Source organism: Gossypium arboreum, chromosome 5 (assembly GCF_025698485.1).
Source record: "Gossypium arboreum isolate Shixiya-1 chromosome 5, ASM2569848v2, whole genome shotgun sequence".
NCBI lineage: Eukaryota > Viridiplantae > Streptophyta > Magnoliopsida > Malvales > Malvaceae > Gossypium > Gossypium arboreum.
The window spans coordinates 14,400,838-14,451,972 of NC_069074.1; the positions used below are offsets into that span (position 1 = coordinate 14,400,838).

The window sequence follows — 51,135 nt, forward strand, 5'->3', positions numbered from 1 at the left end:
TAATTTTTAGTGAAGAAGGGTCAGAACTGTTGATAGCAGAACAGGGGTGACTTTAAAGAATAAACTGTACTTATTGGCTAAACCAAAAATTCTGAAAATTTTATGGTAAAAATATATATGAGTCTAGTTTTAGGTAAAATTAATCGATCTTAATTTGGAGTTCCGTATCTCAAGTTATAAATAATTTAGTGACTATGACTCAAGTAGACAGCTTTGAATGAACTATAAATAATAGTTGAATTATAGAGAATGTTGCATATGAACATGAAATGTATTAAATTGATAATTAAATTTATTTATTTAGATCCGGAAGATTCAAATACGAAGCTAGATCGAGGAAAGGAAAAAGTTCGGGATTAGTAGATTTTTATTGTTTACAAACAAGTATCAAGGTAAGTTCATGTAACTTGAATTATATTCTTAAATGCTTGAAATGCATGTTTTTGATATGAATATGATTTGAATGTTCATTATATGGAAATTTATGAAACATTGATATATTTGATAAAATGGGAAGAAATCCCGTTTGAATGAAAGGAAAATTCAATGGATCTCTGAAAAGGAATTGACGGTAAAAAGGATCTAGCCCGGACGGGTGATCCTATCCTGATATGGCCCTCCCGAAGAATATGTGTAAAATAGATTTAGCCCGGACGGGTAATCCGAATTAGGGTCTGAATTTAGCCTGGACTGGTAATTCAAATCCAAGCTCATTAGAGTAATTGTCGTTGCAGGGGATTTAGCCAGGACCGGTAATCCCGCTGCAAGGTTGAGGTTCGCGGGAGTGTGCTTTCTGGAATGGATATGTGCGCACATGAATATGAATTGACGGACCCGAAATTGTACAATAAATGTGTACCTCTGAAAATCCATCTAAATTCTGATAAATTCAACGGGATAAATATGGGAAAATAACAAGAAAATGGAAATCATGGTATTGACGAGCTCATCAATCATGGTATATATATTATTGATACATGGAAATTATTGTACTAACTTGAATGTTGAGTTTGTGCATGTTAGGGTAATAATGCATTGAATGGATATATGAATGTTTATTATATTGTATTGAAAATATTAGGTAAGTATAATTCTTGTTACATGAGCTTACTAAGCACAAAGTGCTTACCCGTTCCTTTTTCCTGTTTTGTAGTGTTAAGAGCTCGGAGGTCGGATTTGGTCGAAGACACATCACATTTATCAACCTCGAGATTTCGGTATATAAAGAAACTTTATTTTGGAAATCAATGGCATGTATAAGCTAACAAAGTAAATGTTAACGTGAAATGAATGTAAAATTAGCCATTAGTATGGTTAACAAACCTGGTTTTAGATATGTGATGACGTTATCTTATAAATATGCATGAATTTATCTTGAAAATATGTTGAATTGATTTGGTTGATGTGGATTGGTCTTGATTTAATATTGCAGGGAAGGTTAGATATTTATAAAGGGGCTATATTGAATATAAAAAAAAATTAATTCGTAAACTCCGGTAATGCCTCGTACCCTATTCCGACAATGAATACGGGTAGGGGTATTACAAGAACATAGGAAAATTTTCGTGAAATTTAAAAATTTCTCTCATGTACAAGGGTCACACGTTCGTGCGGGTAGGTCGTGTGGCTCACACAGCCAAGTGACACAAGTCACACGGCCGTGCCCCTAACCCGTGTAACTCTCTGACTTGCAAAACGTGAAGGTGTAGTTTTCACACGGCCAAAACACACGCCCGTGTTCTAGGCCGTGTAACACATACGGCTGAGACACACGGCCGTGTCTTTGCCCGTGTGCTCAGTCCTGAGTATTTTGTTTCTCGAATTTAAGGTGCATGGGACACAAGGTTGGACCACATGCCCATGTGCCAGGCTGTGTGTCATGCATGGTCAAAACATACGACTGTGTAGATGAAAATAGGCCATTTTAAGGCCACTTTTCTCACCCTTTCCAATATCAACCTGCATACAACATTTCCTTATACCAATACAACCCAACCAAGCAACCAAATCAAGTCAAATATCAAGTCTTAAACCTAATTTTTCATCACACTACTCATTTGCATAAACTTACCATGTAATTCCATTCATTGTTTACTATTAGATACTATTAAATACATGCATATAAACTGACATATATGTATAGAAGCAATTCATAACGATATTATAAGTTTACTTTCTTTTCATTCCAACCTATACATGACATATAAACCAAAATTTGTTTTACAAAATCTACCGATGAAATCTATATACTGTGGCCCGATGTGTTGATCCGATCCTTCAAACTCTTGTTAATCTACACAGAACATTAAACACATAGGAGTAAGCTTATGAAAGCGTAGTAAGTTCATAGGCATAAAATGTAAATCTTACAGAACACACATAATAATAAGTTAATTTAACTAATGTTGCACTAATACTCATTGTCATCCACAATCTCAAATGATGAATTCACTTGATAGAGCTCAATATTCCATCACTTTAATTCAAATAACACTTACTATCACCTGTCAAATTAGAGAACATCTTATAGAATTGCGTATATCGTTTGTTTAACGCAATAGTCCAACTATGGTCTTACACATATATTGCCATGGCCCTACCATGGTCTTGCACATATTTCAAAACCATAGCCCCGCTATGGTCGTCCACTTTATTACGATGCCATAGCCCAACTATGGTCTTACACGTACACACATATACTGCCATGGTCCAACCATAGTCTTACATTCACAATGTCATAACCCAGTTATGGTCTTTTTATTGAAATGCCACAGCCTAGCCATGGGCTTACATTCCACACTTTGCCTTGGTTCCACCATGGTCTTATCCGTCAATTCATCACTGATCACAAAACGATTGTACTCAATTCTACGTTTTACTCAATTTGAACTTTTGCTTCGATTTTCATTTTATCACAATAATCATAATTCTATAACAAAAACATGAAATAATACATTATATCATTCCTAAATTAACAATTAAACATGAAAATTCAACCGTATGAACTTACCCTGGCCAATTTGTAGAATTTGTAGAAATTCAAGAACTAATCCATTACTTTCTCTTTTCCACGTTTATCTTCGGATTCTTAATCTAAAATACAAAATTTTTCATTCATTAGCATCTAATTCAATTCTAATTCAATACACAATTTATTCCCTTTAATTTTCAAAATTACACTTTTACCTTAAATTTTTATAATTTTTACAATTTAGTCCCTGATCAGTTAACTCACCAAATGAGCTTATTTTTATCAATTAACACTTTCTATAATCATTTTAGACTATTATATAGCCTTTGATATTCAGAATGTCAGCACCAAACCCTAATTTTTAACTTTTCACAATTAGGTTCTAAAAATCAATTTCTACTAAAATCACTTAATAAAATCATCATATAATGAAATTAAAGCTAACTTCCAGTACTCATTCATGGTAACTTTTAAAATCACCCATAGAATCAAAAAATAAATTCAATAGTTGGACCTAATTGTAAAAGCCACAAAACATAAAAATTACAAAGAAAAAAAAAGAATTGAACTCACATGATGTAAAAATATGAAAAACCAGCTTAATAGAAATCTTAAATGGCGTTTTTGGCTGAGAATTAAGAAGAAATTTCTAGATTTTTCAATTTAGTCACTTATTTTATTTTTATTTTTAATCAATTTACCATTTTGCCCTTAGTTCACACTAATTTTTCTACTTCTTTTACCCTTATGCCGTCCCAGCCAATACCATGGGTGTATAATTACCCTTTTAATCCCTTCTCATTCATTAATTGAGCTATTTAATCTTTTTAACAAGTTTTATACCTTTTTCAATTTAGTCCTTTTTAACTAATTAACTATCAAAACATTAAAATTTCCTAATGAAACTTTAATACTAACTCAATAACACTCCATAAATATTTATAAAAATATTTATGACTCGATTTATGAATTCGAGGTCTCGATACCTCATTTTCGACCTAATTTTTCTAATAAATTCTTTTAAATCACAAAATTTAATAATTAAAAAATACTTTTAATGCCATACTTGACTCACAAATGTTAATTTATTTAAATTTTCAAACTCAATTGTCAGATTTAGTAATCTCGAATCACTGTTCTCGACACCACTGAAAATTAGGTTGTTACAGTTGTTGTTAGATAAACAACTTTTTGTAAAGAGAATTTTAATGAAATTATGATTTAGGGACTAAATTGAAAAGATAAAAATATTTATGGAAAAATTCTAAATTTTTTGAAATACATGGGCTGCTATTGTGATACATGGAAATCAACTAGGCTTGGAATAAGGACTAAATTGTATGAATTGATTTTCCGAGCCTAGGGACAAAATCATAATTAATTAAAAGTATAGGGGCAAAATAGCAATCTTGCCAAAGATGTGTATTGGGCTGAATTGAATATGAATTGTATTAAATTGAGTTAAATGCATTCGTTTAGATCCGGATAGACACAATACGAAGTTAGATCGAGAAAAAGAGAAAGTATCAGATTAGTAGCTTTTGTGTTTACGAACACTTGTCAAAGTAAGTTTGTGTAACTAAATTGTATGTTTCTTTGTTTAAATTGAATATTATGTTTGTGAAATGTATAATTACCATGTATAAGTATTGATCACATATCCGAAGATATATAACAAGTACTAAGTCTCGTTTGAACCTAAGAAATTTGATGGATACAAATGACATTGTCATTAAGGGTTCCTCAAGTTGGTTGTGGTTTTACTTGTGTTGCGAACATACCACAGCTCACAATAGCGTCCTGTTATTTAGCTTTTATGATCATCCTAATAAATGGCTCTCTTGAGCTTCCCATTATTTGGCTCTTATGAGCTTCCCGATTAATGGCTCTCCAGAGCTTTTCGATATTGGCTTGCATGAGCTTTCTGATTACGACTCTTATGAGTTTCCCATTACATGGCTCACATGAGCTTCCCGTTTCATGGCTCGAAAGAGCTTCCTGATTATATACTCGTATGGGCATACTTGTATATGAATTGACGGATTACAGATTTGTACACTTTGTGTGTGCTACCCGTGTATCCAACAATATTTAAATGGTTCAATGGGAAAAGTTCTGATATGAGGCAATTTGAATTTGAGACGAATTATTATGGAAATATATTTGAAATACATGGATATGATTTGCACATGTTATATGGACACATAATGTGGAAAGTATATGTATATGGAAATTTGATTATTGTTGAGCTCATACATGTTTCTTGATATTCTTATGAAATATATGACTAACATGGTTGATGAGAATATGTGTTAAGGCTTTTGGTCAATTTGATTTGAATATGGTTAGAATGCTTACCTTCAATGTGATTAAATGATAAGTTAAATTCCATGTTATACGAATTTTTTAAGCATTAAATGCTTACTCTATTTTATTTTCCCTGTTATATAGTAACTCAGAAGCTCGTTAAGGTTGGAAGCTGGTCGGAACCACATCACACTATCCATCATCCTATTTTGGTATATATAGTAAATTATTTTGACTATAATAGAATATATAGGCTAAACTGGCCAATGTTGGCATATAAATATTTTGTTAAGATTAGCTATTTGTTTGGCTTTTTTATGGTACGTATATATATGGCTTTGTTATGGTTGATATGTGTTGATAAGATTAAATGATAGTAAAATTATAGGTGTGTAATGATATGTTATATTTAGGATACAAGTATGGCTTGTTTTGATTGCTTTGTTGTGGCTTATTGATGTGTTAAAGTGTTAATGTAGGTGGAAGACAAATTGGGTGAGAAATGTGGCTAGAAAATTTGTTTATTTCATCCACACGGGCGTGTGTCTCAACCGTGTGTGACACATGGTCGGGTAACACAACTGTGTTTCCTCTGTATTTCAAAATTTTACACAAGTCAGAATACTCAAATTGTTCACACGGCCTAGCATACGAGTGTATAGCTTGGCCGTGTAACCACCCCTATCCGTATTCGTCGTCGGAATAGGGTACGAGGCATTACTGGAGTTTACCGAATTAATTTTTCGTTATTATCAGTTAAATACTATTCGTTTACCAAAACATGTCATGACGTCCCTTAGATAGGCCTCCGAAGCCCAAAACATACATCGGGACCAAACCGGGATTAGATCAAAACTATAAGAAATTTTTTGCAAAATCCCAAAGTTTTTTTTTATAAACTCAATAGAACCCCTTTATAAATATCTAACCTTCCTTGCAATTTTAAACCTAGACCAATCCAAATCAACCAATCTATTTCAACATATTTTCAAGATAAATTCAAGCATATTCGTAAGATAACCTCATCATATACCAAAACCAAGATTTGTTAGCCATACCAATGGTTAACCTTACATTCATTTCACATTAACATTTACTTTATTAGCTTATACATGCCATTGATTTCCAAAATAAAGTTTCTTTATATACCGAAATCTTGAGGTTGATAGTGTGATATGTCTTCGATCGAATCTGACCTCCGAGCTCTTAACACTATAAAACAGGGGAAAAGGAAGCAGGGTAAGCACTTTGTACTTAGTAAGCTCAAGTAACAAGAATTATACTTACCTAATATTTTCAATACAATGCAATAAACATTCATACATCCATTCAATGCATTATTACCCTAACATGCACAAACTCAACATTCAAGTTAGTCCAATAATTTTCAAGTATCAATAATATATACCATGATTGATGAACTCATCAATACCATGATTTCCATTCCTTTTTTATTTTTCCATATTTATCCCGTTGAATTTCTCGAATTTTCGATGGATTTTCAGAGGTTCACTTTTAGTGTACAATTTCGGGTCTGTCAATTCATATTTATGTGAGCACATTTCCATTTCAAAGAGCACACTCCCACGAACCTCATTCTTACAGTGAGATTACTAGTCCAGGCTAAATCCCCTGTAATATAAAATGATAGAGCATTGTCGGGATTACCAGTCCAGGCTAAATCCCCTGCAACGACAATTACTCTAATGAGTTTGGATCTAAATTACCAGCCCAGGCTAAATTCAGACCCTAATTCGGATTATCCGTCCGAGCTAAAACCATTTTACACATATTCTTTGGGAGGACTATATCAGGATAGGATCACCCGTCCGGGCTAGATCTTTTTTTACCGTCAATTCCTTTTCAGAGATCTATCGAATTTTCCTTTCATTCAACAGGAATTTCTTCCCCTTTTTATCAAATATATCAATGTTTCATCAATTTTCATACAATAAACATTCAAATCATATTCACATCAATAACATACATTTCAAGCATTTAATAATATAATTCAAGTTACACGAACTTACCTCGATACTTGTTCGTATACAAAAATCTACTAATCCTGAACTTTTTCCTTTCCTTGATCTAGCTTTTTATTTGAATTTTCTGGATCTAAATAAATAAATATTTCTGACTTGGTTTTATGAGGTCGAGGTCTCGATACCTTATTTTTACTCAATTTCTTCAATAATGTTTTTTTTCTAACTAACCACTAAATCAGTAAAATTTTTCTATCGATATTTTCATACGATTTTCCTATCATGTCAATATTCATGCAAAAATATTAAAATAAATTTCTCTTTAAATCGATTTTGTGGTTACAAAACCACTTTTTCGATAACCTTGAATTTAAGCCTTTACAATAGAGCTCCCAAGTTTGGATACGGGTTGGGACACGGCCGTGTCTCCCTATTTCAAATGCCCATACGGGCGTATGTTTTGACCATGTAAGACGCACTGCTTGGCCACACGGGCATGTATCCCCTGCATATTTAAAAATTTTTAATATTTTTTGACAGATTTTTTGAGTACTCGGTTTAGTCCCGACTTATTTCTAACATGTATTTTGAGCTTCTAGAGCTCACATAAGGGACAATATGATGAATTTTGTTTAAGATTTGATATGAATGCCAGATGATATGAAATACCTGTTATTTGATCTATAAATTCCGGTAATGCTCTGTAACATTATTCCGGCGATAGATTCGGGCTAAGGGTGTTACATTTATTGGTATCAGAATTACAGTTTAGTCGATTCTCGGACTAACGTAGCATATACGAGTCTAGCTATGCATGTCATTATATAACTTATGATAGTGTGATATCTCCTGACCATTTTAAACATGTTTTCATATAGTAATGTCATCCAATCGAGCTGATTCTGAAGAAGCTGAAAGTAATGCTCAAGCCTCTGTGCAAAGAGCAGCTTTAAGTAGGAGGAGGTTCGTATTTGAGGGCCAAGGAGGAGAGGATAAAGAAGTCTTATTCCAAATGATGAATAAATGGTTTACTGAATTTGTACGAACAAATCCAGCTATGCAACAACCTCCACCCCCTCCTATTCCTCAACCGGTTCCTGATATACTTCAAAGTATAGAACTTATTAGAGCTGGTAAGCCTCCTGTTGATAAAATCTATAAGTACGGTGCAGAATAATTTCATGCTACAGCTGAGGAAGATCCTGAAAGAGCTGAATTTTGGTTAGAAAATCCCATCAGAGTTCTTGATGAATTATCTTGTACACCGACTGAATATCTTAAATGTGCAGTATCTCTGTTAAAAGATTCAACTTATCAGTGATAGAACACATTAATTTCAGTAGTGCCAAAAGAGAGGGTCACTTGGAAATTTTTCCACACTGAGTTCCGAAAGAAATACATCAGTTAAAGATTTCTCGACCAAAAATGTAAAGAATTTTTAGAGCTTAAACAGGGTCATATAACGGTGTCTGAATATAAACGAGAATTTGTTTGATTGAGTAAATATGCTTAAGAATGTATTCCGACTGAGATTGCAATGTGCAAACGGTTCGAAGATGGCTTAAACGAAGATTTAAAACTGTTAGTTGGGATTCTCGAGTTGAAAGAATTTGTTGTATTGGTTGATCAGACATATAAAGATGAAGAGCTGAACAAAGAGAAAATACAAGCTAAGATGGAAGTCAGGAATTCAAGAAAGAGATTGACGAAAAAGTCATACCAGTCAGTATAAAATAAATCAAAGAAATATCATAACCGTTCTACTACTTCTGCGGGATATTCTAATAGAGACAGAGGTACTCGACGCTCCAGTCTTAGATCTCAGGCTACATCTGTAGCGAGTGCGGCTAGGTGATCTCTTATCTCATCACATCCTCAAGAGCTTCAAGAGTAGATATCATATTTTGAATTAAAATGAATGTGTAGACCAAATGTGTTCCTATGTGTTAGGGACTAAAATACAAACTCTTGAAACTCTATCTATTTTAGTTTTACTCGAAGTATTTTAATTCTATATGAAATGAATTAGTGAAACTATAAGTATGTTTGCAAATGTGGTTTGCTAATATGATGATTATGATTGATTTGGAGTAATTTTAAGTAATTTTAATATATTTTGATTTTGTCTTAAGTGTTGTTGCAGGGGGTTTTAGTGAACTTTTAAATTGATTTTTGCCAAAATTTACCCAAGGGTATAGGTATCGATACCTAGGCTATGAAATACAAAATTTCCAAAACAGAATGTGATTTTGGTATCACTTTTGTCATTGGTATTGATAATTTTTCCCCTGTTTTGAGTAAAAACAGTGTTAAAATCATTTCCAAACATAATCTAACTTTCTATAATGACCTCACACTTTTATATTAATAATTTTTGAGTTAAATAAGTTAAAGTACTATGTATAAATGCTTAAATTAAATAGTGTCTAACCAAAACCATTTTGGAACCAAATGTAATAGTCTTATACCAGGTTTGTATGATCGGACCGGGTATAAGGGTGTTACAAGTAAATGTAGAAAAATAAACTCCAATCTAAAGTACAAAAAGAGAAAAATAAAAACTCCAGAAAAGGGTAGAGAAAAAAAACTAAAGAAAACCGAGAGAAAACTAAACCTAAAACTAAGCTAATGTGTGTCTCTCTCCTTAGTATTTTTTGGTCTTCTGTTCCTCGTCACTCTCAGCAACCCTCCTATTTTTATTTTTTCAACCTATAACATTCTACCTTTATATGACCCAACTTCTTTCAGTAGTTACATGTATTGTCACGATTCCTTGACTTCAATCTTGACTTAGATTTGTTCTGACCTGAATCCTTAGACTGTTGTCTGCCTCTAGTGTAACACCCCTTACCCGTGTTTGACGCAGGAACAGGGTACGAGGTATTACCGAACTTAATCACTAATCATCGTATAAAAACCGATTCATAATTTCACTCTAATTTAAAACTATTTCAAACACAGTCAAGCTGTCCCTTAAAAAGAGCTTACAAGGCCCATATCATGCTTTAATTCAACCACACACATAGGCAAGAATGCACATTCATAAATTGCATCATTTAATTAATAACATAATCAAGACTATCTACATTAAATGACTTTATCCAATAGAGACCTTCAAATAACATAGGTCAGTATTTTAAGCCAATTTCTTGCAACTTAATAACAATTAAACGAGTCTCCATACATGCCAAAGACTTAAACTACTTTAAAACCTTTATATATCGATCAATAGTTTGATAGTGTGATTTAACCTCTGGCGACCTCCAACTCGAGCTAACATCTGCGACACTATAAGAAAAAGAAAAGGAAGGGAGTAAGCATTATAGGTTAGTAAGTAAGTATGTAAATATTAATAAACAATACATTATCATACTTTAAACAAAGTCACAATATGTTCCCGGAATATTACCATCACAAACACACATACTTTCACTATTACAATCATAAACAGGTTCAAAATAAGCTGTCTAGCAGAGTACCAGAAAATAAATTATTTATTTCTGGAGCTACAGAACTCCAAATTAAAAACCGTTAATTTTAATTGAAACTAGATTCACATATATTCTTACCATAAAATTTTAAGAATTTTTGGTCTAGCCAATTAGTACAGTTTATTCATTGAAGTTACCCCTGTTTCAATGCTCAACTGTTCTGACCACTCTTCACTACGAATCAATTTTCTACTCGTACAGAATTCAAAGTATGTTCTCGTTTATTTAATTTGAAATTAGACTCATTAAGGATTTCAAGCATATAAATTATATCCCCTAATTATTTTTGTACAATTTTTAATGATTTTTCCAAGTAAGAACAGGGGATCACGTAGTCATTCTGAACCAGTCTCTCAAAAAGTTAAATATCTCATAATATAGAATTCCTTTGCTTGCTCTGTTTCTGTTATATGAAAATAGACCCATTAAGCTCTAATTTGATATCTCATTCAGTCTCTGATTCAATTTCTAATATTTTTGGTAAATTTTTAGATTCATGTCACTGCAACTATCCAGAACAGTTTTATTGTCAATTTTGATCTTTCACACTTCAATTGTCATCACTTTCCCATAACAATCTTTCCAATTTCCAATCACATATCGAGCATATTGCTCATAAGTTACACACGTATATACTTACACTCATCATCACAAAGTCATACACAATTTCATTTAATCAATTTCTCAGTTGAACGCTTTGGAATAATAACAGATACGCAATGTATCGCACACAGCCCACCTTTAAAATCGAAGCTCTCTTGTACACATAGTGGCCTTCATTTAGCACCACTCATGTGACCTAGCTCAATTGTACACATAATTTTGGCTCTCTTGTATACATGGTGAACACTTAGTACCACCCATGTGACCTAGCCAGTTTATCTCGTAGCTCTTTTGTCTACATGGTGTCCTTCACCTAGAACCACGCATGCGACCTAGCTACATATATCCCGTAGCTCTCTTGTCTACATGGTGTACACATAGTATCACCCATGCGACCTAGCTACATCATAATATCTCGTAGCTCTCTTGTACACATGATGTGCACTCAGCATACATGTGACCTAGCTACATACCATCAGTATCATCCAATCTTTCCGAAGGTTCAACCGGGATTTCTCTCTCTTTCTAATACTTGGTTCCATACTTCCAATAGTCAATTATGATTCAAAAATCAGCTACAATACATAAAATATGCTGAAATACAAAAACATAATAAAGATAATGTATTATTTACATACAAACTTACATACTTTCTCATTTCCATGTCGAATTAATATTGAACATTTAAATCATCATAATTATACTTACTTTCAACACCTCGAAAATCATAGTAAATTTATCAATTTTACATTGAAACATGCATAAATTAATGCTTATTATACATATGAACTTACCTCGATACTAAAACGGTCATTTTACCAACTTTCCCGATTTTCGAATTTTCTCCCATTCTAGATTCAAATCTCGTTTTTCGGGATCTAAAACATCATATTTTACTTATTTAATTAATGTACTATTCAAAACAGTCCTTAGCTCAAACTTTGGAAAAATTACAATTTTCCCCCTAAACTTTTGCATATTTACACTTTTGCCCCTAGGCTCGGGAATTAAACTTCATCCCGTATTCTTATGTTTTATGACATGCTGATCATTTTTCCCTTCTATGGCAACATCAAATTCTCACTCTAACACATAGTTATGAACAATAACAACTTTTACCAATTAAGCCGTTTTACTCATTTTTGCTTAAAATCGCTTAGCAAAAGTTGTTTAACATAATTTCAGCCTTCGTATTCTACCATAAAATATCAAAATAAACACATTTCACCTATGGCTATTTTTCCAAATATGAACCCTAGCTTAAATTATTGCTGAAATAAGCTTAATCAAGTTACCGGGATTCCAAAATCGTAAAGAACTTGAAAAATGGGCTAGAACAGACTTACTATTGAGCTTAGAATGTAACGCCCTGAAAATTTCTACAGTAAGATATTATCCTTAATATAGTAAAATAAGGAAATAAAGTGACAAGAAGAGGAAAAAATTGAGTTATGTCACTAGAAAGTATATTATGATATACTAATTTAAGAAAGGACTAAATTGTAAAAGTGAGAAAAGTTTTGCGGCCCAAGAGTAAATACTCAAAATTTGAGGGATTAAAAAGTAAATATAAAAAGTTGAAGGACTAATAGTGCAAATATTTTAAGGGTGGAATGATCTAGAAACTAAGGAAAATTGATGAATTAGGACCAAATTGAATAGGTAAAGAATTATGAGGGACTAAATTATAATTTTACCAAATTAAGTGATGACTCAAGAATGGAATTTTAAAAGATAACTAAGGGCAAAATGGTCAATTGGAAGAGAGAGAAATCTAGAGACAATGATGATGTTGGAAATATTTTAGATAAAATAAATAAATAAATATTAGTTTATTAATACTTTAAATTGATTTTTAAATGATATTTTATTATTTTATTATTATTTTATTTAGTATATATAAGGAAAGAAAGATGAAGAATCATCATCTTTTCTTTCTCATGCAAACCAACGTGAGAGAGAGGAAGAAGAAAAGAAGTTTTCTTTCTTTACAATTTGGTCCTTCCACCAAAAATTCACCATTTTCACCTAGAAATCAAAAGAATTTCCATAGCTACTATGAGAGAAAAATGTTAAGGAGACCATGAGGAGTTAGAATATCAAGTTGGATTCAAGAAATAGAAGCTGGAGGAGAGAGAAAATTAAGTTAAAGATTAGTATCAATAGAACAAGGTAAGTACATCAAGATTTCAATATGTTTTTAAGTTTGTTATTATTGACAAAGCATGGAAATAATGTAATAGTAAAGTTTTGTTTGTAATACCCTGAAAATCTTTACAGTAATATATTATCCTTGATATAATAAAATAAGGAAATAAAGTGATAAAAAGGGAAGTTTTGAGTTATGGCAACATTGGGAAGTAAATTATGATATCTTGATTCAGGAAAGGACTAAATTGTAAAAGTTAGAAAAGTTTTGTTGCCTAAGAGTAAATACTCAAGACTTAAAGGGTTAAAGTGTAAATATGAAAAATTTGAAGGACCAATAGTGTAAATATTTTAAGGGTAGAATGATCTAGAAACTAAGGAAAATGGATGAATTAGGACCAAATTGAATAAGTGAAGAACTATGAGGGACTAAATTGCAATTTTACCAAATTAAATGATGACTCAAGGATGGAATTCTAAAAGATCATGAAGGGCAAAATGGTCAATTAGTAAGAGAGAGAATTCTAAAATGTAATGATTATGTTAATGATATTTTAAATTAATTAATTAGATAAATATTATTTTATTAATATTTTATGAGATATTTAATATTATTTTATTATTATTTATTTAGTATATAAGGGAAGAAAGATGAAGAATTTTCATCATCTTTCCTTTCCATGCAAACTAACGTGAGAGAAAGAGAGGAAGAAAGAAAGTTTTACTTTCTTTACAATTTGGTCCTTTACCAAAAATTCACTATTTTCACCCAAAATCAAATGAATTTCCATAGCTACCAAGAGAGAAAATGTTAAGGAGAACATGGGGAGTTAGAATATCAAGTTGGATTCAAGAAATAGAAGCTGGAGGAGAGAAAATCAAGTTAAAGATTGGTATCAAGAGAATAAGGTAAGTACATCAAGATTTCAATACGTTTTAAGTTTGTTATTGTTGATAAATCATGGAAATAATGTTATAGTAGAGTTTTATTACATAAGGTCCTATGTTCTTGATATGTTAGTGAAGAGAAAATAAGAGAAAGTGATGAGAAATGGTGTAGAAAAAGAAAATAAGGGTGTTATAACATGGTAATTAATATCTTGCACTAAAACAGTTATGGACAGCAGCAGTAGTCTAACTTTGAAAAATCACCATAAATTTTATAAATTGAATTAGAAGATGAAAAAAATATGGAATTAAATCTTAATGAGTCTAGTTTCTCATAGAAGAAACAGTGTAAGCAATGAATTTGTAAATTTTGATATATAATGAATTTTGTGAGACAAGGTCAGAATGAATTCGGGTTCCCCTGTTCAGACTTTGAAAAATAATAAAAAAATTAAGAAAAATAATTAGAGGCTTAAATTTATATTTATAGAATCCCAAATGAGTCTAGTTTTATTAGAAACAAACTAGAACATCATTTGAATTCTGTAAAAGGAGATAACTAATTTTTAGTGAAGAAGGGTCAGAACTGTCAGACAGCAGAATAGGGGTGACTTTAATGAATAAACTGTACTAATTGGCTAAACCAAAAATTATGAAAATTTTATGATAAGAATACATGTGAGTCTAGTTTCAGGAAAAATTAACGGATCTTAATTTTGAGTTCTGTAGCTTAATATATAAATAATTTAGTGACTATGACGCAAATGGACAGTTTTGAATGTACATATAAGTAAATAGTGAAATTATTGATAATGTTACTTGTTGTATGTTATATAAATTAAGGATGTGGAATGGAGAGGAGGAGGAGGAAAATATGTATGAATATTCATCTAGCATGGCTAATTTGTATGTTTTAGGCTCGGGGACTAAATTGAATAAAAGTAAAATTTTATGGGCAATTTTGTAAAAATGTCGAAATGACTAAATTGCATGAAATAGATTATTTTATTATTTAAATTACAAAATTTAACGGAATTATCAATTTAGTTCAAGATCGGGGAAAACATGTTTTAGGGATTAAATTGAAAAGTGTTGAAATTATGGAAAATTTTGATATTTTATAGAATTCATGGACTGTTATCATTATATATGAGAATAATAGTTGGAAATAAGGATTAAATTGCAAGAATTTTACTTTCCGTCCCTAAGGATGAAATCGTCATTAATTAAAGTTTAGGGCAAAATGGTAATTTTGCCTAGAGCATTAATTAAATGTATTAGAATATGAAATGAATGAAAATGATGATCAAATTTATTTATAAAGATCCGGACGACACAAATACGAGACTTGATCATGGAAAGAAAATATATCGAATAATGAAATAATAAACACGAGCAATCAATGAGGTAAGTTCGTAAACTTGAATTATATTCGAAATGCTTGAGATTGTATGTTATTGATGTGAATATGATTTGAATGTTCATTGTATGAAAATTTATAAAACATTGATATATTTGATAAAATGGGAAGAAATCCGGTTGAATGAAAGGAAAATTCGATGGATCTCGAAAAGGAATTGACGGTAAAAAGGATCTAGCAGGACGGGTGATCCTATCTGATATAGCCCTCCGAAGAATATGTGTAAAATGGATTTAGCCCGGACGGGTAATCCAATTAGGTCTGAATTTAGCTCGACTGGTAATTCAGATCCAAGCTCATTAGAGTAATTGTCGTTGCGAGATTTAGCTTTGACCGGTAATCCCGACAATACTCTATGAGTTTATATTGCGAGGATTTAGCTCGACCGGTAATCCCGCTGCAAGGATGAGGTTCATGGGAGTGTGCTCTCGATATGAAATGTGTAAGACCATGGTTGAAAGATACCATGGCAACTTTGAGTGTAAGACCATGGTTGAAAGATACCATGGCAACTGATATAAAATGTGTAAGACCATGGTTGAAAGATACCATGGCAACATGATGAAAATGAGTAAGACCATAGTTGAAAGACACTATGGCATCATGTCAAAGATAAATAAGACCGTGGATGGGAGACGCCTAGCATCTGTTGAACAATTGATATTCGTGTAATATGTATCGGATGACGAATGGTTATATGAAATAATTATGAAGATAGATAAACGAAATAAGTACAAGTACATGAAATATAATTTATGTTAAGTTTGATATAAGCTATTACCGGAATAAATATACATAAAATATATGGAAATGATGGAGCATGAAATATTGATATAATGAAATGAATGATATATGCTTATGAAGAAACGGTAAGAGCATGATATGTTTCATGACATGTACATATATGATTATCTTTGATATGTTGATACAAGGAAATTATGTAATTGAGACTATTATTAAACTCAAGTGCGATATGACGAGAAAATAGATATATCAGTGTTGAATTTATATGAGATATGTGCAAGTATACTAACAATGTTGCTGTTTGATGCTTATACAACTGTCAAACTGTTGATTGAATGGTAATATATTTATTTATATGATGCATTGAATCGGTAAGTATTTAAATTTTTTTTAGTGATCTGTAAATGGTAGTAATGCTCCGAAACCCTGTTCTGGCAGCGGATACGGGTTAGGGGTGTTACATTGTTACATAAGGTCCTATATTCTTGATATTTTAGTGAGGAGAAAATAAGAGAAAGTGATGAGAAATGGTGTAGAAAAAGAAAATAAGGGTGTTATAACATGGTAATTAATATCTTGCACTAAAATAGTTTTGGACAGCAGCAGTATTCTAACTTTGAAAAATCATCAAAAATTGTATAAATCTAATTATAGGATGAATAAAATATGAAATTAAAGATTATTAAGTCTAGTTTCTTATAGAAGAAATGATATAAGCAATGGAATTGTAAATCATGATATATGATGAATTTTGTGAGACAAGGTCAGAATGATTTTGGGTTCCCCTATTCTGACTTTTTAAAATCATAAAAAACTGGATAAAAATAATTATGGGCTTAAATTTATATATTTAGAATCCTAAATGAGTCTATTTTCAAGAGAAACAAATAGAAACATCATTCAAATTCTATATGAGGAGATAATTAATTTTTAGTGAAGAAGGGTCACAACTGTCAGACAGCAGAATAAGAGTGACTTTAAAGAATAAACTGTACTCATTGGGTAAACCAAAAATTCTGAAAATTTTATGGAAATAAGATATATGAGTCTAGTTTCAGGGGAAATTAGCAGATCTTAATTTGGAGTTCTATATCTCTAGATATAAATAATTTAGTGATTATGACGCAGATAGACAGCTTGAATATTCATAAAAGTAAATAATAAAAATTATAGATAATGTTACTTACAAGTGTGTACATACATTAAGGATGTGGAATGGAGAGAAGGAGGATGAAAAATATGTATGAATATTCATCTAGCATGGCAAATTTGCATATTTTAGGCTCAGGGACTAAATTGAATATAAGTAAAACTTTATGGGCAATTTTGTAAAAATTTCAGAAATGACCAAATTGCATGAAATGGATTATTTTATTATTTAAATTATAAAATTGAATGAAATTATTAATTTAGTTCAAGATCAGGGGAAAACATGTTTTAGGAATTAAATTGAAAAGAGTTAAAATTATGGAAAATTCTGATATTTTATAGAATTCATGGACTGTTATCAATATGTATGAGAATAATATCTGTAAATAAGGATTAAATTGCAAGAATTTTATTTTCCTGACCCTAAGGATGAAATCATCATTAATTAAAAGTTTAGGAGTAAAATGGTCATTTTGCCTATAGCGTTAATTAAATGCATTAGAATATGAAATGAATGAAAGTGATGATCAAATTTATTTATAAAGATCCAGACGACTCAAGTACGAGACTTGATCGTGGAAAAGAAAAGATATCGGATTAATGAAACTATAAACACAAACAAGCAATGAGGTAAGTTCATGTAACTGGAATTATATTCTTAAATGCTTGAAATGTATGTTATTGATGTGAATATGATTTGAAAGTTCATTATATGAAAATTTATGAAACATTGATATATTTGATAAAAAGGGGAAGAAATCCCGGTTGAATGAAAGGAAATTTTGATGGATCTCTAAAAAGGAATTGACGGTAAAAATGATCTAGCCCGGACGGGTGATCCTATCCTGATATAGCCCTCCCGAAGAATATGTGTAAAATGGATTTAGCCTGGACGGGTAATCCAAATTAGGGTCTGAATTTAGCCTGGACTAGTAATTCAGATCCAAGCTCATTAGAGTAATTGTCGTTGTGATTTAGCTTTGAATCGTAATACCGACAATACTCTATGAGTTTATATTACGAGGATTTAGCTCGATCGGTAATCCCGCTGTAGGGATGAGGTTCGCGGGAGTGTGCTTTCTGAAATGAAATGTGTAAGCCCATGGTTGAAAGACACCATGGCAATATGATATGAAATGTGTAAGACCATGATTGAAAGATACCATGGCAACAGGATATGAAATGTGTAAGACCATGGTTGAAAGATACCATGGCAACATGATATGAAATGTGTAAGACCATGGTTGAAAGATACCATGGCAACAGGATATAAAATGTGTAAGACCAGGGTTGAAAGATACCATGGCAACAGGATATGAAATGTGTAAGACCATGGTTGAAAGATACCATGGCAACAGGATATAAATTGTGTAAGACCATGGTTGAAAGATACCATGGCAACATGACGGGAATGAATAAGGCGATGGTTGAAAGATACCATAGCAACCTGACAGAAAATGGGAGTAAGACCATAGTTGAAAGACACTATGGCATCATGTCAAAGATAAATAAGACCATGGATGGGAGACGCAATGACATCTATTGAACAATTGATATTCAAGTAATATGTATTAGATGACGAATGGTTATATGAAATAGTAGTGTGAAATGTTTACAAGAACTGGTCATATGGAAATGTATGTACAAAATAGTTGTATGAAATAATTATGAAGATAGATAAACGAAATAAGAATAAGTACATGGAATATAATTTATGTTAAGTTTGATATAAACTTTACCGGAACAAATATACATAAAATAAATGGAAACGATGGAGCATGAAATATTGATATAATGAAATGATTGATATATACTTATGAAGAAACGGTAAGAGAATGATATGTTTCATGACATGTGCATATATGATTAACTTTGATATGTTGATACAAGGAAATTATGTAAGTAAAGACAATTATTAAACTCAAGCGTGACATGTCGAGAAAATAAGTATATCAATGTTGAATTTATATGAAATATGTGCAAGTATACTAACAATGATGTTGTTTGACGCTTAGACAAGTGTCAAGCTATTGATTGAATGGTAACATGTTTAATTATAAGAAGCATTGAAATGGTAAGTACTTAGATGAAAATATTTAAGATTTTGCAAAATTTTTTATGATCCCGATTTAATTCCGGTTAGTTTTTAATGTATGTTTGGGGCTTCAAGGGCCCAATAGAGAGACGTTATGATTATTTTCAAAATATGAATAATAAATGACTCAGAATTATCTGAAAATGTTCAATAAACTCCGGTAATGCCTCGTACCTATTCCGGCAATGGATACGGGTAGGGGGTGTTACATGAAAAGCTTGAAAACCCTAGCCATGGCTTCCCCTATCCTAATTTCGGCCTCCATGAAAAAGATGAGTCAATTTTGGCTTTGTTTTCCCTTTTTATTTCTTTTAATTACCAAATGACTAAAATGCCCTTAAGGCCTTTCTTTAAAATTTTGTCCTATTCATGCCCATTTTTTTCCAAACGAAATATAATGGTCTAATTACCATTTAAGGACCTTCTCTTTAAACCCCCATTTCAATCAAGTACTTATGAATTAGAACACATATTTTGCAACTTTTTCAATTTAGTCCTAAAAGTCCAATTAAGCACTTTATCAGTAAAATTACTTAACGATATTTTTACACAATATTTTAATCAATAAATAAACCTTAAAACTTAATCGGAATAAATTTTTTGACTTCAAATTCGTGGTTCTAAAACCATCGTTCCGTTTAGGCCCTAAATCAGACTGTTACAGTAACTTCTGCAAATAAGCCCTAATAGGCAAATTAAACATGCAATCTATAAAATTTATTATCAATACTCTAACACATGCATCTAATCACTCGGTAAATCATAAAAATTAATCGAAATAAACTTTGCTATCTCAGATTTGTGGTTTCGCAACCACTATTCCATTTAGGCCCTATTTCGAGATGTTACATCTAGTAACCAGAATTTGGGATTGACTAATAGACTTGCTACCCGAACCTAACTCATTATCGAGTTTTTTCCTTGCTCAACAAGTTCCCTTTCACATCCTCAATTGAGAGTTTATCTTTACCATAAATTAGGGTCTTCTTGAAAGTTTTACATGAAGGAGGTAAAGAGCATAATAATAGCTTAGTCTTATCTCCATCATCTATATTAACCTCGACATTCTTCAAATCGTTCAAAAGAGTAACAAATCGATTAATGTGACGCTTAAGGTTCTCACCTTCTTCCGTACTGAATGTGTATAGGTGTTGTTTCAACACTAATCGATTAGTCATAGACTTTGTCATGTATAAAGTTTCTAATTTTCTCCATAAGGCTGTTGACGTTTTCTCTGTAAGCATTTCCTGGAACACATTGTTTGTGAGGCACAATTGAATTGTTAACAGAACTTTCTCATCAAGCTCTTCCCATTTTTATTGCTCTAGATTTTCAAGCTTTTGCCCCGTAACAGCCCCTTTAAGTTGTTCTAGACTAGAATTATCGTCATCCAAACTTGCCACAAACTGAAATTTGTGATCCTGTCAAACTCCTCAATATTGAATCTCATTGTTGCCATTTTGAATGAGGATCTGTGAAAGTTGAACCATGCTCTGATACTAATTTATTGAGGATAAACCCAAAAAAATAACGAACAATAACAAAAAGAGAATAAATTTGGGCACACAAATATTTACGTGGAAAACCCTCAAAGTGGGAAAAACTATGTGCAAAAGAGGTATCGAATTTTCACTAAATGAGTAAATAAACGAAAGTACAATATGGAGATAATAAACCTAAATGTACTAAATATATAAACCCAAACCCCGAAAAAAAAAAGCCTTAACTCAATAATGAAATTCTCTCCATAATTACCACAGAACTATCACCAAAATTCATATACGACTACATCTTGCCGCCTTCAAAGAAAAGCCATTGCTAAATGGCATATCCAAACAGGGATATAGTGGCCCCTTTAAATAACCTATGATTAGAGTACTAAAATATCTCTAGAATAATTAGAGTCCAACTGGGAGAAGCAATCCTACTTGAAGTTTAAAATGCGATTGCCAAATTGGAAAACATGTTGTGGCGTGCCAACTCTCCTCGTCACAATGTCGATGCCGCATTTGTCTGGGATTTACATCGCGATGTCCCGATAAGCCCTACCTGCTCGTCACGACGTCGGGCCCGTGTTGACCTTTCTTTGGCTGTTCGTTGATTGTTGTCTTAAATGTCTACAAATTTCTGATAAATGCGAGGCACACCCCACATAAAATGAAGAATATTTTCATAAGTATCTCGAGGTAAGTGGGATAAGTTTACTCTAAACCCGACCTCAACTATTTTTTAAATTTAATTCACTCTAAATTTGATTTCAAAAATAAATAAAATCGGTTTAAACTCATCCGTTTCAAAAAAAAGTATTACGTTAAAGTAACGCTTAATCAAGAAACTTCTTACCACTCTGACTTGACAACTAGGCAAATTTTAGAGGTTTTCTAGAGGGTAAAATAAAACAAGGAATCTGGTATTATTATTTACATTAAATATACAATTCATTTATCCAACCCATATATGACACGTTACTTTGACCTCCTCATGAAAAACCAAGGGCATAAAAGCTTTAACAGGTTCCATTAAAGGGAGAAGAAAAATAAAAGAAATATTTCCTTTTCTTTTATATATTTAAAAAGAGAAAAACATTGAAACTACTCCTCTGTACACTCTCATCTCAGTACTGAGATTAATCAAAAATGGAAGATCCGAAGAGTTTGGTTTCTTCGGAGAAAAGCACCGGTTCTTCGAGCTCGGTTTTGGGCACGATCCAAGGCCTTCCCTATCGGACCACCCAAATCACTGATTCTTTCAATTCGGTTCTAGCCATGATTCAGGGCCTTCACAATCATCATCATGATCATCATCGTTCAAATCGGACCAATCCCAGTTCTCCTCAGTTCCCTTCGAAACAACCCAAATATTGGCCAATTTTCGGTCCTCCCGACGAGGACCTGATTAGCAGTTTACCAGATTCCCTGTTGCAGGAAATCCTTTGTTTTTTACCCATTGAAGACGCTATCAAAACCAGCTTTTTGTCTCGACGATGGAGGTCTCTGTGGACCCAAATGCCCACCCTTTCATTTACTCGTGAATGCTATGCTTCCAAGCACGCTAAACGTGCTGCCTTCGTTAACGAAACGCTGGCGCGCTTCATTGGTCCCAAGATTAAGAATTTCCTCATCAACTTCAAATTCGATGAATTCATGGATGCTTTCTTCGATGAATGGGTCCTTTTTGCTACATCCCACCATGTCGAAAAGCTCTCTCTGCTTCTCGATGGTGGGTTCCTTTATGCCCCGTTTGCTGAGTGTAAACCTTACAGTTTGCCTCAGTTTCTGTACGTGAATTTTTCTCTGAATGAGTTAATTTTAAGACAATGTGTTGTCTTACCCACCAGCCAAGTTTCTTGGCCAAGCCTTAAGGTCTTATCTATAAACTATTCCAGGTTGGATACTGAGGCAATTGAATATGTTCTGTCTGGCAGTCCCAATTTGCAGAAATTGAAATTGCATAACTGTGGAGGGGTTAATCGAATCAGTTCCATGAGTTTGGAGGTTCTAGTGGTGGATGCAATCTATGAGCCTCATGAGAAAAATGAGTTAGTGACACAGATTTCATGCCCAAATCTTCTTTCATTGAGCCTGTCGGGGTATATGTACCGTCGAACATTTAGACTGATGCATGCTTCGTCTTTAACAAAAGCCAATCTGAGTTTTGTGATGACCATTGACAAAAAAGATAAGTATGATTGCACAAAGCATCGGTCCATCTTTAGGGACCTCCTAGAAAAGCTTTGCCATGTTGAGGAATTGACCGTCGGGACTTGGTGCCTTCAGGCAGGTTCACTGGCTCACTATTCTCTGTACATGCATGCTCTACACTATACATATTCAGTTGATTTAACTATGTACATACATCTTTAAGAGTTGAAAGTCCAAAGAGATCCTCAAAAAGGCTATGAACATTGGGGATTTACCATTTGTTCTTGCTTTGTTGATGTCATGTTGCTTTTCCAAATTGGACTGTCATCGATCAACATGTTTGTTTTCATCTTGATATAGTTCCATTACATTCTAATGATCATTTTTTCCTTTTGTCTTCTTGTGAAAGGTTTTATCCATACGGGAAATAAAGGGCATATCTTCTCCATTGTCAAAACGCCATTGTTTGGTACTGGAAACTGAAATATGTGAATGGGATATTCCTGGGATCGTGAATCTGCTTCACAGTTCACCTTATCTGAAGAAACTGGTGATAAATTTGAATTACTGTGACAACTCTAAGGTAAACATCATCGCTTCTCTTTCATTGAATATATCAGATATGCTGCATATTGAAATATGGGAAATCAATGAACACTAAATAGTGGATTAATGAGCTTGATTCAATCTGATAATGGATTAATGAACATTAAAAGGTTTCCTCATTCAATGCAAGATTTAAGACAAAACCAAGAAATGGCAATAAACTTCAAAGCTTTCTTGTTTCCATACTTAACAATCTGAGAACATCTTTTATATGATGTGCTTCAAAAGACATCAGATATTGTCATTCCAATTAAACTAAACTTGCAAGTTATGTTCTTTCTACATGTTTTCTAATTTCATTATATGTTTCCTTCCTATCTTGTTTGAATACAATTTCTGCTGATGTTATTTCTTTATGTTTTCTCATTTCTATTTCTTTTGACAAATATATGTTTTATTTCTTTTCAAGTTCCAAGCACTGTGAAGTATGAACAATAGGCCCTAAGACTGGTTTAGTTGGGCCAATTTAAAAGACAAAACAAGAAATTGAAAAAGCCCACTGAAAGTGGGTTTACAACCTAACAATTAATGGAAGATTAGAATTACATGCTCTTTAGAATGCATATTATGATTGATGAAAGACACATAGCACCTAACAACACACACGGTCTTGCTTGAAATTCTCTAATTGTGAAGACCTAATGTGTACTTTTTGTCTGGTTGTAGTTTGAGTTTGATCAGACCTTTTTTGACTCTTATGAATTTGATGGAGTAGAATTCCTGGCTTCAACTAACTGGATTTTCAAGTGTTTTCTGCAAAGTCTAGAGAATATTGAGCTGACTGGTTTCCAATTAAGTTCTTGGGGATCCGAATTTTTAGTGAGGTTCATGAGATTTCTGCTAAACAACACAAAAGTGCTCAAGAAGGTGACTATCTATGAACAGGGTGGCACTCTTCTTGAATCCTGGCAATTTTCTGGACCAAACATGAATCCTGAATTGGAAAGTGCTAAGAGAAACCAGATTCTATTGATCCTGTCAAGTGGCTTTCTCTTAAATGCCAATATCCCAGATCTTAATTATTTCAAGGATTTCCTTTTATAAATCCAGGTTTTATCAGAGTTGGTTCTTTTGACAGATGAGATTTACCAGGATCAGGATTCAAATCTCAACATCTGCAATTTATTTGCCTTTTACATGTTAGACTAAGTCTCCTTTATACCATAAAAAGAATAAAATTCCTTTTTTCTTTTTCTTCTAAATTACACTATAGATACAGTTTCATTTTCTTTAAAAAAAATAGTAGTTTAGCCTGAACTGTGGAGTTAGAACTCAGAAGAAGCATATCAGGATGCCAAACCATTTCTTGGTATGTTTGTAGTGTTGGACAATGATGGGAATGTTGAACCTTAGCAATATTTAAAAAAAAAAAAAAAAAAACTGTTTTTTTTTAATTAGAGGGAGTATATTTCTATTTGAAAGCACAAGTATTTATTTATAGTAATTGGTCAAAGAAACCAAAAGAGGGATATAAATTATGAACCAGAAAGAGACGGGCAATAAAAAGGCCAGGCAGCAAACAGAAATAGCCTGCCCTGTTGTAGTATTCTTAAAATTCTAGGTTCTGTTGTGACACATCTGCTTGAAGGCTTACGTGGCTTGACAAGTAATTTATTAGCAGAAATCTCCAAGAGAGGCTCCAAATTGAATGAAGCCGGTGGTCTGTTCTGTGATCTTGCTTGTATTTGGTATACTGATTCGTGGTTTTTTACAATGAAGTCATTTTTATTCTTGGAAAATGAAAAATATATATATTTAAAAAAATATTTAGTTGATAAATTAAAAAGAAAGAGTTTTGGAAAATGAAAATATAGAAACTAAAAAAAAAAAAGGTTAAATCGGAAAATTTGAAAACAAATGTTTTAAAATTTAATTGATGAATATATATTTTTCAACATCCAAAATCCTAACTTGATTTCAGTCCACACGAATGAAGGAACTTTTTAACAATAAAATTTATTTTATTTTATTTTATTTTATTTTATGTGGTCACTTATGTTTATTTAAATTAATTCTATTTTATTATTTAATAAAATATACTTTAACTAATTACTGTTATTTATCAAATTCTGATTTTGGAAAGCTCACAGCAGAACACAACCAGTATGCCAAGAGATGCTGACTATTGTAAAAAAATTAGTACTAAAATTTTTCATGATTGAAAATAGTTTTTTTCCTTTTTCATTTAATAAACATATTTTTAATTTTAAGAAATTTAAAATATAACTATTAAATGAAAAAAAAAACCCACAATTTCTTTTTCAAATCAAATGTAGCTTAGATTTGAATTTCAGGTCTTTCCAAATATTTGACACAAAAATCTGAAACTTGGTTCTACTCTATGGTATTGATGATAAAAGTAAAGTATTGGTCGTTGTCTAATGTCCACTACGGGCATATGTCCGATGCCACTACGAAAGTTAGGCATATGCTAAAGACGAAAAGAGAATATACCGTCTAATATTTTCTATCTACATTCCAAATCCCATAATCTATGTTAGTAACATATTTTATATACTTTTTCTTTTTGCAAATAGTAAATGTATCAATTTGAATTTAAGTTGGGTTCATTTTTATTATTTATTTTAGTTATTTAAATTTGAATTGCAACAATGTTACTTGTTGTAAGGGTGTGTTTGCAATGAATTTTATTCAACAAAATCATGTTTAAGTATATTTTAAATATGCTATATATTTTTTATTTTCTTGAAAAGATTATTTTCACATTTTTAAATATATCAGGTTCATGTTATATATATATATATATACAAAACTTTTTCATTTATTTTAAAACATTTCAAATATATTAGGTTCATAATCTTTTTACCATTTTCTTTTTCCTTATAGGAAGAAAATAGGTTGGCATTAAAACGAAGAAGGTCGGTATTATAAATGTATATGATGAAAATAAACAAATTTTAGTACTATAAATATATACTATGAAAATAAATAGATTTCACAAAACTAAACACATTAGCCTAATTTTAGGGTTTGTTTATAATTTAAAAATTAAGTAATGAATTTAAGATATATAATTTCTTTGGTATATTATTTAAAATTATATTATCAATTTAAAAATTAAATCATTGAAATATTAAAATAAAATAAATTGAAAAAAATCTAAATTTAGTATAGATTGTTAAAAATTAAATTTTTAAATTTTTCAATAAACTATCAACTTGAGATTGAAATATCTAGAAAATAATATATAGAGACAATTACTGTCTCAATGCCATAAAAAAACAAAACTTTATTCGTGCTAAAATAGGATTTGTAGAAAGTGGTTAATGATTTTTCTTTCTTTATAAAATACAAACGGATGATCTTAAAATTATACAATAATTTTAATTCAATTTGTACTTTGATATATAAATTTTGATTTAGCGTAATTATATATACAAAAATTTTGATTGTAATTCAAATGTGTAAGTGAAATTTTAATTTTAATCTAATCATACATATTAGTACGTCAATTTATTTTTATATTAAATTAATATAATTATTTATGTATATAATATATAAATATAAAATAATATTGTATCAATAATTATAATAGTAATATATGAGAATTGAATTAAATTAAAATACATATATAAAATTACATGGAATCAAAATTTATTTATAAAATTACATATAATATCGAAATTTATATATTCTTTCGAGATTTTGATGAATTTTTAGAAGAATATTCCAATAAAGGGAAAAAATATTTCATTTTCTGTTTTATATTTCGTTGACGTGGATTTTTCATATCGAAAGTCATAAAGTTCTCTCCGAGCGACCAGCCAAGGAAAGAAAAAGGCAAAATCCTTACCGAATTTTCTGGCCATTATAAATAACCAGAAACACAGGCCTCCGTGAATTGAACTCACCACCATTAACAGTCGACTACTACACCGCGCCTCCATTTCTTCTTTGACCAGCGCCAATTAACTCTTAAATTTTCTACCGTAAGCTTTTCTTCTGCAAATTGTTTTACTGAATTTTCCTTTAAAATTTATCTTGATATCTAAAAATATAGATAATAGTAATATTTGCAGTTTATCTTAAATTACAGTTTTTTCTTTTCCTTTTAATTTGTGAAATTATGGCCTAAGTTCAATGTTTTTCTTGTTAAGAATTGATCTATTTCGATTTGCAAGGTAATTAATAAGTGCTTCTTTCGCTTTTCAGCGGTAGTATTTCGAGATTCATGTCTGATTGCTGAAACATCGATGGCCAAACCTTTGAAGAAGTTCGTTTCATGTGTTATTCTTGATCTGGATGGTACACTTCTTAACACTGGTAAACTTAATTTCTTCATATTTCTTTGAAATTTTGTTCTTTTCTCTTCTTCTTAACACGTTTTGGGTTGATAGCTTTTCTTCTCTTCCCCCCTCCCCCCCTTTAAATGCATTTTCAGATCACCCGCTTTTAGTCTCAATTATATGAAATAAAAGAATATATGTGCGCACAGACATACTTTTGGGTGCTCCGATTATGGACCCAATTTTAAAATATTTGAGACTATTGCTTTCTTGATGTTTTGCAACTATTTGCTTTTGAGTATTGATTTATATAGTAATGATTTGTTTTACTTTCATGATAGATGGTGTAGTAAGTGAGGTTTTAAAAGGATTTTTGGCTAAGTATGGGAAACAATGGGATGGAAGAGAAGCTCAAAGAATAGTAGGAAAAACACCATTGGAAGCTGCTGCAGCTGTAGTGGAAGAATATGGTCTTCCTTGTGGAAAGGAGGAATTTCTTGCAGAACTTCAGCCAGTATTCTATGCACAGTAAGTCAGGTTTTATGTGTTTTCTTTTAGGCGTGGAAATAACTTGAACTGGTACAATGTTGAGGCTCTCATTTATGCACTTTGTAATTGTAGGTTGTGCAACATTAAACCTCTTCCAGGTGCCAGTCGGCTACTTAAACATTTGAGTGGTCATGGTGTGCCGATGGCTTTAGCTTCAAACTCTCCAAGGGGAAGCATAGAATCCAAAATTTCTTATCACCAAGGTTTTCTTCATAGGAACTTTTAGTGACTCTTGAATCTCTTATTGGAGCTGTCTACTTAACCTTTACTTTGCAGGTTGGAAAGATTATTTCTCCGCCATTGTTGGTGGTGATGAAGTGACTGCAGGGAAGCCAAGTCCTGAGATGTGAGTTGCATCAGTATATGGTCTGATCTTCTGTTAGAAATATTTCTCTAACGTGCAAATAAAATTCTAGCTTTTCTTTTTTGTTTTAGCTTATAAAAGTCTACACTCTCGATTTCCTATTACAGATTCCTGGAAGCTGCTAAAAGGCTAAATAGAGAACCTTCAAGCTGCCTAGTCATTGAAGATTCTATGTAAGTGGCTTCCACCTTTATTAAGGTTTGCTGGCTAATATGTTCTCTCTTTTGATGATGATCTATTAGTTACACTTCATTTTGTAATAATTTAAGTTAATTTTTTACCCAGAACATGCTCTGTATATTATTTTGCTCCTTGAAACAATTCCTTAATTTTTTTTACTAATTGTTCCTTGAAATAATTCATCTTGTTATTTGCACAAGTATTTAAATGTTCACGATAGCAGCTGGTATTTTTTTTTTTTTTTTGCAAGAGAAATTATAGCTCTAATTAATTTATATGGAGGACAAAATGAAATGAAAAAGGTAGAAAGAAAGGAACTCTAGCTGTCTCAAGTCCCTACTAAATTTCATTGCTCTAGCAGTCCTTTTGGCAACTTAGGAACATTTTGTGCTAGCCGTTAAGTATTGAAAGCATGCCCTATTTTCCTGACTTATTGTCTTGCAACGTTTAGATGTTTTGTTGTTTTTATTAATTAGCACTAGCAACTCATTAGCATATGACATAGTTTTTTCTTTCACTAATACTGGGAACTTGCATTGCCAGGCCAGGTGTTACAGCTGGTAAGGCTGCTGGAATGGAAGTGGTTGCTGTGCCATCTGTTCCAAAACAAGCGCATCTTTACACCTCTGCGGATGAAGTGATAAACTCTCTGCTTGATTTGCAACCTGAAAAGTGGGGCCTACCTCCATTTCAAGATTGTAAATCTTTTGACACCTACATCTTTGTATTACATCATGGTTAGTAACCTTACTTGTAAACAATAATCATGAGAAAATGGTGTTGTGATTGCAGGGATAGAGGGAACTTTGCCAACAGAACCTTGGTATATCAGTGGTCCCGTCATTAAGGGATTTGGCCGTGGCTCAAAAGTTCTTGGGATCCCTACAGGTATATAATAAACTGTTTGCTAAGCTAGTCTCTGTCTTTACGCTATTTTGGCCTTTGTGTGGGAAGAAATCACACAGATATCTACCTGTAACTCAGACCCCTAATAACTTAAGAGTCTTTGAGCCATGTTGCTTTGTTATAACATCCAAAGTCTTAGACATTTGTTCATATTTCGTCTGTTTTGCTTCATATCCTGATCTCTTTCGTCTCTTTTTTCCAGCCAACTTGTCACCCAAAGGTCACTCAAGCCTCCTTTCAGAACATCCTTCAGGGGTATATTTTGGTTGGGCTGGATTGTCTACAAGAGGTGTTTATAAAATGGTCATGAGCATCGGTTGGAACCCATATTTCAACAATGCTGAAAAGACTATAGTGAGTGCAATAATAACTTGGATGTTAACCACTGCAAGTCTTATTAATGATTGTTAACTCTTTATTTTCTAAACATGATTCATGCTGCAGGAACCATGGTTGCTTCATGAATTTACTGAGGACTTCTATGGTGAGGAATTGCGTCTTGTCATAGTCGGCTATTTACGACCCGAGGTATCATCCAAAATAGTTAGCATGCCTTTGCAGTTGTCCCCCCCCCCCCAACCAAAAAAAAAAAAAAGTTGTGGTTTTTAGTGACAAGTTTTGCATGCTAACAGGTTAATTTCCCATCCCTCGAAAGCCTGATAGCGAAGATTCATGAGGACAAAAGAATCGCAGAGAGAGCCCTTGATCTTCCATTGTATTCAAAGCACAAGGATGACCCATATCTAAGTAGTTCTTTTCACAGTGAAAGCAACCATTCATGATCTACTGGATTTTTAGTTTTCATTTGGAAAGAAACTAATTCGTGAAAATATTGTTTCCTTCTTTCATGACAGAAGCCATTCAATACGATCACAAGGGCCATCGGCCATTATTTTTAGATTGGATGTTAAAGAGACTATGAACAAAGATCCAAGTTTTCAATGTGTTGTATCAGTCGTTATTGTCATATGAAAATATCATTTCCTCGTCTCCGTGCACGTTTATATACTATTTTCTACATTCATGGACTCATATTCATGTGGCAAAAAGTTCCATACTTTTTCTTCCTTTTGATAATCTACTCTGTTCATTATACCTAAATAAAATTTTAACTTTCAGCCCAAATAATTTTAAATGGTATTCAAATAAGTTTTTAAAGCTTATTATAAACCAATATTTTTATCTAAGTATAATAAAAGTATGAGAATTTACTTAAAAATACTCAAAGAGGACAAAAGGGAAAAAAAGGGAGTGTATTGTGGCGAAATATGCAATTCAATTGAAGTTTAGAGGTTTCTAAGCAAACTAAGCCAAAAAAGTCAAAAACCTAGAAGAAAAATGAGGATAAAATAATATTTATTGTCTAAATTTGACAAATTTTTTTTTCTTTGTTCTTAGAACTTTTTTTTCACATCAGTCCTTAATATTATTTTTAATTTAGTCTTTGAACTTGAAATATTTATTTTTCAATTTGGTCTATGAACTTATATTTCGTTAAAGTAAAATGACGTGACATTTAAAGATTACTCTACACCATTACTTGAAAATTTTTAAGAAAATATTTTTTTGTATATTAAAGATTTTATATAAAGTTTTCTGAACTTTTAAGTGATAATGTGATACAATTTTAAAAGTAACACGTCACCAAACATGGACAAAATTCAAGTTTACAGATCAAATTAGGAATAATAACAAAGTTTTAGGACTAATGTGCAAAAAATATTCTGGGGCCAAATTAGAAATGTTGTCAAATATAGGGATTAACTATTGCTTTATCTAAAAAAAATAGTGGCAGGAGTACAGGTGATCATGGGTTGGGCTACCTGGCTCGGCCCGAAGGCCTGCCAAAAAAATGAGAGGGTTCAGGTAAAAATATAGGCTCGAAATATGGGTTTGGGCAAAAAAAGAGGCCCGTTTAGAAAACGAGTTGGGCCTCGGGTTAAACTTTTTTTGCCTGGGCCCGGCCTGGCTCGAATTATATACTGAATAAATTTTTTTATTTTTAATCATTTTACTTTTTTTATTTTCAATTTTAATATAACAACTTTTTATTATATTTTCAATTTGTGTATTGTTTTAAGAATTATTTTAGTCTCATTTTTTATTTGTTTCTTGTTTTAATATTTATTTTTATGTTTTTAAATGTATTTGATTTATTATATTTTTAATTTTTTATTTAATGAAAGAAACTAAAAGAAAAATATGGGTCGGGCTGGGCTCGAGCTTAATAATTTTATTTTGAGTCGAGCTTGAACAAATTTTTAGACTCATGTGTCGAGCCAAGCAGGGCCGAACTTAAAATTTTGTCTGAGCCCGGCCCGGCACACGATCACCTATAGGCAGTAGTGGCAAAAAGACGAGACAAGTAGACAACGCCACCCTCGCGGCTCCTCTTTCTCAAAGCTGTAGTGTTTTGGCGGCAAAATGGGAGAAGAGGAGCGAGAAGAAGAGATTAAGCTACCAAGCTCCCAAATCGAACCAACGGAAACCTCAGAATCTCCAAAGCAACAGGAATACGAGTGGCCTAAGATTAGATTCAATGTTCCTCCCTACAGAACTTACCACTTTCATAATCAGTTCAGAACTGGTCCCAACCCTAACAATTTTCTCAAAGGCGTCAAATGGTATTTTTCCTTCCCCTTTTTCCACCTTCTCCTATTCTCTTTTTCCCCCATTTTATTTTGAGTTGTATGGGTTTGGTCTTTTGCAGGTCTCCTGACGGCTCCTGTTTTCTCACCAGTTCCGAGGATAATACTCTTCGCCTTTTCTACTTGTATTTTTTTTCTAGTACTTCTTTTTTAGCCTTTCTTTTATGGTTTATTTCTTGTGGATTTTTATTAGTTTTTGTCTTCAAAATTTATTATTAGGCCGGATGATGGAAGCGCTGATCAAATTACTGCATGCTCTTCAGTCTCTGAAGAAGGTAAATTTCTTATGTACTCCTTACAACAGGTTGTATAGGAAAAACCAGTGTGGCTCTTTTTAGATTTAGTTTAACATTGTGGTTTTACTTCTATACGTATAGATTCCTATGCTGCGCAACTTGTTGTGAGTGAAGGGGAATCTGTTTATGATTTCTGTTGGTATCCATATATGTCAGCTTCAGGTGCTTTTCTTATTTTACATTTTTTTTCAATAAAGTTCTTTAGTTATATTTTCATTTGCGGTTTAAATCTAGTCCTATGCGACTGCCATGTTGTTCAATATAGATCCAGTTACCTGTGTGTTTGCTACGACTACCCGTGACCATCCGATTCATCTTTGGGATGCTACTTCTGGCCTGGTAATTATTCATTTCGATCTCATATTTGCATTTATTGAATGAGATTAATGGTTATCATTGAAAGACTTCAATAAAACTCGATGATTATGTTGTATCTAGCAGCGAGCAGGCAGAGTTTTATTAACCATTTGCATTTACTAAATTTGGTGTCTTAACTTTTACAGCTACGTTGCACGTACCGAGCTTATGATGCTGTGGATGAAATCACTGCTGCATTTTCAGTTGCATTTAATCCTGCAGGGACTAAGTAAGCTAAGACATCCGCACAAAAGCATCATAATTTGCTCAAATTCTTTTCCGTTGAATTTAGTTCATATGTTTTGAGCTTGAAATTTTTCTCTTGAGATTTTTGAAAAATATAAAATTTCAAACTTATGTTTTCTCATGTACCTTGTTATTCCCTTTGGGGAATGCTCCACTTTCAAAGAAGTTTAATCATAACATGGGCATTTTCACTGGCTTCCACTGATATTGCGTTCTTTATTTCTTTATTCTTGTAGGGTATTCGCTGGCTACAACAAATCTGTTAGAGTGTTTGATGTACATCGACCTGGTAGGGATTTTGTACAATATTCAACACTACAAGGGAACAAAGAAGGTCAAACGGGTAATTTTTTAACTGAGCTAGTTAATGATCCCATTGAAGCTAAAGCATATTGTAATGATCTTAGCATTGGACTACAGGTATTATATCTGCAATTGCCTTTTGTCCTACTCACACTGGAATGCTAGCAACGGGATCTTACAGCCAAACTACTGCAATATATAGGGAAGACAATATGGAGCTCTTATATGTTTTACATGGACAAGAAGGTGGGATAACGCATGTAAGTTAGCATTTATTCCAGTCACATGGTTTTATTTATTATACTGGCTAGGAAAGGCAAATGTTTTTCTTTTTCACCTTTGTTTCAGGTGCAATTTTCAAAAGATGGAAATTATCTATATACTGGAGCCCGGAAGGTAACGTTCTCGACATATTCCTCATTCCATATACAACCAATTAAATGAAAAGACAAATTTTGCTTGCCCTTTTCTCTTTCTTCATTCTTGAGTGATACATACAATCTTTGTTGTATAATTAGAGATTATCCCTTTCTTATGAAATAATTGAAGGATCTAAAATGCATTTTGCTTTTGTATACTTTTATATGAGAATAACTTGAAATACTTCTAGCTTGTTGATTAATTAAGCAATATTAATGTTTAGATCAATGCCATAGAAAGGTTGTTGTATCTCAAATCAGTCTTTAGAATGCTTGACTGTAGTGTAATTTTACCGGTATCTAAACCACCAAAAGTTAAAGCAGAATCCTTTCCTTGATTGGTTTCAAAAATGCTCCATGAATGGTATTATGATTTGTTATTATATGTATCAATAACTCCGTTTTTTCATTCCCTTCAAACTTTCCATTTTGATGAAAGTTGCTCTAATCATTTAAATTTTCCTGTATGAAAATACCCTAAATTGTAATGGCATCACCAATGCTTAACATTGACGGTGTCTTTTATCAATTCATCATTTAGGATCCTTATATTATGTGCTGGGACATAAGAAAAGCTGTTGAAGTTGTCTACAAGTAAGTAATTTAATCTTATAGATGCTGCTGCAAACTTCTTTTTTTTTTTTTTAATTCTTTTGAAAAAGAAAGCAAAACAAAGAAATATATATAGATTCAAGCAATCAAGTAAAAGAAATTAATTTGAGCACACTCATATACCTCAGAAATGAAATAGTTTTGAATGCATTGAATTTTAATGCCTATAATTTTGTTTGTGGCTTCAAAATAACCACCATAAAAGTGGATATACCAATTTTCGTATGTGGTTTTTAGTCTTCTTGACTGCAAGTTTTAATTTATCATGCACACTTTTAGTGACAAAATTGAAGTCCATGTCTTATTTACACCTTGTTTGCAGGTTATACAGATCATCTGAATCTACCAACCAACGAATAGCTTTCGATATTGAGTGCTCAGGTCGGCATCTTGGTACAGGTGGCCAGGTAAAATTTTGTTTTTCATCCATTACTTCTGATCCAAATTCTAATGTCAATGCGTGATTTATACTCTGCTGATTTCTCTGAAAATTATTTCCAGGATGGTCTTGTTCATATTTACGATTTACAAAGCGGACAGTGGGTATCAGGCTTTCAGGCTGCAGCTGGTTGAGCATTCTGCATTTCTTTAGGAAGAAAGTGATTCATTTTTTCTTATCTTGAGAAATGATTGATTTCTTACCAGTTGTAATATAATCTACAGATACCGTCAATGGTTTCTCTTTTCATCCTTTCCTGCCAAAAGCTGCCTCTTCATCAGGCCACCGAAGATTTCAAATTCTCGAGGACGACAATGAGGATTTGCAGTTGAGAGGTACTTCCAGTTACATCAATAACTACCTTTCACAAATTCTTGAGGACGTATAACTTATTATTATGGTTTTCACTCACTTGTTCCATTTCACAAGTACTTTTGCACTGTGACAGAATTATGGTGGTGTTTTATTTCATAGACGTAAATGATATCTGTCAATGATGCCATTCTGTATTGGATGTAGGTGAGGAAAATTGTGCTTCTGTTTGGAGTTTCTCGTATGATGTTACTGCTGGAGAACAACCTTGAATGTTGGGTCATTTTGACGGTCAATGGGAACATAGAAAGGGATCCCCCATTTTTGTAACTAGGTGAACATGCAAGAATGTCATTTTCGTAATTATGGTACTTTGTCACATTTAATACAAACATTACGGCGGTTGAGCAAAATGTTTGTTTTCTTGGTTCAAAACATATGTCCATGGCAATGATAAACGCCGCCATTTATAACATTGTTGTGGTGGAATGTAATGTTTGATCTCAAAAGTACTTCACTTCCATTTCCCAAAAATATCAAGGCTCAGAAGTTTTAACTCTTATCAAATGTAAAACAACGCTTTGTCACTGCAAGTCTGGCTTAACTCTTATCTGTGTCTAAAACGCAGGAATTGAAGTCTGACTGATATTTTTGATAATGGGGCGGCTCCTGGAATTCAGAGCCACACTTGTCATAGAAAGAAAAACCAACCTTTTTTATTGATATTTTTTATTGTGCAGCGGCTCGTGGAATTATGAAGCTGACAAACCAGCTAAAGATAAACCGGCGAGATGATGTTCATAGTAGATCAACTGGTGTCTTAGTTAACCTGCCTTTGTTTGATTTCCGGGATGATAATCACTTAGGGGTGTTGATAGTTCGGATTGAGTTTATGCATGATATTAATACATTTTATATTTGTTTAAGTTTGGTAGGAAATACGAGTTCAAAATTTTGTTCAAACCTATCTATATTTATAAATGATTAACTGAAATTTATTTTAGACATGTCCATATTATTTTTAAAAAAATTAAAAGATATTTTTTATTTAATATTTGTATATATTTTTATTTATTAAAATTTTATATACATAGTCGCTAATATTTTTTTTAATGTTTGCACCATAATAGTATTATATACTACTATATTTTTAATTTTTATGTATTATAAATTGCATAACATATATAAATATTATGATGAAAATTATTGCTAATTTTAAAATGGGTCGGATTGGGCTCAAACCTTAAATTTTAAGATTGAGTTTAATTCATTTTAAAAGTGCTTAATATTTTGTTTAGATCTTCCCAAATTTTAAATGGGCCTTTGAGCTTAAGTAAATTTTATAGTCCATGAACAGGTCTAATGATGACCTAATAAATATCTTTTTTTGGTTGCCAAACCCCAAAGAATCAAGGAATCTTGCTTCTTCTATTCCAAACTCCATTTGATCCTTGTACTATAAACAAATCAAATAAGGTCAAATTAGAACAAAGTTGAACAAAGTTAACATTTGATATTTAAAATTTGACATGAAAATTTATTATTTTTCATTTACAGTTCAACTCCAAATAAAATATTTTATTTGCGTAACCATAAAAAATTTTCAAAATATAATTTTGTTAAACAAGAAAAGTCATTCTTAAATAATAAATATTAACTTTGTTCCAATTTAGTCTAATTTGATTCCTTTTTATAAAACATGGACTAAATTAATACATTTTAATAGTAGATGAACTAATTTGATCCGATTCTTATAATAAAGGAACTTGCTAAGTATATTCACTTGTAATAAACCAAACAAATATACATATAACTTGTTCTAATTCATTCTCTCTCTACTACAATACAATGAATTGGCCCCAAAATTTAATGATAAAATCATGATTGTAAGAATCATAGTTGAAAATTGATTGCTCAATCGATATCATAAAATTAAAAATAAAATTAAATTGGATTAGCAAAAATCAATTTAAAATGCCAAAAAAATTATTCCAACTAGTTAAAACTATTTTAAATATTTAATTTTATTATTTATAAAATAAATGATTCTATTTCTATTTATTTGTGCTTATTAACTTTCACATAGAATTTTTAGATTTACATATTGTAACACCCCTTACCCGTATTCTGAGCCTAGAATAGGGTACGAGGCATTACCGAACTTAATATGATCAATTATGTAAAAATCAGCCATAAAACTTCTTCTAAATTAAAAACTTTCATATATATGTTTAACGTCCCTTATATGGGTCTACGGGGCCCAAAACATACATTCAGGGTGGTTCGGGACCCAACCGTAAACATATGAAACTTTTGCAACACTTAGAAAATTTTCACACTTTGGAGAGTCACACGCTCGTGTTTTCAACCCGTAACTCTCTGTTTATACTTCATCACCCTTGTCATCAGATACCTCATATAAATAACAAGAAACGTATGGGCTCAATTCTCATTAAAGTTCTCATATATATACACAATTTCACGTTATGTAATCATACAACATATATCACCATATCTCGTAATCTAAATATATTTTCATAACAACTTATCTTGATTTCATACTATTTCATATTTAAGCTTAAATAACCAAAATATTTGAAATATCATCTTTATGCAAATAGTACACATGAGGTATATAATTCCATAATTATGAATAAACACATTTATCAAACATTTTCCATATTCATATATCAATGTCTCATGTCTCCATATATCAATAACCGTCATTTTAATGAATTCCGAATTCAATTTCATAATTATTTTCCTCGTGTTCAATTTATTCCATGTCGGAACTTTATTCATTAAAACATTTGAATTATCAATACATATGGACATTACATTCAATATGAACAATTATATAATCACAAATGAATTCATTTATCAACCAAGTTCTATACTCATATCTTATCAACTCGTACTTCCTTGTATCACATAATTCCATGTAACACTTACCAAACTTTGTCAAATTAGTGAACGTCTTACGGAATTGAGTATTTCATTTTCTCGATGCTATAATTCAACTATAGTCTTACACATATTCACATAATGATGCCATAGCCCAGCTATGGTCTTACACATATTCATATATCGATGCCATAGCCCAGCTGGTCTTACACATATTCATATATCGATGCCATAGCCCAGCTATGGTTTTACATGTAATCACATATCACATATCGATGCCATAGCCCAGCTATGGTCTTACACATATTCATATATTGATGCCATAGCCTAGCTATGGTCTTACACGTAATCACATATCACGTATCAATGCCATAGCCCAGCTATGCTCTTACACGTAATCACATATCACATATCGATGCCATAGCCCAGCTATGGTCTTACACGAATCACATATCTCACTGATGCCATATCCCAGATATGGTCTTATATAGTAGCATATATCACACCGATGCCATATCCCAGATATGGTCTTATACGGAAATCACTTGTCACTTGTAGCCGAAGCTACCACTATTCACTGATCAGGTAGTCGGAGCTACCACTTTTCACTGATCAGGTAGCAGAAGCTACCACTTTTCACTTGTCATTTGTCCTTGATTAGATAAGTGTAGCCGAAGCTATCACTTATCACTTTTATTTGTCCTTGATCAGATAAGTGTAGCCGAAGCTATCATTTATCACTTGTTGCCATGGTCCAACCATGGTATTTTCATTCAATTCATATTGTCACTGAACTGAAATGCTCAACTTGATCATTTATTCAATTTTTATGCTTTTACATTATTCACGATTTTATCATCAATACATATGAAATAACACATCATGAAATTCATAAAATTAACAAATAATCACTAAAATTTAACCATATAAACTCACAAGTTCAATTTTTGTATTATACCGATAATCATAATTTTATAATAAATATTCCAAATAAAACATTATATCATTTCTAATCCAACACTTATCGATTATAATCGGGCATGTGACCAATTTATACACGAGTCATTCATATATTTTTCCACCTCCTCCTCTCCATCCACATCCTTGGTATAAATAACACACTTGTAATTAACCTTATCCATAATTTTCACTAATTACTTATGTGAATATTCAGACTATCCACCCATGTCGTAGTCACTAAATTATTTATATCTGGTGTAATAGCCCGATTTTGGGTCTAGTCGGAACAGTGGTTTCGGGACCACAAACCCGATGAAAAAAATTATTTTTATTATATTTTTATAGTCTATAAATTTATGAAAATATTTCGTAAAAATTTTATTCGAAAATTTTGACGTTTGAGCACTCAATTTAGTCAAAAGGACTAAATTGTAAAAAGTGCAAAAGTTGAGTTCTTTATATATGAGGTGCCTAATTGTTATGAGTTTTAAATTGAAAGTCCTTATGTGACAATTATTCCTTTAATAAGTTAGTGAATGGATATTTGTTTGGTATTTTGAAATTTGGTTGAAATAAAAGGGTAATTTTGTAAATTAATTAAAATAACCTAAGACAAATGATAAAAGCTATCATTTTTTTCATTCTTTCTTCTTCAACCGTGGAAAGAACAGAAAATAGCAGCCATGGATGAGCTCCATTCGCCAAGCTTTTATGGCTTATATAGGTATGGTTTTGTCCCGCTTTTAATGATTTTCGTATTTTGAGATCCCGGCTTAAATTTTCTATTTCTACCAATTGATTGAAGAGAAATTAGAGTTTAAAATTTACCCATTCATGATATGGTTGTGCTTTGATGATTTATAGTGGATAATGAATGTTTGATGTGTTAAATATGAGTTTTATTCAATGAATTTCGTAAAAATGTCAAAAGGGGTTAAATTGTTAAAGTTACAAATTGGTCATAAGTGTGTGAATTAGTGAAAATTTGGAGTTGCCATAGAAGAGAAAAATGTTCAGCATGTCTTAAACCTTATAGAAATTGAATAAAAATTAATTTACGAGCATTGGGGCAAAAGTGCAAATATGCAAAAGTTTAGGGTCAAAATGAAAATTTGTAAAATATGATTTTAGACCCATATGAATATTGTGACTGATTGGTAGGCTAAATGTGATGTTATAGATGATGAAAATTGAGACTTGGACCTAGAACGGAAAGAAATCGATTTATGGACTAGTATGTCCTTTTCACATTTGTGGTATCGAGGTAAGTTTGTATGTAAACAATACCATGCTATACATGTATTTAAATGTTATCATTACATGAATTGTACAGATATTAATGTGTATGTAATTAATAGAAATATGATAAGACAAAGCCTTAATAGACGAGGAAAAATCCCGCTTGAACCTTAGGAATAGAATAGGACACGAGTGACATGTCACTAGGAATTATGAGTCTAGATGACTAGCTCGAGAGTGAGCATTGAAATGTCATGAGATATGAGGTAGCTTTAGCTACAATTGAAGCACTTATGTGCAAAGGCTTTTCCGAGTATCTAATTAGTATTCCAAGTGTTCAACGGGCAATCCAAGGAAAGAGTTAATGATGGTCTCAATGAGGTAAGTCATTGGTGAGTATGCACTCGAGTTATGTTACGAGTTGTGCAAGTATGTATACTAATCCTATGAGAATGCCTTGATATGTGATGATCTATGATGCATAATATGTGTTCTTACCATGATGGATAAAATGGTGTTGTATTAATATTATGAACAATGATCATGAATGAGTAATTTAGCCTTGACAGATTTGAGTTACTGCAGTAGTGTAACTTTGAAAATACACTAAAATAGTGGAAAATGAGTTAGAGGCAGAATAAAATATGGGATTAAAGCTTAATGAGTCTATTTTCACATGAAAGAAACAGAGGAAGAAAAAGAATTCCATATTGTTTGATATTTGAATTCTTGTGAAACAGGGTCTGAATGAATTCGAGATCCCTGTTCTAACTTTAGAAATTCACCAAAATTGTACAAAATTATTAAGAGTTATAACTTACATGAATGGATTCCTTATTGAGTCTATTTTTATGGGGAATAAACGGCATGGTCGTTGGAATTTTGTATAGGGAGAAATTTAGTTTGTAGTGTACAGGGGTCAGAGTGGTCATACCCTGAAACAGGGGAGACTTTAACTAATAAACTGTACTATTTGGCTTAACCAAAAATTCTGGAAATTTTATGGAAAAAAATAAAATAAGTCCAATTTCAGGGAAAATTAACAGAACTTAATTCGGAGTTTCGTAGCTCCAGATATAAATAATTTAGTGACCGTTGCTCAGAAAGACAGCTTGTAGTGAACTTGAAAATATGTTGTAAACATTGATAAAACAAGTTAATGAGTTGCTTATTGTTTTCATATGAACTTACTAAGCGAAAGCTTACCCCCCCTTCTTTCCCATGTTTTCTAGAGTTTCCAGGTTAGCTCGGGTTGGAGGCCGTCAGAGATATTATCACCCTATCGAGTTAACGTTATCGGAGTAAGTAAACTCAAGTGATTCGAGTCTATGGCATGTATAGGGTTTTAATGTGAGTATGTAATATTATGATTTAGCCAAAGGCGTGGCTTGTTATTAAGGTAGTATTAGTCATGTAAATTGGCCTATGTCGGCTAATGACATTATGGGCCCATATGATTATTCTTATGCATGTATGTTATTATCTCTTGTGATGTGGCTTACAACATGTATGCCTAGAGATTGAATTGAGATTCATTGATGAGCTAGTAACTAATGCAGGATTAAGTGATTGGTAAATAGTTAATAATGCTTCATGAATGGTTTGTGAGGTAATGATAGTTATGTCTAGTATGTGGTAATGATATGGGCAAATTCTATAATATTTATTGCATAAGAAAATAACTTGAGCATAACATGTTTGTAGATGTTTAAGAGCTCATTTATGCCACGTTGTATGTTATTGGATAAGTATGTATCTATGCATGTGGTGTGAGAGTGACAAAAGGCTTGATAATTAGCCTATTTCTGGCCACACGGCTTGAGCACATGGGCGTGTGAAGCCTTAACGCAAGAGATTTTTCTAAGTTTTTCATGAGTTCTCGATTGGGTCCCGAACCGCCCCAAATGCATGTATTGGGCCTCGTAAGCTCGCATAAGGGACAGATTGCATGTGAAAAGAAAAGTTTTTAATTATTTGAGATTTCATGGCCCTGTTTAGTATGGAAGTGTTAGTAAAAGTCAGGTAGCACCTCGAACCCCGTCCCGGCGTCGGATGCGGGCGAGGGGTGTTACATCTGGAGCTACGGAACTCAAAATTAAGATCCTCTAATTTTCCTTGAAACTAGACTCACATATCTTCTTACCATAAAAATTTCTAAATTTTTGGTTGGGCCAATTAATACAGTTTATTCATTGAAGTCTCCCCTGTTCTGTTGTTTGACAGTTCCGACCCTTATTCACTAAAAATTAATTATCTCCTCGTACAGAATTTGAATGATGTTCCCATTTCTTTGTCTTGAAATTCTAAACATATAAATTTAAGCCCCTAATTATTTTTATCCAATTTTTTTATGATTTTACAAAGTTAGAACAGGGGAACCCGAAATTATTCTGACCTTGTCTCACAAAATTTATCATATCTCATGATTTACAATTCCATTGTTTACATCATTTCTTCTATAATAAACTAGACTCAATAAGATTTAATTTCATATTTTATTCACCCTCTAATTCCATTTCTACAATTTTTGGTGATTTTTCAAAGTTAGACTACTACTGCTGTCCAAAACAGTTTTAGTGCAAAATGTTGATTTCCATTTTGCCCCAAATTTCACAATTCATACAATTCAGTCATTGCTCAATTAACCCCTCAATTAAGATAATTTTCTCAATTAATAATTTTCCTAGACATTATAAGTTATTTCATAACTATTTAAATTCATAATTTCTACATAAAACTCTAACTTCAAACTCTTTTACAATTCGGTCCCAAACATTCACTTTCTATTCAATTCTTTCAATAAAATCAGCATATAAACAATTTAAAGCTCTAATTCCATGCCAAATCATCATATAATTCCAGAAAACATTCATATAAACTTTCAATTTCTTTAATAGAATCAAAAACTAATGAATTTAACAAGTGGACCTAGTTGTAAAGGTCACAAAAACACAAAAAATTCAAGAAATAATCAAGAATTGAACTTAATTGAAGTAAAAATATGAAAAACCAGCTTAAGGGAACTCTTCCATGGTGTTTTTTCCTATGAGAATGCAGAAAAATAAAGAGAAATCTAGATAATTCCACTTTAGTCCTAGTTTTATTAAGTAAATTTTGAAAATTTCCAATTTTGCCCTTAATTCTACTTATTTTCTTGCTGATTTCATGCCATTGCCGTCCAGCCCAAAGAGACCTTGGGTCTATTTCCCTTTTAAACCCTCTTTCTTTTATCATTTAAGCTATTTAATCATTTCCCAAAATTTTACATTTAATACAATCTAGTCCTTTTTGTTCAATTAACTATCAGAACTTTAAAATTTCTTGACGAAACTTTAATACTGACTTATTAACACTCTATAATTATTTATAAAAATATTTATGGCTTGATTTAAAATTCCCGAGGTCTCGATACCTCATTTTCGATTCTAATTATTTTAATATTTATTTTTAGTATACTATTCACTACTTCAAAATTTTTCTTAACTTCACATTTAAATTATACTCACTAAATTAATAATATTTCCTACTCATTTGTCGAATTTAGTGATCTCGAATCACTGTTCCGACACAACTAAAAATTAAGCTGTCACATATATATATATTATGATTCACCAGTTGAATTACTAGTCTAATTCTCACAACATTGGCCAATAACCACCACTAATCGTCACCTTGGAAGCAATTGACAACCACCATCAAAGTAGCCGACTGCCATCATTGTCCCCAAATCCATTTTTTGCTATTTCTTATTTTGTATAGTCTAGGGTTTCAATGGATTGAGCTAATCATATTTGCATCAAGCCTCTCTCTCTCTCTCTCTCTCTATATATATATTATAATATTAATATATTTTATATTTACTCAAATTTAGTCTAATCTAAAGTATAGGTCTCAAAATTTATTCAATCTCATCCATATTTATGAATGATTAAATAAAACAAGTTTTAAACTTGTTCATATTATATTTAATTTAATATTTATTTATATGCTTTCTTTTTATTAAAAATTTGAATATAAAACACTTCATATTTTTAATGTTTAGATTATATATTATTATAGATTTAATTTATGTAAATTAAATTTTAAATATATAAAAATAAAACATAACAATATATTACATAAAACAAGTCAAACTTGAATTTGAAGTATTGAAATCCAAGCTTGATTCATATGTTAAATGTGGTTAATAATTTTGTCAAAATCTATTTTTGAAATATCATATTTTATTTAAACCCTCATATTTTATGAATAAACCCAATAATTTCACCATGAAATAAGTTTAATATCAATCAAGTATACTCGTGAGATTGATTCTCGTTGATAACTTATTCCCTCCTCTGATTCTTCCAACTCAACTGAAAATGTTTTCTCTTTTTTTCCTCGAATGCTGCTGCTACTTGATTCTTTTTTATTCTGTTTAATTTATAATTTTGAAATGAATTTTTTTAAAAAAAATTGAAGTATTTTGTAATTTTCTTGCTATAAAATATCAATCATTGATACAATTGGACACATTTGAAATAAATACGAAAGAGTAGTAAGATAGAGAGAAAATAAACAAAGAGAAATAACATTTTTTAGAGCGATTTTACATTTGAAATAAATTAAAAAAAATAAAGAGCATTCAAACAAAGTTTCAGAAGCCTTTATTTTATTTTTAATTTAAAAAAAAATATTTTGGGTAAATGGAACCTGAGTTTTTTAAAGTTTAAACCAAGGTAGCTCTTAATTTTCCGCGGAATTCAACGGTAAAAGACTAAATATAAAAAAGAAAATGATAATAATGAGCATGAGTAGAAATAAAAGTAGAATTTTAGAGATTAAGTATTGACGTATGTTGACCGACCAAATGTATAGGAATAGGACCCACCCTTGTTAAATATATGCAACAAAAGCCGTCAGCCTCCAATTTGGGAGAACAAACCAATGGCTGCTGTTAAATCTTTTATTATCGTCCGCCCAATATCGCCAAACTCATATCCACCTTACACGTGCCTCATCTACCCACAGATGAACAAACACCAAAGTTGCTAAAATGAAAGCAGACCGACAAAGCCGACTTGGACCGACCATATCTCCACCATCACCACTCAAGTTGCTTCTCACCTAAGCTAATTTTTCTACACGTGTACATTCCCAACGGCTAGTTTTTCTTTTCTTTTTATTTTTGTTTAACCGCGAAGGCAATATATTAAATTCTCTCTCTCCCGACACGCACGAGGGAGCGAAAATTAAAAAAAAAAAAAAACCAGAATTTATTTATTTTTGGGGTTAAATAATCCAGTAGGTTCTAGATTTAAATTATTAAAAAAAGCTAAAATCGCGTAGATATTTCTGTTCTTTTTAAAAAGAAAACCGCTTTTTTACCGGAAGTTTACATTTTTAAAGCAACTCTGTTTATAGAAGGCAGTTATTGGTTTCCTTTCTTTAGCAGCACAACAATCAGTTCTTTTCTCTTAATTCTAGGGTTTTATCTGATCACTATAATCTAATCCATCAGTTTCCTCTGCCTTTTCTGCTTCTCTAAAGATCCTTTTGTTTCGTTTTGAGGTATAAGGTAGTTTCATTAACTCTTCTTAGATTCTCCTCTGCATATATAATATATATATATTCCATTTACTGATTGTAAAATCTAGTCTTTTAAGTCTCTTTTTTGAGTGGGTTTTGATTCTGATTATCTAAAGACTTTTAACAGTTGGAGTTGGATATGGAAATGGCTTTGAGCAAAGTACTCCGTACTTCTTCATTGAACTTGAATCACGGTGGAGTAAATGAGGAGGAAGAGTTACGGTTAGGGTTTGTGAGACGCTCGCTTGGATTAGGGAGGAAAAGGGTCGGCATATCAAATGATATGGAGGATTTTTCGCCTCTTGATTTCTCTGCAACCAAACTTCCACTGTTGAAAAGGCAATGCAGCGAGAGGATAGTCATGATGGTGACGTTTGATGATTACCATGAAAAATCATCTCTTGAATCACTTCCTCAAGATCTTCTTGTAAGTGCTAAAAAAACCCATAGCCTCAATTGTTGTTATTAGTTTCTATTTTTGGATTGAGTTGTGATTAATGAGAAAGATTTTTGCTTTTCCTATCTGCAGATTAGGATTATTTGTGGTGTGGACCATGAAGATTTGAAGCGACTTTTAATTGTTTCCAAATCAATCAGAGAAGCTGTGAGTATAGTAAAATCATTTAATTTGGATTGTAAACTGTTCACTTCCTGCTTGTTAAGTATTTTAACCTGATTTTGACTCTGATTGTTCCTTTTCTTTTCTCAGACTGTAATTGCAAAGCAGTTGCATTTTGCTTATAGCACACCAACAAAGGTCAAGGCTTTTCGAACATCCATTGATTTCGAGGAACCAAGTGAATTAGACGAGATTGAAGCTCCAAATGCACCGAGGCAATGGAGGTCTCATAGGTCAATCAACCGGAATAAACTGGCTGATATTTCAGTGGCATTGTTTGCTTGATACGAAGAAGATTGTAAATAGCCTGTAGAAATAGTAGTAGTTGTTGTAGATTAAAAGGGGATTGATTAGTGGATCTGGTTGTCGGATCATTGTACATGGGGTAAGATTCTAGACAAGCAATTTCTTCAAATGTTTCGTTGAAGATACATGGTTGCTTTTTAGCTCGTTTTTGTATCTTTGTGTACATGATAGAAAGAAAGGGGGATTTCAGATTCCGGTGTATTTGTTTGGAGGGCAATCTTTACCCTTCTGATTTGATAAAGTTGATTCTAATAATATAATAAGTGCAGACATTTCCTCGTATAATCTATACTCTTGGTAGATTTCAGTTGCTAGATTTTGTGATAAATTGTACAACTTTGAAGCTGAATCAAAGAGGGGATTTCATGCTTTACTGTTTAATAATGGTGTACAAACACGTCCGTTACTTACTGATATCATCTGAGGTCTTTCTATAAAAACTGCTGTGCCGGTGCCATTTCTTGAGGAAATGTTGAATCGCTTGCCTTTGATCAAAGACATTTCCAATCTATTTTCTACTGATTTATGACAGACCATAGATTAATGAATGGGAAATGTATTTCTAAATCTTCTTCCTATATGGGATGAACAACTATTGAAGAGTTTGAAATCCATTGAAAATTTTCAAATTTTGACTAAAATTTTGACAAGTAAAAAAGGCAATTAACAGAGAATGAATTGAAGTGTGTGTGAACTGTGAACTAATATGACAGCTATTGGTTGCAAAATTATGGAAATCTTGATTTCAGCAATAAAAAATTAATTGATTTTTAATGCTGGTAATATTTTGAGGAAGGCTTTATAGTTTAGTCTGCAAATTGTCTCTCACTGTTAAATGTTGATAATAAATTTTACCTATCGTTCCTTTCAACAGGCAAAAATTATTTTTATTTGGATTAGGAAAGTGATAAATGGTATTGTTAATGGTAATTTTTGCACAAATTTGGGATTGAGCATCCGTTAGTATTGTCTCTGGTACATAATTTTATTTATTCAAATAAGTTTAGAAAATAATTTTATACAAAATTCGAATCAAAACGAGAATATCTCATTCTTAAATTTTAGGCAGAAGTTAGATCACCAAAAATCAATATCCAATTTAATTGCATTTAAATGAATTCTACTTGCATTATGAAAGTGATGATACTTTTTAGCACAAATTTCAATTGATTGTGGCATTGTTATAGAATCTATTTAAGGGTCCATGTTTAATACAAGTCAAAATGCAAAGGAAAAGGCCTCTTTTTTTAGTGCTTACTTTACCAGCTTGTTAATGCAGAACATCATCAGCCTGATTTGAACTTAAAGAGAATCCTCGATGTTTTTTTATTTATAGTATAACCAAGTCTTTATCTTTACAATTTAATACATATCTTATTTTAGAAATTGTTGCTAAGATTATATCATCCCACTAATCTCATTTCTTGCTAGATTTCTTGAGGATGTACTTTGCTTCACATTAGCAACCCCCCATACACTGATTAAAAATTTTGAGATAAATCTTAAAACTAAACATCAACTTTAGTTTAGTTTACTACATGATACATAAGTTTTAATTTTGTATAATTTTAAACATCAAACTTTGATTTTTATCTATTGAACACATTTAAAAAAATAAAAATAAACTCTACTTATTTATTTCATTAAAGTTTATGCATTACATTTGTTTGGGTAAATGTACCCGAGATCTCCCTCTATAAGTCCCAATCAAATTAGTCCCTCTACTATTAAATGGATCAACTTAGTCTCTATACTGTCAAAAGTATTAGATAATTTTTAAAGTTATATAGTTTTGTAACTATAATTTTTTTTTTTTTGAATTGAACAACAATTGAAAAAAAAAAGATAATTTTCAAATTATTTTCTATACAGCAAATATTGATTCTGTTACAATTTAAACTTATTTGCAAGGGCGTAGCCAGAGGGGGCTGGCATGGGCCCCGCCCCCCTTAAAATGAAAAATTTCATTTTAGGCCCTTAAAATTTTTTAAAAATTTTAAATTAGTTAAGGTAAAATTACACTTTGGCCTCCTTAAAATTATAAAAAATCAATTTAATCTTTTACAAATTATAAAATTATAAACTATAAAAAATTAAAATTTCATCCGGCCCCCCTAAAAAAATTTTCTGGCTTCGCCCCTGCTTATTTGATTCTTTTGAACAGTGTAAAGATTAAAATAATGATTTTAATACTGAAGAAACTAATTTAGTACAATTCCTATAATATAGAGAGTTTTAAGCCATATCTACCCCTAAAATTTCCTTAACCATAAACTTCTCAGAAAGGGGGGCATATCTGCAAGAAGCAATTATACCCACATCCAAATTTGATTTACTACGATTTCATAATTGAAGCCCAGGGAAGGGAGCATAGGCTTGATGGGCTTGAAATGCTACTTATTCAGCTGGTTTCAAAGGAATCAGCCCAATAGAGAGGTCCAGTAAAAGATTTATCACGATCTCATCACTCTTCTGTCACGTAAATTATGATGTATTTGGTGGGTATTAATCATTAATTTGATACTTCAATTCACACTTGCAATTTGATGGCATTATTACTTGGATTTTGGGTTTGGTGAGATGAAACCGTTTAGGTTTTTGTTGCATGTCATCGCAAACAGTCTTGAGCTTCAATCCAATGACACCATGACATAAGCTTTGTTTAAGCAACTTTCTGGTGAGCTATATCTTTCAATTTTAAAGCAACCATAATAACCATATATTGCTATTGGGATCTATATTTGGAGGTCCCATGCATCACGCTTTTTCATTATCTTGCCCTGGAAGTTACAAAAGCTCCATTCCATCCATCAATTATATACAAAATTTGGAAGCTAATTATTGGATCGCACTTGGAAATAAATTAAATTACGATTGTATAGTCAACTAGTCATGTTTTTGCATATGCCACAATTGATGCAATAGCATATAGAGAAAGCAATAAATGGGTGAGAGTTGGAAGGGCTTAATCGCCATGATTTCTGGGTTTCAGCACATGCATGTTTTGATGTTCAATTTTCATTGACTGGTCACACACTTCATGGTCTCCTAGGCCATATGCCTTAAATAGCTACTTGAAATCAAACCCATTTTTGCTTTGCAGGCACCACATTGTGTAGCGGTCTTTATTATGTTTGTTCAAATAGTAAGCACCCCCTTCAGCCCTCAATAGTAGGCTTAAGGATTCAATTATAGAATCCCTATTAATGAATCACATCACCGGTCATTATTAATAGATTTTTCAAATCTGGTTTTTTTGAAATTAGATCAAGATGTGTGATTAGAAATTTTATCTTTTATGTCATTAACATGGTTCAACACTGAATTTTTAAGCCAAAACAAGAGAAAAGAATCAACATATAATTGGAAGATTCGACTAAGAAGTGAGAGAAATTAAGCAGACCCAAATGTCTCCATCAACCCAAATTCTGTAATTTTACCCTATTTTAGCTCATTATTGGATCATTTTTCCTTCACTTGTTTTTGGAGTAGATGAGCATGAAATATATTAGTTATCTTTACCTTTCTCTTTGAAGCAAAGGTATATTGTAATTGTGCACTCGTTTAGCATTTTCACTTGTGACCTACTCAAAGGTGTGCCAAGATCATCACTTTC

General features: G+C 32.0%; 4 protein-coding genes and 1 long non-coding RNA gene across 9 annotated transcripts; all 5 read left to right on the forward strand.

Annotated features, from left to right (window-relative positions):
* Nucleotides 1-22,276: 22,276 nt before the first annotated feature.
* On the forward strand, nt 22,277-24,197 carry LOC108451787 (putative F-box protein At1g49610). The gene is made up of 2 exons (XM_053027479.1): nt 22,277-23,631; nt 23,849-24,197. The coding sequence occupies exons 1-2, from the start codon at nt 22,435-22,437 to the stop codon at nt 24,098-24,100; spliced, it is 1,449 nt and encodes a 482-aa protein (XP_052883439.1). The 5' UTR covers nt 22,277-22,434; the 3' UTR covers nt 24,101-24,197.
* A 3,578-nt stretch (nt 24,198-27,775) lies between these two features.
* Nucleotides 27,776-31,281, forward strand: LOC108450678 (bifunctional riboflavin kinase/FMN phosphatase). Of its 2 annotated transcripts, none has more exons than XM_017748405.2 (11): nt 27,776-27,995; nt 28,219-28,329; nt 28,634-28,820; nt 28,914-29,044; nt 29,118-29,187; nt 29,313-29,378; nt 29,929-30,083; nt 30,178-30,273; nt 30,494-30,645; nt 30,736-30,819; nt 30,924-31,281. In XM_017748405.2, exons 2-11 carry the CDS (start codon nt 28,260-28,262, stop codon nt 31,071-31,073), a joined length of 1,161 nt encoding a protein of 386 aa, XP_017603894.1. In that variant the 5' UTR covers nt 27,776-27,995; nt 28,219-28,259; the 3' UTR covers nt 31,074-31,281. The 2 variants fall into 2 exon arrangements, with proteins under 2 accessions (XP_017603894.1, XP_017603895.1); XM_017748406.2 differs by having other exon boundaries at nt 28,219-28,311.
* A 1,323-nt stretch (nt 31,282-32,604) lies between these two features.
* On the forward strand, nt 32,605-36,886 carry LOC108450652 (uncharacterized). 2 transcript variants are annotated; one of them, XR_008282962.1, is made up of 15 exons: nt 32,605-32,915; nt 33,002-33,064; nt 33,159-33,214; nt 33,317-33,397; nt 33,501-33,574; nt 33,739-33,821; nt 34,075-34,181; nt 34,259-34,401; nt 34,490-34,537; nt 35,102-35,154; nt 35,495-35,579; nt 35,674-35,740; nt 35,836-35,946; nt 36,131-36,257; nt 36,664-36,886. XR_008282962.1 is itself a non-coding variant. In XM_017748371.2 (14 exons), the coding sequence occupies exons 1-14, from the start codon at nt 32,716-32,718 to the stop codon at nt 36,193-36,195; spliced, it is 1,236 nt and encodes a 411-aa protein (XP_017603860.1). In that variant the 5' UTR covers nt 32,607-32,715; the 3' UTR covers nt 36,196-36,457. The 2 variants fall into 2 exon arrangements, 1 of the variants encoding a protein (XP_017603860.1); XM_017748371.2 differs by lacking the exon at nt 36,664-36,886 and having other exon boundaries at nt 32,607-32,915; nt 36,131-36,457.
* Nucleotides 36,887-40,962: 4,076 nt separating this feature from the next.
* Nucleotides 40,963-42,708, forward strand: LOC128292964 (uncharacterized). Its single transcript, XR_008282964.1, has 2 exons — nt 40,963-41,051; nt 42,259-42,708. It is a non-coding gene; the product is annotated as an uncharacterized LOC128292964 (long non-coding RNA).
* Nucleotides 42,709-46,220: 3,512 nt separating this feature from the next.
* LOC108452254 (F-box protein SKIP27-like) lies at nt 46,221-47,804 on the forward strand. 3 transcript variants are annotated; one of them, XM_017750026.2, is made up of 4 exons: nt 46,221-46,583; nt 46,722-47,021; nt 47,124-47,198; nt 47,304-47,804. In XM_017750026.2, exons 2-4 carry the CDS (start codon nt 46,734-46,736, stop codon nt 47,496-47,498), a joined length of 558 nt encoding a protein of 185 aa, XP_017605515.1. In that variant the 5' UTR covers nt 46,221-46,583; nt 46,722-46,733; the 3' UTR covers nt 47,499-47,804. The 3 variants fall into 3 exon arrangements, with proteins under 3 accessions (XP_017605515.1, XP_017605517.1, XP_017605516.1); XM_017750028.2 differs by having other exon boundaries at nt 46,221-46,576; XM_017750027.2 differs by having other exon boundaries at nt 46,222-46,583; nt 46,711-47,021.
* The last annotated feature ends 3,331 nt before the right edge of the window (nt 47,805-51,135 follow it).

Excerpts from the sequence above, each read along its gene's own strand:
- LOC108451787 (XM_053027479.1), top strand. The coding sequence starts at position 22,435 with ATGGAAGATCCGAAGAGTTTGGTTTCTTCGGAGAAAAGCACCGGTTCT. Across the intron at positions 23,632-23,848 it reads CTCTACACTATACATATTCA|GTTTTATCCATACGGGAAAT; the intron begins GTTGATTTAACT and ends TTCTTGTGAAAG.
- LOC108450678 (XM_017748405.2), top strand. The coding sequence starts at position 28,260 with ATGGCCAAACCTTTGAAGAAGTTCGTTTCATGTGTTATTCTTGATCTG. Across the intron at positions 28,821-28,913 it reads CAGCCAGTATTCTATGCACA|GTTGTGCAACATTAAACCTC; the intron begins GTAAGTCAGGTT and ends TTGTAATTGTAG. Across the intron at positions 29,379-29,928 it reads CTAGTCATTGAAGATTCTAT|GCCAGGTGTTACAGCTGGTA; the intron begins GTAAGTGGCTTC and ends TTGCATTGCCAG.
- LOC108450652 (XM_017748371.2), top strand. The coding sequence starts at position 32,716 with ATGGGAGAAGAGGAGCGAGAAGAAGAGATTAAGCTACCAAGCTCCCAA. Across the intron at positions 33,065-33,158 it reads ACTCTTCGCCTTTTCTACTT|GCCGGATGATGGAAGCGCTG; the intron begins GTATTTTTTTTC and ends ATTTATTATTAG. Across the intron at positions 35,580-35,673 it reads ATCTTGGTACAGGTGGCCAG|GATGGTCTTGTTCATATTTA; the intron begins GTAAAATTTTGT and ends AATTATTTCCAG.
- LOC108452254 (XM_017750026.2), top strand. The coding sequence starts at position 46,734 with ATGGAAATGGCTTTGAGCAAAGTACTCCGTACTTCTTCATTGAACTTG. Across the intron at positions 47,022-47,123 it reads CACTTCCTCAAGATCTTCTT|ATTAGGATTATTTGTGGTGT; the intron begins GTAAGTGCTAAA and ends TCCTATCTGCAG. Across the intron at positions 47,199-47,303 it reads CCAAATCAATCAGAGAAGCT|ACTGTAATTGCAAAGCAGTT; the intron begins GTGAGTATAGTA and ends TTCTTTTCTCAG.